Genomic DNA, 72,089 nt, shown 5'->3' with positions numbered 1-72,089 from the left:
TTACATTTCATGTGATAGACTCTAGATATTACATGTGATTGAGCACAAACAATATACTTTGGAAAATATCAAGACTTCTAATTACAAGAAGAAGTTGAAGTGGAATGGATATTCTGCAGTTTCTTATCAAGGGTTTAATTGAAGACTTCATTTCACTATCTCAAGGATGGCATTATATGCCCATCACTGAAAGAGAGAGATAAACAAATTTGATGCTCATTTTTCATCTCTTTCCCAATAACAACATCTTTACCCATCAGGCTAAGTTCTCACACAGAATTTGTTAGATTACTAAGATTTAATAATATCTATTTACAGACACGCAAAGGGTACTTACTATTAATACTGTACTCCCAGATGTCTTTATTATTATTCACTAAGTGTATTGGCAACAGACACTTAAAATGTTCTTCCCAGTTAGGATTTCTCTAATAATTTTTTTTGCAGAGGCTATGTCTACATAGAGAAGATGAACTGTTTTTATTAAAATGTCTGATCTTTTCAGAGAATAAATAAAATGAGCAATTTTGTCAGATAACGTGTTTGCTTTATTTTCATGTCTTTATCTTTTGGATGCAAATGACGGAATTTGCTCTGTTGATTCTAAGCTTTAGAATCCATTCATTTGATGTAAATGAAAAGGAAGATTTTGTTTTCAGGTGTCTGAGTACCTTCCTAAGGTGGACATCAGGCTCAGGAGTGCAAGACTGGAAGGAGAAGGAGAGGCAGACTCCCCACCTTTCCACAAGAGAGCTCTCCTCTTGTTTGTGGTGCGTGGCTTTGTCGTCCTCCCTTCTCTTCACTGAGTGGCATTCTTGGATTCCCCTCATACATGTCACTGAATACAGTCACCTCCAGCAAAGCCACCAGTCCAGATAGTACTTGTGTGTCATTAGAAAAAGGCTTCCTTCCTCCATACGCTGGAATGCCATCTGTCAGAAAATTGCCATAATATATTGATTTTGCAGTCAGAAGACTTTTTACTGCTAAAAAAATGTCAGATGAGCCCACAGAATCCTAACATCTACAACGTGAATGGTGCCCCGTAGAGGTGAGGCCCCAGTGGGATACACATAACCAATTCTATCCTGCAGGACCCCGGCTGCTCTGGACCTGGTTCACATCTCTTCCAGTCCAAACCTGCCGCAGAAAAGAAAGATTTACCAGGAGAGTATGCACCTGACTCAGTCTGAGTCCAACTGTCACCCCTGAGCATGCATTTGAGGGGGTGTGGTCAGACACAAACAGGACTGCCAGGTGGGGTGACCAATGATTACAGTTTTCCTAGGACCCAGGGGGTTTCAGGGCAGGGGGAAGAGCTAATACTGGGGAAGTTCTGGACAAAGGAGGAAAGTTGGTCACCCTGTGGTGGCAGTGACAGCTGATTCTTCACGGTGGACACAGTTCTCACCAAGAAGTGTAGGGGAGAAGACACCCAAAGAGGGCACATTGTACATCATCTGTAATACTGTTTGTAATAGCTAGTTTGTTATCCAGACATTGTGGAGACTCGACCCTGCAGTCACGTTATCTCATTCGGCCTTACAGAGCTATCATAAAATATCCTGGTAATCTTTATTTGGATATACCAGGCTATATATCACAGTGCTGTTTCTTTTCTGTTCAAATTCTATTCAAGTAAAGGAATTATTATTCTATATTAAATTTGGGAGTATTCAGCCTTGACATTTTGCTTAACTTAATGTTGCCATTGTTTTTTCTTTGGGACGTTTTTGAGATGTCCTTTTTTTTTTTTTAATTCTTTCAAAGAAAAATATGTATTTGTGGATTAGATTGCAAAATTTGTTATAGTTTTCAGGGAAGATGGATATTTACACATGACACCTAGATAAACAGTGAACCATTTAGTTTCTCAAATAAATGTTTCCATCCAATCTGGAGTTTGACCCATGGAAGAAAAAGAAGTGAAGCTGAGTTGTATTCCTTTTCTGTTGAAGGGCAAAGAAAGATAAGAGTTTTCCTTGGAGCCTTACCTTCCAACAAAAAGCAACTTAATTTAGGCTTATAATTTCTGCCTTTTGCATAAAATCAAGCCAAAGAGAAGCAACAGTAAAGTTTCTTACTTTCAATTAAAATTAGCTTTAGATCATATTTAAATCTATAACCTACTTTCCAACCTATCAGAAGAGGACTTACCAGAAATCTTAACTACTTACTGAGGATTGTAACTGACCTGATAGTGAATTTTAAATTTTTTTTTTTTTTTTTTTTTAGAGAGAGAGACAGTGAGAGAGAGCATGAGCTAGGAGAAGGTCAGAGAGAGAAGCAGACTCCCCGTGGAGCTGGGAGCCCGATGTGGGACTCGATCCCGGGACTCCAGGATCATGACCTGAGCCGAAGGCAGTCGTCCAACCAACTGAGCCACCCAGGCGTCCCTGTGAATTTTAGAAAGAGAAAATAAATTTAATAACTAAAACAAGATTCTAAAGTGTACTTCAGTCCTTGTTGAGGGACAAGGTAAGTCATTGAAGGGGAGGAAAATAAAGACCGTTAGAAAAGAACTAGGGAGGCGGGAGAGAGTTGGAGAAGATCACACTCACTGATAGGAAGAGATGATGAGGGCAGGTAGGGAGAGGAATAAAGGAGAGACTTTACACTCTCCTCTCTCCTTGCAGGGGTACACTCAGAATGTTCTGAAATAAAGCTTTTTTTTTTTTTTTTTTAAATTGCTAGCAGCTCAGAACAACTCGCTGTGGAACAAGGCAGAGCTAAATTCAAATCTTTATCACGCACCAGCTCAGGACCAACTTTCTTCTCATCTCCAAGCTCCAGCGACACCGTCTCTGAAATGGAGATGCTAACACTTATCCTGTGGGGCTCTTGTAAGGGTGGACATTCCACATTTGAAGGTCTTGGCACATAATAGTTGCTCCATCAGTGGGCTCTTTTACTCTGTTATGCCTTAGTCTTTGCTTTTGGGGGTGTTATCATTATCTTTGAAATGCTAATGATAAGGTTGTTGCTTTTAAAATTTAATATAATTCAAGTAATTATTTATGGAAGCTAGACATCCCGCTAGCTACTAGAAATATAAAGATAAAATGTTCTCTCTACCTCGAGCTCTCAAAATCTTAGTACAACAAGAGTAATGCACGTATAGAGGTATGTTCTAGGCACAAGCGGTCAACAGGCCTGAGTGGCCCAGAAAGGCTACTTGAAGTCCTGAGATGAGCTTTAAGAGAGTTTCTCAAATTTTAATGAGCAAAGAAATCACCTACAGATCTTGTTACAGTGCGGATTTTGTGGCAGTAGGTCGAAGATGAGTCCTGAGATTCTGCATTTCTAACAAGCTCCAAGATGATGTCAAGCGGCTGGTCAGGACCACACATTGAATAACAAATAAAGAAGTGGTTCTCAGTCACACTCATACATTAGAATCACCTGGGGAGCATTTAAGACAATGACGGATGCTCAGTTCCCACTCCTGAAACTGATTGATTTCATTGGTCTAAGGAGTGGCCCAGGCATGCTTAGTTTTAAAAGGCTCTGTAGGAAATTTTAATATGCAGCCAGGGCTGACATCACGGTCTTAATTGGTGAGTTGGACCAGCAGTCTCTGGCAAGGAGATGATTCGCAGACAGGAAGAACAGCATGTGAGAAAAACATGGATATGTGCTCCCAAATGGTGCATTCAGAAAGTTACGCGTCGTTCAGTTTGGAGTTACTGCTGGAGCCAAGGACGGAGGATGGTGATTGGAGATGAGATTGGGTGGATGGCCATGGCCAAATCAGGGAGGGCTTTTTAGGCTATGTGAAGGACTTCACCTTTTTCCAGTGGTCAGTGGGGAGTTGGTAAATGCCTTTTGCTAATGGAGTGACAGGCTCCATTGTTTTCTGTGACAGGCGGTTTCCTTCACCTGCATGTATTAGGTACAAAGGTTTTCAGTCCTAGTTAAAATCATAGATATATTTTTGCCTTTTAAAACTTTTTCATTGTGGTGAAATATACATGACATGACGTTTACAAGTGCAACCATTCGTAAGTGTACAATTTAGTGGCATTAGACATTCACAGTGCTGTGTAGCTGTCACTATTATATATTTCCAAAACTTTCCTGTCACTTCAAACAGAAACTAAGTATCTAGTGGCTTCGAATTCCCCATTTCCCTCTGCCCCCAGGTGCTGGTAATCTCTCTTCTACTTACTGTCTTTATGAATTTGTCTAATCTAGAAACCTCATTAAGTGGAATCATGCAATATTTGTCCTGTTGTGTCTAACCTATTTCACCCAACATAATGTTTTCAAGGTTCATCTGCATTGGGCAAAATAAGTCAGACACAACAGGACAAATATTGCATGAGGATTTCACTCCCTTTTTATGGCTAAAGGTTTGTTACTGTATGTATATGCTGCATTTTGTTTATCCATTCATCCACTGGAAGACACTTGTGTTGTTTTCTACCTTTGACTATTGTGAATAATATTGCTTATGAACATCCAATCTTAGTTGTAGATTAGAATAACATGTGTAATTAAAAAAAAATCACTGTTTCCCAGGTCTCATCTTGGCCATCCAAATTAGACATTCTGGGGCTGAGGTGCAGTCGTGGTTGTATGGCTTTAAACCTCCCCAAGGGATTCTATTGTGCGCCAGTGAACCTCTGATTTATATAAAGCTAATTAAGTCAAAGTCCCAAGTGCAATTCCTTTAAGGGTTATTTCTCAAGATTTAGTGTGTAAGAGCATCACCTGGAGGGCTTATAGAAAAGGTCTAGTCCCAGTTCCCATACTGGGAAAGACTGATTCATTAGGTCTCAGATAGGAATTAGGAATCCTGTTGGTAAGCAAGGTACCATTCAGGGAACTCCAACATCAGTGGTCTGGAGCCCCACTTCGCAGAACACTGCCTTCAAGACTGTTCAGCTTGACCCAGAGAAATGGCACATTCTTGTTACATTCTGATTACAATACCATATCAGTTTTGTTTTGTTTTATTTCTTTTCAGCATTTCAGAATTCATTGTTTATGCACCACATCCAGTGCTCCATGCAAAACATGCCCTTGTTAATACCCACCACTAGGCTCACCCAATCCCCTACCCACTTCCCCTCCAAAACCCTCAGTTTGTCTCTCAGAGTCCACAGTCTCTCATGGTTTGTCTCCCCCACCAATTTCTCCCAACTCACTTCTCTCCATCTCCCAATGTCCTCCATGTTATTCCTTATGCTCCACAAGTAAGTGAAACCATATGATATTTGACTCTCTGCTTGACTTATTTCACTCAGCATAATCTCTTCCAGTCCCATCCATGTTGATACAAAAGTTGAGTATTCATCCTTTCTACTGGAGGTTTAATACTCCATTGTATATATGGACCATATCTTCTTTATCCATTTGTCTATTGAAAGGCATTTTGGTTCTTTCCACAGTTTGGCGACTGTGGCCATTGCTGCTATGAACATTGGGGTACAGATGGCCCTTCTCACTACATCAGTATCTTTGGGGTAAATACCCAGTAGTACAATTTCAGGGTCATAGAGAAGTTCTATTTTTAATTTGTTAAGGAATCTCCACACTGTTTTCCAAAGTGGCTGCACCAACATGCATTCCCACCAACAGTGTAAGAGGGTTCCCTTTCTCCACATCCTCTCCAACACTTGTTGTTTACTGTCTTGTTAATTTCGGCCATTCTAACTGGTGTAACGTGGTATCTCAATGTGGTTTTGATTTTAATCTCCCTGATGGCTAATGATGATGAGCATTTTTTCATGTGTCTCTTAGCCATTTGTATGTCTTCGTTGGAGAAGTGTCTGTTCATGTCTTCTGCCCATTTTTTGACATGATTATCTGTTTTGTGTTTGTTGAGTTTGAGGAGTTCTTTATAGATCCTGGATATCAACCCTTTGTAGTGTCATCTGTGAATATCTTCTCCCATTCTGTGGGTTGCCTCTTTGTTTTGTTGACTGTTTCCTTTGCTGTGCAGAAGCTTTTGATCTTAATGAAGTCCCAAAAGTTCATTTTCGCTTTTGTTTCCTTTGCCTTTGGAGACATATCTTGAAAGAAGTTGCTGTGGCTGCATCTCCATGTTTTTAAGAAGCCATTGTTTTCATAAGAGAAACTGAGGGAAAACACAGAGATGGCTCAGAAAAACTGCTTGCTTTACAGAGAAATGATTCAGGACCAAATGGAACATTGGCTACATGATGCCTGATATGTACCCATCAGTAGAGAAGAGCTGAATTAAGGCTCCTGGCCTCCCCTCCCATTTGGCCCATTTGTGAGCTCTGTCTTTTATTGTATTACTTGGGCCTGATGTTTGAAGTTCTGATACTATGCAGTCCTCAAATTATATTTAGATTGTACCTACCACTGACTTTTGAAAAAAAGGGTGTTAAAAATGATTAAGCATTAGTGTCTTATATTATGACCCCTGTTTTTGCTTGTGTCACAAATGCATATGACTTTCATCATCAATCCATCTGCCTGGATTCGTTTAGCTGATATTTATTTTGTAAGATAATATTTTAGGTCACAGTACTTGAATTCTGAAATATGTATGTAGAAATATAAATACATATGTATGTATTTAAACTTCTTTAGAACTATAACATCTCTTTTTCTCTGCTTTGTTTTCTCCAGTCACACTTTCAGGGTTGTTGATCAATGATCGCACACCTAGATGCCTACATAATGGAATGACAATGCATTTTTCACATCTTTGTGTTCACGACAATAAAAAAGCTTTTAAAACCATCCAACTTTATTCTCTGGTTACTGCATGGCAAGGTTATTGGTATTTGATATGTCAGACATGAGGAAAATTCTTTCTCCTTCCAGGCATGGACAGAAATGCACTTCACTTAAGTGTAAAATGCTGAAGGATGTAATTTTGCACTCAGATTTTGATTACAATAATTCTTTCAATTAACATGCCCTGTTTCTTGTTTGCTTGGGCCCTTAAATCTGACAGTCTTCTCTTTCCATAGGAGAACAAACAGAATTCTGCCTAAATACAGCTTGGAGAGAAAAGAGGAGTTGGCAGTTTTATTACTCCTTTCTTATTTTTATTATCCTCTTAAGTTTAACTCCTGTATTTTGACAGTTTAAAAAAAAAGAAATGCTCTTAAGACATTCCCAAGAATGACAAATTCAAGGCAAATTTTGACTGTTTTGTCAAAGCTGGGTCATACAAGCACACGGGCCCCCTTCTGAGAATCTTCTGAAGCCCACATAGAAAGGTAGTCACCTGACACCTTTGATGGGTGAGCTGAAGGGGTACAGCCCTTTCCTGAGGTCAAGATCCCATGTTTTCTGGGCCTGGGATCTGGTCTTGGTCTGAGAATCCATAGCAGCTCTTAAAGGATCCTGGCTGGGCCCAAGATCGCTTAAAAGTTATTAGTCATATTTGATGATTAAAACCTAGAGAGTATCTGACCTTGCTAAAGGGTCTTCTGGGTGAATCTTACCAGCTCATGATGGCGTCCAAACCATCTGTTAAAAGGAATGATGAGTTAATTACAGACATTTCACCTGAGAGCAAAAAAAGTTCAAGAGGGGACCTCTTATTTATCTTCGAGGGTTGGGAAGAACGCCCAACCTTTGGTTGGGTGGGACGGTGGGATGGTGACAGCACCCTGGCTCTCTGGGACATGACCACAACCTCAGCCGCAGGAACTGATTCCCATTACTCATGCCTGGGCCTGGGCTCTGGGATGGAGGAGCAGGTTGCCATTCAGCCCGTTCCCTGGAGGGCCTCCAGTAGCTTTCACCCAGCTCCAGCGTCATTGTCCTGGCATTTGGCTTCAAACAATAGCATTCTGTAAAAGTCCTATAGGTTAAAACAAGAGGAAAGTTACTTTTTTTTTTTTTTTTAATGGGGAGCTTGTGGTCAAAGCATTAAATGCTGAAAAATTATTAAATTTTAAACGAACAAGACTAGAGGAAACATATGTGCCCAGTGGGGGCTTCCAGCCCAAGTTTCAGTAAAGGCCTGCCTCACTGTTCCAGCAAACCTCCAGCAGACTTGGGGGTGACCGTTGGTGGGACGCCCTGCAAACCACGGAGCGCTTAGCAGATATTTAACTGTCGTGCTTGTCAAAGTATTGCCACTTGGCAGATGTAACAGATGATACAACAAAATAAATTATTTAAATACTCTCAGCAGAACAGAAAGCCCGGTACGTTCCTGTGGCATCCACATCTCTGCTGGACAATGTAGATTCTTAAGTAACAACAAATGCTAATGGAAAAGCTCTTTGGCTACACATCATTCTGTGTTTCTGATTTTCAGGTTCTCAATTATAGTATATCTCAAGACTCTCATGGTCCACAAGCGCTGGCTGGAGGGGCGGGGCGGGGTGGGTTCGTGCTCACATGTCCGATAGTCTTTTCTGTCTCTGCTAGAACTTTCTCGTGCAAGCTCAACAGGTGTCATGTCGTGAGTAGTTTCCCAGAGGATATGACTGTGATGTGCAGCAGTCTTCCTGTCACTCAGGCAGAGGGCTGCAAAGGGACGGTCCCTTAATGGGTTCAGCTCTATGTAAAGGCTGGCTTTCAACATTGCATTTCCAAAAAGCAGATCTTGTCATTTCCTCAGAAAGAGTCAGAGGAATCCAATTTGTGATAAAATTGATGTCCACAGCAGAAGATTAATTTCCATGCCAGCTCTAACTGCACCATGGAACTGGACAGTCATTTTCTTAGATCAGTGCATGCTTCCCACAAGGCAAGTCTGCATGGGAAGACTCTGGGCAGTTAGAGGGTCTCTTTTGTGATTATGTTATTAAAACACCAGGATATTTATTATCAATATCACCAAAATAACAGTTAACATCATTTGAGTGCTTGCTACCTATTGGGTACATTCCAAAGGCTCTGCTCAGTATCAACTTCTATACTCTTCATGCCTTTGTCAGCGTTCTAAGTGCTTCCATATAGGAACTGGTTTCACTACCTGGGAGACAAGTAGTAATATCATCAGCTCTAATTTCCAGATGAGAAAAGCAGTCCAGAGACGTTAAATAAGTTACCTGAAGTCACTGGTAAGTGGTGGCATTGGGATTTGAACGTGGGCTTCCACTTTGGTTTCACTTGATACACTCCTCTGATCCTTGGGGACACGTCTAATACGCTCTGCTCAGTGGGCATCTCCTCCCAGATGACTGACATGATCCCTGACATGTTGCTCCTCACAATCACTTTCCGGATTTCCAAGTCGCTGACGGCACAGTGTTTACACACGCTTTCTTAGAATATCTTAACCCCATTGTTGTCAAGGCCTGATCTTGTCTCTTTTAGCCTGGGCCATAGCTCATAAGGTAAGTTTTGCATGCATTGGATCTCACGTATCATGTGCCAACTTTCTTAGGCTGCCTCTCAGAGTACTAGGGGGTGCTTCTCTAACAGGGCGGACCACACTGTATTTCCTACAGATAAATTCAAAAGTGTTAGGAAAATGCGCACCCAGTGAAATGCATCAGTTAAAATTTGAAAGGGAAGAGAAAGAATGAAGACAACGTGATGAACAAAGTCATGATATTCCTCGGGATGTGGACTCCTGGAGTCTGTGCTAGTATGAGTGGAAAATGCAGCTCTCTTTTTATTGGACTTTTCCAGAACGCCATGCCCAGCAGCACACTGGGCTGCTACTAAGAAGGGGTTGCTGAAATTTGAGGACTAGGAGGAAAAAGAAATGGGGGTACAAAGCATATATAAGCCAGCTTACATATTATTATGTGTAATATATTGTATTATATTATAATATTATATAAATTATAATTATAAGTATAGTATAACAAATATAATTATAATTAATATATATTTTATATTTTTATTTTTATATTTATAGTTTTATATTTTAATATATTTATATAAATTTTAAATGTATTTACTATATTAGTTATAATTAATATGATTATAATTAATATAATTATATTATATAAATTATATTATAATATATTATAAAAGAATGTAATGTATAATATATATTACAAAGCATATATAAGCCAGCTTATATATAAAAGACAGCTTATAATTATTCTTTCACTTCTCTGAGAAAAAAAAATAGCCAATATCAATGGAGTAGTCAGGTGCAAGGACTGACTTCTGCAACAGCAGCTGACAGAACGTACCCCATCCGCTCGTCAGCACCCTTTTGGGAAAATAGGAGCTGTAGCTGTGCCTACACGATGGCAAGGAACAACGTCATTCCCAGCAGCCAAGGGCTCTAAACATCTCAATATGTATTATAATGTGTGGAAAATACTATTCCTTAATGTCTTCTTTGCATTTTATCAGAAAGTTCAGCACTGTGACAACAATCTCTTAATCTATAGTGCGGCTGAGGTGGTTTGTACACATTGAATATTTCAAGGGAAGTCCCCATCACAAGCTGAACTTTGCTTATCCTTGGTGTTATTTTGCAATTAGTCTGGTACTAATGAAAGTAGCTCTAGCTAGTTATTTTAAGTAACTGGAAGTAAAAGGGGAAAAACAGGTATTTTGAACGCAATCTCACCACCTAAATATCCCTCTTAGGAGGAGAAATGATGGCATTGCAAATCAGAAGTAACACCATGCTTTGGAAAGGATTTGCTATCAAATACATGTTAATTGAACAGTTGCCTAACAGTACAGAAGAGCTACGTGGGCTGCACAGATAACATTTACCAAGTAGGTTCTCACAGGTTGATGCCAACTTCTGATTTGTTTGGGCTCTGCTCTGATTGATGGGTGCCTTGTTCTGGTTGATTTTTTTTTTTTTTTTAAGATTTTATTGGCTTATGTGAGAGAGAGAGGGAGAGGGAACACAAGCAGGGGGAGTGGCAGAGGGAGAGGGAGAAGTAGAATCCCCACTGAGCGAGGAGCCTGATGCGGAACTTGATCTCAGAACCCTGGGATCATGACCTGAGAGCTGAAGGCAGACACTTAACCAACAGAGCCACCCAGGTATCCCTCGGCTGATTAATTTCTATCATTGTTAAATATTTTGATTGACTCCTGGAATAATTGTTAATCATTGTTAAATGTTTTCAACTATTAAATATTTTGATTGTTTTCTAAAACAATTATTAAGTATTTTGAATATTACCTTCACTTGAAGCTAGACGCTAATATCATGTAGTCAACAAAATGGATTTTGTTGATGCTTCTCCTAGGAATAAAAGGACATACTTGAATATATTTTTCATATTCAATTATATGTCATAGAATAAGAACCAGAGCGAAAGTAACAGAATGGAAAAATAAGGGAATAATGAGTTAAAAATACTTTAACTCAAAGGCTTATTTATAATAGTAAACAAACATTTACACAGACTTACTATCTGCCTGCCCCTGTTCTAAGCTTTTTAAGACCCATGTAAACTTCAAAGGGACTTTGTGAGGTAGTTGCTATTATTATCACCATTCTACAGAGAAGAAAATTGAGACACAGCATGACTGATGAGCTTGCTGAAGTTTACTTGCTAATGGTGGCAGAGACTGAATTCAAATGCGGGAGTCTGGCCTCAGGGCCCTGCTCTCAACCCCTGTTCTCTACCCTCTCTATTATACAAACACACAAAAATGCATACAAACACATAACTTAGTAAGTGTTCAAAAGAGATGAACAGACATGGTATACGAAGAAATACATTCTATAAATAATTACATTAAAAAATCGCAGCCTTTTTGAAATTAGAGGAATGAATAAAAGGTCATTCAGTGAGTTTCTCAAATTAGCTAAAATGAATAAATGTGAGAAAGTTCAATTTTATAAGGGTGTGGGAAAACAGACACACTTTCCATGGCTGTTAGCACAAACAGATTGATGGAAACTTTCAGGAGGACGATTTGGATGGAGGTTATGGGAGTTTGGGAACTATAGCTCATTTCCTCTTCATGCAGGAATTCCAGTTTTTTGAAAATACCTTAAAAAATAATCTAAAGAAGAAATAAATAAGTGATATCTTACACAGATGGTTGAATCACTGGTGTGTATAATCGTAAAAATTTGTCAGTAACTCAGAGTACCAAAGGGATACAGTTAAACAAGCTATGGCATGTTAAGAACACAGAGTATCAAACAGGTATTATAAGTAAGAAATGTGGGAGCTTTATCAATATGTAGAAATATATGAGTAGGAAAATAAATCTGAAAATAAAATAGCCCCAAAGATCTGATACACTGATTGAACTATGGAAAAACCTATAACTAACATTTGCTTAAAGCCTGGTAAAAAATGATGGATGTAGGAGTTAAATCTTTATTAGTCTGTGTTTGCTTCTTTATTAATCTTAGGTTACTTAAATTCTCCTTGGCTTACTCTCTTGTGTATGTCAAAATAAATAAAGGAAATAAGGGACCACATTTCAGAAATGGGTCCATTTTATATCTAATGGAATTACTCCATATATCTCTGATACGATCCTGGATGGAGCTGCCCAGGAACCCCGTCTGAGAGGAAACACCAGGAAAAGGCACATGAGGGAGGAAAAAAAAAAAACCAGAAGTAAATTCATGTAAGGTCAGGAGAAATAGTCTGAGCATTCTTCATACTTGGCTGCAGCATACAAGGAAGAAATGCCTCACCCGTCACTAGTCACAAACGGTCCGCCAGAGTAAAAAAGTAAAATCCCAGCATATGCTGGAAAGTTTGCTCTATTTAGGATATGCAGCGAGCCATTTTCCTCTATATATTCCCTTCCTTCATACTGCCGAGAATCCGGCCCTCTTTGTGCTGTGATTTCAGACTTTTTCTGGGCAAATTCTCGACTTCTTTCTCACCCTGTATAGTGATCTTCAGCAACCAGGCTGAACGTGTCTGATATTTCAAAAATAAACTTGGTTCAGCAGAGCCTCTGTTTCCATGTAACGTCCCCCCCCCTCCAGCGACCACCACTCACCATTTACTGCATGTTCTACATATAGTCAGATTTGCTTCAGTTGGTGTCATTACGAATATTAAAAATAGTTTCAAACGAAAACACATATACTCCTCTGTGCTGTACATTTCTCCAAGAAGCAAAGCACAACGCTGCATAATTTCTCAAATGCAACCCCATTTTCATCTTGCCAGCACTTTGGCAGTTCTCGAAAGGTTACTGCTCTGAATTTGTTTTCTTTGTAATCTTGCAGTCTATTCGTTCTGCCTTAATGCTGAAAATCTTTGTAAGATCTTGACCTCCATATGTCATACACCAGTAGATTTACCCTTTACTTTAAATTTTTCTTCTCTGCTAAAACGAGAAAAAAGAAAGCATTTCAAATAAGCTGTTAAAATGGCATATGGACTACATGTTCAAAGTTAAAGTCAAGTGGGTCTCCCATTGTAGGTAGGACTTAGTCACCTGCTGTACCTCCAAGGGCTGGCTTTTTTTTTTTTTAAGATTTTTAAAAAATTTATTTATTTGACAGAGAGAGAGAGATCACAAGTAGGCAGAGAGGCAGGCAGAGAGAGAGGGGGAAGCAGGCTCCCCACTGAGCAGAGAGCCCGATGCAGGGCTCGATCCCAGAGCCCCGAGATCATGACCCGAGCCGAAGGCAGAGGCTTAACCCACTGAGCCATGCAGGTGCCCCCAAGGGCCTGCTTTTTTGAGAGTGAGATCATCTTCCCAAATTTCTAGGACACACACACACATACACACAGAGACACACACACACTTATCCCTGAAAGGAAGGGTGCAACTGAGCCTATTAGTTGCCTTGCCTGAAGGTAATTTCACCTCTATTTTAATGACCACATAAAAGGGAATGATTATAGGGTCATAAACCAAGAGCAAAAAAGTGAAAGCTGGCCCAGCGTACAAAAAATGGGGAGATAAGTATCTACATGAAAAGCAAACTTCCTCTGTTGTCTGGGCGTTTCCTGAACACTGTGACTTTTCCCAGTCATTCAGCGTTCAACGTGAGACCAGTTTCTGTGGGGCCAACAGAACCATGGAGGTGAGTTGCCTAACCTCGAGAGATCTCTTTTTAATTGGAAGAGAGAAGATTCACACCCCACTCATATTTAGAAAACAGTACACTTCAAGCCATGTGACTCAATAGGTATTCAGGGGAAAGAGAGGGTTGCTGGGCTGGAGCAGCAGGTATGCGCTACTGAAGAAGCCGAGAGTGAGGTGGGTGTTGATGGGTAAGGAGGGAAGAGATGAACAAACATGGGAGGAGAGAGAGGTGGGCGGGGGACGCAATGACAGTGCACTGGGCAGAGGACCACCTGGGCAGAAACCCAGGGAAGCATGGATAAGGTGATCGTGGGGGACGGGTCTCGCCGGATAGAAGACTCGGGTGGGATAAGGAGGGCTGAGGATGGATGACAGGTCTAGACGCCATGTTGTAGGTACTGGGGAGAACCACTGGGGTTTGCCCTAGCACAAACAGTGCTTCCGGAAGAAGTATGGGCAGGGATGGGGAGGTGAGTGCAGAGAGTGAAGCTGGAAAGCTGCTCCCCTCACTCATGAGGGTATGATTTCCAAGCTTGTTTTCTGGGAGAAAGAGAACAAAGCTGATGTTTGAGGAAAGCTTCAAAGAAGGTTAGAGAAAACCTGAAACCTTCAGTTCATGGTGGTTACATCTAGGAAATAGGGTTGGGAGGTGTAGATGGAGACTTGACAGTCCATATTTTACTCTACACACTGGAGGACAATGTATGTGTGTATGTGTATGTAAGAGAGAGGGAAAGCTAGAGATTTGTGGGAGGGGCCAAGACTATGTGTAATTTTTTATATGAAAATTTAAAATGGAATGCTAAGATTTACATAGGACTTTAAAAATAATGATATGGCTGACAAAGGGCGTGGAAGGACGTTGGCCTTGTTTCCAGTACATGTATCTGTGTGTGTGCACCCCTCTGGGTCCCGTGTGTTCAGCCTGTGCGTCCTTAGTCAACTGGTTTCTGTCTCCCAGATCCTTATTCTTTGTAGGCTGGAGCTGCCTGGCCCTTTGGCCCCCCTCTTGTGATGTCTCAGCCACTCCCTGATGTCACTAGACCAGAAAGATCTGGTCTTTGCTGCTGCTTCTCCATTGTCATGGCCTACGTGCAGCTCTGCTGCGGAGCCTTTCTTGAGTTTCTCCAGTCTCAGGTCACCGCTGTCCTTCACATCCTACCACAGCCTGGCGGGCGGCTCTGCGATCCATCTTCCACACTTGCTCTACTCCGGGAACCTGACTTGCGGTGGAAAGTGCACCAGGGCTGGTGACTTGGCCTGGTGCCAGCACTCTGTTGACTGCAGCCCAGCGTGAGATTAATGCTCACGGAGCCCACACTCACTAACAGGCAATCAGGCCTTCCAACTGATTTCCTAATTTATAGAAGAGATGGCCTTGCCCCTGTAATATACAGCGGTGGCATCATACGTATGAATTAAGAGTCTGCAAAATAAATCAACCCACAGAAGCCTTCGAGGCTATGTGTGCACCAGCTGGTCAGCGGGGGCTTTGTGATCCAAACAGCAAACCGTGAACAGGCAGGCATTTATTTATCCAAAGTCCAATGTGTATGCATGACTTTGCATTAAGAAAGCTCTGGGGAGAAGGCACCGCATTTTATGGGAACAGACAAGGGGTGGAGAGAAAGTGGCTGGAAGGTGTGATTTGGACACTGATCATCCCGGAAGAGCAATAGTTTCCTTAAAGTAAGTTAAAAATCTTCGTGTGCGCCCACCATAGCTGCACCTCTGAGGACGAGATCTAGCCTCCCGCGTGTCACTCCTACCAGTTTTGCTGCTGACCCCGATGGCTATAAGACTCCCCAAGATGATTTTTTTTCCTGTAATTTCTGAGCTTTTTCAGAGAAATAATATGTTTATCACATAATGAAATGGATTTAGTGCTTCATCAGTGCATGCAGAGAGAACTAAACTAGAAAAGAGTCAAGAGCTTTTTTTAAATTATTATTATATTAGTTACCATACAGTACATCATTAGTTTTTGATGTAGTGTTCCATGATTCATTATTTGCATAAACTACCCAGTGCTTCTTGCAATACAAGCTCTCCTTAATACCCACCACCGGGCTCCCCCATCCTTCCACTCCCCTCCCCTCTGAAACCCTCAATTTGTTTCCCCAGAGTCCACAGTCTCTCATTGTTCATCTTCTGCTCTGATTTCCTCCCCCTTCATTTTTCCCTTCCTTCTCCTAATGTCCTCCATGCTATTCCTTATGTTCTACATATAAGTGAAACCAAGAGTTAAGGGCTCTAAAAATTAAAATTGCTCTATGAAATTGAAGGACAGGTAAAATTAAGGATTTTCCAAAAATGAAGGTTTTACATGAAGCAAATCCATCCCTTTTAACAATGTCTGAATGTATTTTATTATCTTAATCTTAAATATTTTGGTACATTAAAAAACAACAGGGGCACCTGGGTGGCTCAGTGGGTTAAAGCCGCTGCCTTCGGCTCAGGTCATGATCTCGGAGTCCTGGGATCAAGTCCCGCATCGGGTTCTCTGCTCTCTCGGGGAACCTGCTTCCTCCTCTCTCTCTGCCTGCCTCTCTGCCTGCTTGTGATCTCTTTGTCAAATAAATAAATAAAATCTTAAAAAAAAAATTTGAAGTAGGATGAAAATCTATACTATTTGTGAGATTTTTGGTAAAATCAGAACACTTGACCAAATTCTTTTAGTAACTTTATAGTTTAGGAAATAATTTTGTCTTCAAAGAATTATTGAGATTCCAGGAAATTCCAGGCAAGTTGCCAGGAGCTAGATGCTTAAGACAACCACTAGGTCCTGCCTCCTTATAGCTTATGTCCTAGTGGGGGAGAGAGAAATAAACAGTAAATAAATACATGAGGTAATGCTTCAGTGTAATACTTCATAGGAAGGCAATAATTAGGGTGTTGCCAGGGCACTCAGGGGTGGAAGAAGAAGCAATCAGGAAGGACCTCTCTGAGGTGGGTGACACTGGGGCTGTGATTCAAAGGATGCAAATGAGCTGGTAACATTCAATAGAAAGGAAGAGCATTCCAGGCAGAGGGAACAGTGAGTTGGTGGAATGAAAAGAGGCCAGTGTGGTTAGGGCTAGGATTAGGAGAATGAAGACAGAGAGCCCCTGGCCTGTTCTTGTGGGATCTTTTTGGCCATCATAAGGACTTTGGATTTTCTTCTAAGTGCAAAAGAAAGGGATTGGAAGATTTTGAGCAGGAAAGTGATTTGATCTGATCTACGTGATCCCATTCCCATTTTTGAGACATTACTTTGGCTCCTTAAGGAAAATGGACCGGAGGGGACAAAAGCCAGAATAGAGAGACCACAGGAGGTTCTTGGGGCAGTCTAGGGAGAGAGGGTAGTAGCTCAATGTGGTGAGTAATAGGAAGAGAAGTAGAAATCCTAGGGTAGGTCTCCAGGTAGAATTAACAGGACTAGAATATGGACTGAACAGCTGGCAGAGCAGAATTAAGGATAGCTTGTAGGTTTTTGACTTGAGTGATGAAGGATAGAGGTGCGGTGCACTAGAGTGGGGAATCTGATTCAGCAACAGACTTAGGGAGGGAGAAGAGGAGAAGGAGGGGGAGAAAGGGGAGGGAGAAGGGATCAAGAACTTTGTTTCTGAGACCAGGCTGAGACCGGTATTTAACATGCAAGTTAAGATGTCAAATAGGCAGCTGCATACAGAGTTCAGAGAATTCTGCGTTTATGGTGTTTGGAAACAAGAGGGGGGCAAGTGATCAACATTGCTCCTGAGAATTCAAGTTGGATGAAGTCAAAGAAATAGTTATTGAATTTGGTAACCAGCACAAGAACAATTTCAGTAGAGAATGAAGTCAGGCAAAGAATGCAGAAGAGATCAAGATTGAGTGTAGCAAGCGTAGCAACATTGTTTGAGGAGTCCAAGTGCAAAAAGAAGGAGGGAAATGGGACGTGGCTGGAGGGGGAATGTGAGATCACAGAAGGCTGCAGTTTTTCTTCATTTTTAACAAGAGATTCAAACAGAGCTGGTTAAGTAAGTTATGATATGCATATACACTGGAATGTTGCAGCTGTAAAACAGAATGGGGAAACTCCATATGAACAAAGGTAGAATGACCTCCAGCATGTGCTGTGAACTGAAAAAGGTAAATGCAGAAAAATCTGTGTGGTGCGCTTTGTTTTTAAAAGGGGAGAAAGAATATACATATTTGTATGTAACTACTCATATACATGAAATATTTCAACTAGGATACACCAGCAGGTACAAATGCAGACCATCTATAACGAGGAGGAGGAGATAATTTGATGCCCAGGGAAAGGGAGACTCTACTCTATATGCCTTTCTATATCTTCTGAAATCTGAATGATGTAATTGCATTACTTCACTGACACCAACTCTTTTAGGGTTCCCAGGTTCTCCATACAGGCCTCCCAGGCCCAACTCCAAAACTGGGGGTGTTCCCCATCCCCCACAACACCAAGCAGTTCTCTGCTGGTGTCCAAGATCTCAACTATATTCTCACACCAACTACCCGGAAATGAGATGGCATCAGATTCCACAGGTTAAGGGTTCTGCCATAACCTCTCACCTCAGATACTAGTCTCGAGCCCCAAGCTGTGACCTTTGCTGCTGAGGCTCCAGCAACCTCCTCATTAGGTTCTTTAAATTCACTAGAGTGGCTCACAGAACTCAAGGAAACACTTGTGTTGACTAGTTTATTACAGGATATGATAAAGTATACAGATTAACAATCAGATGAAAGAGATGCAGAGGGCAAGGTCTGTGGAAAAGGTATGGAGCTTCCATGTCCTCTCCAGGAGCGCCAGTCTCCTCGCTCTGCACATGTCCACCAATGTAGAGGCTCTTGGAACCCAACCCTGTTGGGTTTTGAGGAAGGTTCCATTCTATAGTCATGATTGGCCATTGGCTGATTCAACCTCTAGCCCATCTTCCCTCTTCCAGAGGAGATGGGCGGGGGGTGGGGGGTGGTGGAGAGGTAGGACTGAAACTTCCAACCCCCTAATCCTGTGGTTGGTCCTCCACATAACCAGCCCCTGTCCTTGGGTGGGGTCCAAAAGCCCACTCGTTAACATAACAAAAAAGATTCTTATCTTTTTGGAAATTCCAGCAGTTTTAGGAGCTGTGAATCAGGAATGGTGGAGGGAGACCAAATACCTACGAGAAACATATTTTGGTCATCTCAAGACCAAATACACATTTCTTATAAATCACAATATCGCATCTTTCCAAAAATTAAATAAAGAGCGTCTCTGAAGGCATGTTCGAGTGATCAAGCAGAGAAAGAGAAACTGATGGTGCTAGAGAGAGAGATGATAATTAAGGAGTGGCATGTGGAAGACGTGAGAGGAGATGGGGTAGCAGAGCCCCTGTGGAGGAAGGCCACTCGTCTATATGCAAAGACACAATTTCCTTTACAGCAGAAGGAAGCATTCAGGTTTGTATATTTGATAGTGGGAGGGAGAGGGTGGTTCACTCAGGTAGTGTTTATTTTGGGAATGGGGAAAGGGTATCAGCCAACTGTATGGAGAAATGAGGGAGGTGGAAAAAGTTTAATGGTCTCAAGCAATGACTTGTCTTCCCTAGGCAAAGTAATGTCATTTCTGGGTAAAACTGGGGGCCCACAAATTAAAAGAGAAAGTAGCGAGGTTATATGTTCACTATTTTCCAGTCCCACTGAGCTGGCCAGGTGTAGAAGAGGGGTGGTTGAGGTGTTATCCTTCTAGTATGACTGAGGCCAAACAGGGAAGAAGTTGATATTTATAAGAGAATGATTCAGCAGTGGACCTCGGCATTTACCTGGATAAATTGGAGAGTGAAGACCAGGATAGGGGAATATGGGTAGCTAAAGGAACAGATTGGAGGTTTCTATTACATAGATGTATTGCTGCCATGGGGGTTCAAAACAACAGGGAGGTATGGTAGAAGGACAGGGAATGGTGTCCAAGACTGAGATGTAAAACAAGTGGAAACTTAGGTCAGAGTACAACCAAGGAAAGAGACATCTGAGGCAGAGGGAAGAAAATGGTGAAGATGGGAACCCCTGAACACGGATAGGTCAGGTCTTGGAATGAGGCCTTGGGACAAACAATGGCCTGGGTGAAGGCGCAGAGCTAGGCAGCGAGTTGAGTTCTGTCCTTAATGCAGGTGGGGGCAAAGGGGCTGGAAAGCTGAAGAGGGTGGTGAAAGTCATGCCTTCATCAGCACTGCAATTTATATTTTTTTAATTTAAAAAAAATTTTTAAATATTTATTTGAGAGAGAGTGTGCACATGCACACAAGGTTGGGGGCAGTAGAGGGAGAGGGAGAAGCAGACTCCCCACTGACCAGGGAGACTGATAGATGCAGGACTCGATCCCAGGACCCTGGGATCAGGACCTGAGCAGAAGTCAGCGGCTTAACCGACTGAGCCACCCAGGCGCCCCAGGCGCTGCAGTTTTTAAAGGAGGAAAGAGAAACCGTTAGGAGCCACAGTGATAGGGTAGGGGAGGGAGGAAGGACCTACTCAGTGGCATGCGAGCCTCCCCCTGAGGGGACTGCGGGGGCTAGACTGTCCTCCCAGAAGCACCAAGAGAAGAGTTTGGGAGTACTGAGACGTTTGCCAAGCAGGCAGGTGTTCCCGAGGGCACAGTGATATGTAACTGATATACAGCCCTTACCTTCTTTGACCTCTTTTCTTTCTCACCCAGCCAAACATCCACACCTTTGCACCTGGAGCTAAGGCTCTTATCTTCTGACTCGATTCCTTGGCTCACTACAAATTCGGAAGGGTGCCAAGTGGAGGCCAGCCACGGCTCCCTCTTAATTTCTGTGGGTTGGAGGACATTACCTAGCAACTCCAAGTTTTCTAGGTGTTAACGTTAGTGGAGCCCCAGGGGAAAGAGATTCCCGCTAGCCACAGAAGGCAAGGATTATGCTAATGGATGGTAGCTAAGATTGAATGCACCCTTGTTCCCACATACAGACAGATACAGAAAGCCTCCCCTCTGCACCCAGGCCTCCGCACCAGGCCTAGAAATCTAGGCCTCTGCCCTTGCCCAGAGATCATTAAGGCACCTTATACCTTAGGTCGAGTTGCCACCAGTGGTAGAGATGGCAAGTGGAACAGCAGTGGAATTAGGAATGATGAAGGGGAAGAAGAGATTATCTCAAACAGTTCTTTCCTGATTTTAAAACCAGAAAGAGGAAGAGAGAAGGAAGAACCCATCACTCATTTGCTGTCGTGGTGAATCCATAGGCTGTCAAGCTTCCGGGGGGCATGGGTGGGTGGAGATCCTTGTGGAAGTTTCTGGGTCTTTTGTACACATATCCCAAGAGCCTGAGGCCCTGAAGAAGGTTACTTAAAGAGCCTCCAGCATCAGAGTCCTCCCCCGGGAGCACTGTATTTTAGAGAGTTTGAGAGCTCAGTCACTCACAAACTGGGGAACCGTACAGTTAATACTTACTTAATGGAAACCGAGGAGCTATTTAAAAATTTACCTCTCTCTTCCTGCGCCCCCAAACTCGGCAACTCTAATAAGATCCTAAAGAAACTTTAATACCAAGTCATGATTGGCTTTCCGACTCACTTCATGGACTTGCATATATCCTCAACCTGAGTAAATGAACTTATTTACTTCCCCGGAGTTTCTACTGGTAGTTGAAACTGTAACCTCTAGTATACAAGGTTCGGGGTTCAGTCTCCACCTGGACCTTCTGGATTTCTTCCCTTTCACTGTTACAGACTCATCTTTCACTGGCCGACTCTGGACAGCTTTAAGCCCAAGCAGAACCAGATCAGAGAGTGTGGTTTTGGTTGGTGCTCACCAACGGCTGTTTTCCTTCCTCCACAGTTATAACCTCACTGGTCTCGGGCATTCTTATGAGCCCATAGTCTGGGCATTTCCCTCCGCCCCTATTCTTTCTGACCCTCTTAGTATTAGGAACACAGTTGGCACAAGTGGTGGAAGTTTTCTTTCCTTCCTCTCTTAGCAATTAAACAGAGGTAGCTGGAGGGAGCAGAGAATTGGATTAACAATTTTGAGTAAATATAAAATGGAACAGCACATTGGGGTGAGGTACTGACTCATAGCAACAAGTTAGAACTCAAAATATGCAAGCAATCATTGAGGGGGAGCTTGGCTGGGTTAAGTCGGTAGGGGCGACTTGCCACCAGGTGGGTAGCACGGGCTCTCATAGTTCTATCAGTCAGAACACGCTGGCGGTGCAGGACTGTACTTCTGCCATAAGCTCAAAGAGATGTGGGAACATCCTTGGCCTTGGGATACTCAGACAAGAGGCTACATCGCGTTGTTTTGGTTTCTATGGGCACCTCTCTATTCCCACGATAATAGGGCCTGGTACAACTGCCTACACAAAGGATTGGGTGGCAGCATCCCAGCTCATTGCTAGGGTTTAGTCATTTCCCCACCCCTGGTGCAGAAGAATGCATGTCTCCCAGCAAGGGAGTGACATCATTGGCCTAAGCGATCAGTCTTCTCTCCCGACACATGAGGCCTTTCTCCTTCATTCTAGCTCTTCCTGTAGGCAAAATGTAACTTTTTAAAAATTCCATTTAGAAGTTAAAAAAAAAAAAAAAGGGATGCCTGGGTGGCTCAGTTGGTTGAACGGCTGCCTTCGGCTCAGGTCATGATCCCGGCGTCGTGGGATCGAGTCCCCCACATCGGGCTCCTTGCTCGGCAGGGAGCCTGCTTCTCCCTCTGCCTCTGCCTGACTCTCTGTCTGCCTGTGCTTGCTCTCTTGCTCTCTCTCTCTCTCTCTCTCTGACAAATAAATAAATAAAATCTTAAAAAAAAAAAGAATCAGATATAACAGGGGCACTTTGGTGGGTCTGTCAGTTAAGCGTCTGCCTTCGGCTCAGGTCATGATCCCAGAGTCCTGGGCTTGAGTCCCGCACTGGGCTCCCTGCCCGACAGGGAGTCTGCTTCTCCCTCTCCCTCTGCCTCTGTGCTCTCTCTCCTGGTCTCGCTTTCTCTCAAATAAATAAATAAAAGCTTGAAAAAAAAATCAAATACAGGAAAATGTAATGGGAGGAAATGGTGCCTTTTTATCATCACCACGTTCTTAGGCAGCTACAGCAATGCTTGTCTGGACAAGCAGGTGGAGATGCTGGCCTGGTGGGCAATGTGGATGCCAGGGATGGCCCTCACCAGGGCCACGGCTACCAGACTAGCCGCAGCCCAAGAGGGGTCGCTTGAAAAACACCTCTTCTCCCAGAGGGTCTTCCCTCTGGGAAGACTGATTATTCACTGATTCATGTTTTTTTTTTCTGTAAGTCCATTCTCTGTGATATGGTAAAACTAAAATGGCATTGAAGCGACTGTGATTTTCATCGGGAGGATATGTGGGGAGAAGGTATGTGTGTTGATTTTTGTTTGGAATATGCAGTAAACAGAACTTCTACCACAAGGACTCTAAATTAGGTCTTTGAATCTAAAAATCATGTGATTCCCATTACAATCAGCTGGAGCCCTACTTGTGCATCTACAGCCGGGCAATGGTAGTACGGATTCCAGAATTAACTCCTCAGATCACTAATTCAATCTTCCTTCCAAAAACGTGAAAATTGTACAACTGATAAGATCTTGGGTCTCAGGTAGCAAAGAAAAACATGGCACTGAGTTCACTCAATCTATGAACAGTCTGACTTTCTTCCTAAGAAAAATCAGGCAAGTCCCAGGAAACTCCAGTGTAGCTTCCGGCCGGAAGCCTGCTTTTCGGTCTCAAGATTAGAGGCATCAAGTAAGAAAGGATGAGAAGTAACTGAATATGAAAGATTACCATCAACAAACCAAGAGCTCCCCCAAGATTGAAAAAAAAAGGTACCACTTAATAATACATGATACAACTCCCACCCTTGGCAAAGCAGTATTTTTAAAACTAAAATTATATCATAATTAGCCTTTCAAAAATGTGAACACTTCAATATAGGAGTCCATTAATAATCTAACTGCTGCTACTGCAAAGCATGTGCCTCCCACACGTATGACTTAATTAAACTCAGAGCCTCTTCTCCCAGCCAGCAGACGGTCACGAACAGGTGGCTCCAACTTAGATAAAAGAAGGCTGCACACGTCCAGATGAAATGATCTCAATGCCTTCCTCGTTCCTTCTTCTGGAGATTTCCATGTCAAACACTGATTTGCTTTTCTACCTTATAGGATTTAAAGTTCAAACACTATCTAGGACAATTCTAATGAAAATTAAATGTAGGTTTATAGAATGGTCTGTATCATCCCTCAGACAAAGATCTTAAAAAACCCTTCCTCTCAGAGCTAGACGGTTAGGTGAGTGCTAAGAATAATTATACACTGCAGAGTGTGACTTCAAGGACAGCGACAGAGGTTCACAAATAAAAACAATTTCTAAGAATCACCTCTCATCTCTAAGGTCAGGAGGCATCATAAGTTCATAAGCCTGGAGAAGCAGGAAGGTGGCTGGAATGAGTGAAGACGGCTGGGGGTCTGGGTGATGGGGAAGCAGACAATGGCAGAATGAATGACCCGTCTAAAGGGACAGCCTCTACCCTCCTAGAGCAGATCCTGGTGTTGTCTTCACGTGGGTTGGGGCGGCCAGATCATCTGATGCTTCAAGAGAAGAAGGGAATTCCAGTTCTTAGGTGAAATCCTTCAATACTTTAAAATTGTGACAGCTAATGAAAATTTTAAAAGTCAAACCAAACCATACATAGACCCAGAGCCACCTTTGTTGAACCATCATTGATGAAGGTTTTGCTTTTTTTTGTCTCTTAAGAAGGGAGATGTTTAAAAGGATCAGTCACACATGCCTCGGAGTAAATCTGTAACCTCAGAAGAAACTCTGAAGAGGGAAGGCGGTGTCCCACCAGGAAATGGGGGAGGAACGCGTTAGAAGGTGTTTAGCCTCAAAGGTCAGAGGAGAGTGTCTGTTACGTTAAAAGAGGCAGATCACGGGGATGTAGGGAACGTCGCAGCAGCGTGGAAAAGAAAGCGGAGGTCCATCTGTATGCTCTCTTTTTGCGTGGGTCTGGCACTGTAACGCCACAGGGGACACCGATGAGTTTGAAGACTGAGCATGACCCTAGGTGCCCCCATGCTTTCTTTCACTGGCTCGTGTTGACACCCTACAGCAAGCAAGTGTCTGAAACTCTGGGGATTCCTCTCAGCCTGGACAGAGTTTCTAAGAGCTAACTCTCTTTGCCCTCCCAAGAAGAGGCTTCAGGCACCAATGGATGGCTGGGTGTTGGACCATTCATTCTCCAGCTTTCTCACCTTCTGGAAGGATCACCCCACACCATCAACAGTGCTCCCTGCAGGATTAAGTCCCTCCCGAGTGTCCTCACTGGTACCTCGCCATAAAGCCCCCTTGACTGTCTCCCTTCGTGTCTTCTCACCCCTCTCCCTTCCTGGTACTTCCTAGGAGCATCTCTCATGCCACTTAAACAGGAATCTGTGCCTCAGGATCTGCTTGAACGGGAAGTCAAGCTAAGACTTTACACGACCGTGGGATGCCTGGGTGGCTCGGTTGGTTGAGCCACTGCCTCAGGTCATGATCCCAGCATCCTGGGATCGGATCCCGCATCGGGCTCCTTGCTCGGTGGGGAGCCTGCTTCTCTCTCTGCCTTTGCCTGCCACTCTGCCTGCTTGTGTGCACGCTCTCTCTCTCTCTGACAAATAAATAAATAAATAAATAAATAAATAAATCTTTAAAAAAAAAAAAAAGACTCTGCATGACCGTGAGAACATCTCCCGCAGGTCTTGCTTGTCTTAGCCAACCCCAGGTCTTGAAAGAGATCTTTATAGGACTCGAGCAGATGCAACTGTGTTGTCTTATCTACAAAACTGGGATCGTTCTCTACGAGCTTCCCCTCCAAGCTCAGGATACTGTGCTGAGGAGCAAATAAGTTAATGTTCATAAACAGGCTCTGTGTGTGTGTCGGAAAATGTATACACACGCTGTTTTTATAACACTTCTCGTTGTGAGGATCCAGCAATGGTGTGTCTCCAGGAGCAAAGATGGGAGGGGTGGTGGGGGAGACAGGAGCCGGCTCAGGCGCTTTGCAGAACTTCCTGGTAAGTCTCAGAACAGCAATGTCTGGCTGCCTGGGGCAGCTTTATTAGATGCCTTCAAATTTATGACACCGCAGCAAGGTCCATCAGCCCATCGAGGTGGCGCTGTGGAGGCAGGCACTATTTACAACACATTTAATGTATTTGGAAACTGAATTATTGTTCCCGGGACTGAGCGGAAGAGGAGAGTGGCCGGCAGAAGGCATAAAACCACAGCTTTGCACAGAATTTCATCGGCGTGAACTACAGGGCCTGATTCAAACAATGAAGTAGTTAGCGTCTGTGAGACTATTTATAGTAGAAAATGAATGTCTTTTATATCTGATTTAATGGCCTTTTAAAGAGAAAAAGTATACTCACGGCGCAATCCATGGAGAGAGTGATATTTACAGGTTGAATGATAATTAACTGCCGGGAGGTGGAGACAAATTTTTCTCAGCATTTTTGACAGTTGAAGTAGCCTTGAGCGGCGGTTGGAGAGATAACGTGTGTGTGTGTGTGTGTGTGTGTGTGTGTGTGTGTAAAGCTGGGTGCTTTCCCCACCGCAGCGGCAGGCCTGCCCTTCTTCCCTCTTACAGCATCTGCACTGCTTTCCCAGATTCCCTTTAGTAGGTCAGGGTTTCCGGTGATTCTCTCCTTTTATTTTTCATGAACTTCGAGGCATTTTCTTTTCAGGAGGAGACCCCCCTGCCCCGCCCCACAACTCCATCAACACGGGTTTTTCACTGGCGCCACAACTTGCCTTTTGCTCTGATGGAATTCAGCAAACCGTTCTATGCGAAGGGGAGTCTTATGGAAATATTTAACTATTTAAATATCTCTTCAAGAGACAGCTCTATTCAGGATTTCTCCACTTTGGAACAGTTGAAATTTGGGATTAGATAATTCTACCCTGTGCACTGTAACGTGTTTGGGACCACACTGGCCTCTCTCTACCCATTCGATGCCAGTAGCGATCCCTCCCCCCCCAGTGATTCACAACCAAAAGCATTTCCAAATGTCCCCCGTGTGTGTGTGTGTGTGTGTGTGTGTGTGTGTATGTACGTGCATGTGTGTGCGCAAACCACACTCCTGGTCAAGAACCACTCACGGCACTGGAGTGGCCACAAAGTGTGGATAAGGTGCTCTCACTTCAGGCTCAGTGGCGTGTAGTGAGCACAAGGTGGAGAGACAGGACTTTCTGTGACTTCTAACTCTACCAGGCCCTCATGTGGTTTCTGAGCAGTACTAATGCCTCATCTGTCATGTAGCACCTGTCTATTAGAGACTCCATTACATATTAACCCCCTTAACAACCCGTAGGGTCAGTGTGGCAATTATCCCCATTCTACAGCAGAGGGAACTGAGGTAATTTGCCCAAGGTCATACAGCTGCTAAGTGGCAGAGTTGGGGTATGAACCCAGGCCCTGTAGCTTTTGACTCTCCCTCTCTCGCTGTGCACCACAGTTTCTCTAAAATGGAGTGTGTAGGAGTACTTTGGAAATGTCAGGGCAGGACATCCTTTGTAATAAACTTCCCCCACGTGCCCAGACCTCTCTGCCTCTGGTCTGAGGCGTCTTAGCAGGGAGCCTCTCTGTGGTGACATTTTCCATTTGCATTCTCCACTTTCCATCTCTACAGATTTAAATTCTATGCATCCTTTGAGGCCTAGCTCAAATGCCCCCACCACCAAGGAACCCTCCTTCTTAATTCCCATCAATTTCTGTCACAAGTGCTTTACCCTCCTTGGAAACCTTCGTATTTTACGCTGATTGCATAGACTTCATCCCACTCCACAGCAGTGACATGTGGATGACTTGCTAACACCCCTCCCCCACCCCGTTCCCCATAGTAAACTTCTCATGTTCATCAGGGACCCTCACAGTGACAGTCCCTCACAAGGGCCAACTTGGAACCTGGCTGTTGTAGACCCCGAAAACGAAAGATTTCTAAATGAATGGATGGAGTGAGCGGATCACTGGATTGAATAACACTGATTTCTACCTGCAACATTTGCCTCGATTGTACAAGTAAAGCAACTGAAGGAGGGAGAAGTCACCCAGAGAAGATGCTGCGGACTCCCCCCACATCCAGAGGAGCCTAGGAATGCAGGTAGGCACCCATGTAGGACAGAACGTAGCTGAGCATGGCTGCTTGTGTAAACAGTGCCCTGATTCTGCTGGGTGCGAAGTTGGTGACTCGAGGGTCCCGGAAGTTGTAATCCACCAAGTGCCACTCTCTCCTCAACCAGGATCCATTTTCTCACTTCGGTTGCTGCTGTTGTGTTATTCAGGTCATTGCCATTGAGCATCACCTTGTGGTGACTGATGATTTGTCACAGATGCTGAAAAATACCCCATTGATCAGATTTTACCAACCGTTCAGGCAAGAGATCATGGAAGGAGAGAAAGGCTGACAAGGGCCTGATTACTTTGCTTACAAAAGCTTTTTGTAGCTGTCATTATCTGGGCTTTGCTCCTGTGCTCAGCGGTGTCAATTTTGTAGAGAGATTGAGCAGGGCTGCCAGAGGCATTCTTCTTTGTCAAATGTTGCACTTATTATTGAGTTTGTACCCAGGGAAACATTTATCTCCTGTGGCAGCGTTGCTCCCATGCTTGCCTTTCTGATGCCAGATTTGGTCCTAGTGAAGTTAAAGGAGGTCTTGTTAGAGCAGAAAGCATAGTGTTGAGTGAATGAGAGTAATTAACTCGAAGATGTGTGATCATGGTGTCAGCCTAGTAAATTGCCACGAGGATTGAGAGTCAGAGGTCTTTCGCGGCTGGAGATGCTCAGAAGCTCACTTGAGATCACACCTGGATTCCAGACTGGGTTTTTAAATGAGGCAATCCCAGAAGGATTCTTTGTTAATGAGAAGCAATAGGTGCATTTGATTTATTGGGGATACACAGGTTTGTTTTTTGGAAATCACAGTATCCCTACTTCCTGATCCAAAATATATGATTATCATAACACACACAATATAATTGGAGAGATTGTGGTTCAAATGGCATCATCTCATGGACTGTCCCTTCCCTTTTCCCATAACCATGGGACCAGTGCATCCCTAAAAGAAGCAGCAAAGTCTCTACCAATTGCTTTATCCACTGCTAAGTGTGACCTGAGACCACAGGTCATGATGCAAGGGGGAGAAAGAATGTAATTTCTGCTTCTGATGTAAGAGGCAGAAATAGCCCAACTTTGATGAATGATCCGTGTTTGAGCATGCAATTAGAAAAACCCTTCTCTCACTTTTAAGATGAGCAAGTAAGATAAAGATATGACAGAAAGAAAATGAATATCTAACCCTTAGGGACGTGATCTAAAGAACTCTGTTTGATTTTTCTCCCCTCCCCCACTCACCCCCCATTTAGTCATAGCAGTATTAGGAAAAAAATAACTCAGAAACTTCACAAGTTTTTTTTTTTTTTCTAAAAAGGTTTATTTGTTGCAAGAAACCAACTCGCCTTCTATCTCTTACTTTTCACACCATATGAATTCAGAACACAGCTCCTGTTTAAAAATAATATTTCTTCAGAATAGAAAAAAAATAAACTTGCCCGTACATGGAACATTTCCAAAGAGAGAACATGAACAAACAGGTTTTTAATTTCAGGTGGAAAGCAGACCTTTTGGCCCAAATTTAATTGTAGATAAGAAACTGTCATATCTAGGGCTTAACCTGCTTCCACCAAATGATGGCTTATTTTAAATACACGAATTAAAAACAAGTTGTTTATTCATAGAGGAAATGGATAATTAACCACAGCTACATTTAGAGATCTTGGTTTTCCAGAAACCAAGGCACTAAGGAAGTTTTAGTCCTCCTCTTCAACCTCAGGATCACGCTGTCTTCCAAACAAGTAGAATTAAACTGCTTTCCGTGTTAAAATTGACAACCGGAAGAGCTGCGCCTCACAGGGCTGAGAAGTGCGTGTGTGACAGCTTTCCACCTTCATGAGGGTTTCATCCTTATGAACTGTATCTTTCCCCATATGACTTTCAAATCCAAAGAGCAAGAGTCTGACTTCTTCTGTTTTATACTCTGCTGGGTTTTGAAAATTGGAAGCACATTGTTCAATTAAGAACCAATTAATGTGACATTCCAGCATGAAAGAAGTATTAGGCAAGAGGAGCCCACTGCAAACTAATCAGTTTAAACTTCCTTGACTCACACAATCTGCTGTTTCTGGAAGGCATGGGAGTGCTTTGCCTCTCCACCACCTCTGGCTCTTGAAACTTGACTGACTTCAGCAACTATGTAAGGTCAAGTTGAGTCAGGATCACATGGCGACCTTCCCAGAGTAGCCCGATTTCTGCAAAACGGTGCATACCACGGGTCTGCTCTTTCGCTCACGTTGGTACAAAGTCACCGCTTCGCAGCCGATGCTCCTGTGGGCCGCATGACTCAAAAGGTAACTAGCCCCCAGAAACTCAAAGGGCACGCGTTCCAATCCAATTCTCTCAAGCAGAGTCTGTACCATGAACTTCAGCTTCCTCATCTCTTCAACGGAAACCACAGGATCTATTAAGTGGAATGACACTGAGGCGCCAGTCACTACCAGAGAAGAAAAAGGCACCGGTTTTTTGAGTAAATGCCGGCCTCAGCAATTAGTCCATCAACTTTCATTCTTACAGTTTCAATTAGCTTGAGAACCCTCCCTGGTTTCCACGCAGGCTGTTGTGCAACATTTCTGCGAGGCTAACAGCTGTCTTATTGAACCCCAGAGAGAGCTCTGTTTCAGCTACTCCTGTTTTCCTAGTTCTTAAAGCACTCCAGGAGCCAGTGGGCTAAAAGCACTCTTTTGCATGGCAAGATGATATTTGTTAGTAGTAAATAAGCCACGGTAAAAAGGCAAGCAGCGATCACACTCTTGTTAACAAATCACTCAACACTCTAGTTGTCTTCACCATACCAAGAACTGGTTGACTATCAAAGAACTTGGACTGGCAGACATAGGGGCTTTTTTTTTTTTTTTTTTTTTTTTGGACTGACAAGATCTCACAAAAGAAAAAAAATCCCAAAGACCAAAGTTCACCGTCTCTCAGCATCATCTCTGATTTCAAAATGAATGTGCCAGGAGATATGCTGTACAGTTGTTTGGCAGATTCATGTGTTTTTAAATTCATTTAAGGTGGTTTTCCAAATAATATTTTAAGGGAGATAGCTTCACTCTCTTCTAGGCAGACTCAGAGAGCTATATTCCATTCCCTTTTTCCTTCATTCCCTCTACCCCTATCTCCATTCTCTTTCCAGCCATTCTCTCCTCCTTCCATTGTGCTCCTCCTTTTCCTGTTAAGTGACCAATATTGCCTTTAGCAAAGCTTCCTCAGAATCTCCCTTAACGTCTCAGTTGCTTATTGTCCACTAATGACCGCACCCATTATCCACCCCTCCCTCCAGGAGCCACAGAATAGAGCCCTGATGTGACACCACCCCCCTCACCCCACCCCGCTTCCTTGCTGGCTGGTGTTAGGTTGGGTTTGGCCAATGGGACGCAGGAAGAGAGAGGTAGCAGTATTTCTTCTCTCCTCTCTTCTTACTTAATGTCATTGTTTTGGCAGTGGCTTCATCCCTCTCACAGCACCTTTTGCCAGCCCCTCATCTAAGATCCCAGCTCTTCTGGGGCTCTGGTGAAGGCATTTCTTCTCCTTCCCTTCTGCCAAAAGGCAGTAACGAGTTTCTGCCATTTCTAGTCTCTGGCTGCCTCCCACGTGCTGGTTTCCTCACTTCTGTTCACAACTCTGCCGTCGTTTCTTTCAGTAAAATAATTCCAGCTGGATTTTGAGTTCTTCTAAGACCCTGGTCTTATATACAGGTATATACACAGGGAAAGAGAAAGACCCAAAACTGTTCTGAGTGCATAGGGGGTGACTTGCCTGATTTGGATTGATCTACTGCCTGAGTTCCCTCGGACTCTGAATATATTAGCCCTAATTTCTGTTCTTATTGGCCAGATCATGCAACTTCTGTGATATGGAAGAATTAATCATGAAGGAATACTACTGTATTTGGAGATCGTGTTGATAAAAACGTGGTAATGGAGTAACCATTTAAAGTGGTGAGAAAGTCATGTTCAAAGACTTTAATAATGGTAAAAGTGGAAATTAACCAAAATAAAATTTCTACTCATTTGTTTTATCATAATGAATGTCTTTTATATTTATTTATTACAACCTCATGGTAGTATTAGCTCTCTTGGGGATAAAGCCTAATTTTAGTATAGTCCCAAATGAGTCCTATTAATTTAAAAGGCAGGAAAGTATTTAGTGAGGGGACTCAACTTTAGGAAGCATAAATTTGCTCTCATTATGTTATAAAGGATATAAGATATTTTTAAAACAGTAACCAAATATTTATAGCTTATATTCTGCCTTTCTCATTACAGTATTTGTCATGAAGATGAATTAATGTTGTGCCATTTTCTGTTCTCATTACAATCTTGGTCCTGAGATGAAATATTGGATGTTTAATATTTTTTTATGAATTATAGCAGAAAACCGTACAATGTTGACCTTTTTAATATTCTGGTTTCTGACTGGCTGGCATTTCCACTCCTCCTCTTCTTGTAACAATTCCTACTAATATGGAAGAAAGGTTTAAGAGAGGTAGCCAATGAGAGAGCAGAATATTAAAAAGGTCAACAGACTACAGTCTTTTCTATAAATTCAAAAAAATTTATTAAGACATTAAAATTCAAATACTATAACTCATACTTATGAACACAATATGTAATTCATATTTGTGAAAAACAACCCCATTTTAAAATAGTCTCATTACGGTGATAAAAGTACAAAATAACTATTCCAGAATAAGAATAATCTCCTAAGTATTTTATATTATAACAGACTAAGAATATTTGTTAAAAATCACAAAGTTACTGGAAATGGACATAAGGATCACTTTCTTTACTTTATGGTAACAAAATGAATTATTTCTTCAGCAATAGAACTAATAGCAACAGATCACTGTACACATGGAAATTTAGAGTAGTTGTAATGTTATTCACTGTTTAAAGAATTCTTAATTTAGATTTTGGCAAATAAAAACCAACAAAACATTTTAGATTTATATTCACTATTTAATGTCTCACATTGTACTTGTTCAACAAACATTGGCTGAATGAATGTGTATGTAGAAAAGTAAACTGAACTATACAATGAAAATAGAGTTTGCATTATTTTTGGAGGGTTAAATGATCACTGCAAACAGCAACACACAAAAACAAGAGGAGGGATTGTAAGCTATTACTAAGCTTTAAAGTTCACTGGTGTATTACTCTTGAAGTACCCGACCTAAAGTGAAATTTAAGCATGTTTTCATGAATGAATGAGTGAGAAAAAGAAAAAAAAGGGGGGAAGTGTATTATTACTCACAGCCTATGGACTGTGGTAATGTCCATCTGTCCTTTTTAGTCTGCTCAGTATTTTTGCCCTTTGTAAATTGCCCAGCCCCAACTACATCCCCTCCCCCATTCTTCCTTGTGGTGAGGCCACATGATCTTGGTTGACAAGCGAGGTTGTTTCTTGTTGGACGCAGTGTTCGAATGATGTGGGCATTCAATGCAGTCAAGGCTGATACACAGCCCTCCGAGGGGTGGATAGGAATGTTGAGTGAGGCTGCTCTCTTCTTCCTGGCTCACCAGCTAGAAGGATGGAACATCCTTGGAATTTCCTGTGGACGTCCTTGCTTCCAACTAAACAAAATCAGCTGGAGAATGAAGCCAACAGAAGAGAAAACAAAGTGAATAGATGAAGAGAGGGAGAGAACGGCATGGTGACAAGATCAAAGCCTGGATAGGGCCTTATTTAAACTAGTGCCACCTCAGGAATATCTCAGTTCTTAATTAATTCCCTTTTTGCTTATGCTAATTGAAGCTGAGTATCTGTCGCTTACAATAGGAAGACTCTTAACTACGGAGTTATTACAAAGATTTCTAAGATCCATACAGACCCCAAGCATTAAATGGATACTGAATAATACATAAAACTATTTTTTAATGACTGTGGACACTTTGGTTAATTAAGCATAAATGTATATGAACCCAGAACAACTTTTTGTCATTATTTAATCAGTATACACTAAACCTATTAGTATATGTAGACTCTGAAAAAATATTCTACATTCAGGGGCTCCTGGGTGGCTCAGTAGGTTGAGCCTCTGCCTTCAGCTCAGGTCATGATCTCAGGGTCCTGGGATCGAGCCCCACATCAGGCTCTCTGCTTGGCGGGGACCCTGCTTCCCCCTCTTTCTCTGCCTGCCTCTCTGCCTACTTGTGATTTCTCTCTGTGTCAAATAAATAAATAAAATAAATATACCTTAAAAATTTTTTTTTACATTCAGAGAAGATCTTTATATTTAACAGATTGGGAATCACTGATATAAGATCCCTCTATTTTTAATTCACCTGTGATCTGTTAGTATTATAGTTAATTACAACTCATTCTCATAAGTGTTGTCTAAGTTTCTCTGATCTTAGAACATGGATGCAGGTCATACACTGTATGTAAGTCAATCACTAAATATTTATCAATATTTACAATAGGCAGAGCATTCTATGAGGTGCAAGGGCAAGTCCAGTCTCATCACTACCTTCGAGAAACTTAGGGGGAGGACAAAGCATATACCAGGATAAGCAAACCAATAATCCCATGCCAAAATAACTTTTAAGGGAAGGGTGCCAGCCACATTTCTTGAGAGATTTAAAACTCATTTATTTTGCATACAAAAATGCCAAAGTGGGGGGCGCCTGGGTGACTCAGTGGGTTAAGCCTCTGCCTTTGGCTCAGGTCATGATCTCAGGGTTCTGGGATCAAGTCCCACATCTGGCTCTCTGCTCAGTGGGGAGCCTGCTTCCCCTTCTCTCTCTGCCTGCTTGTGATCTCTCTCTTTCAAAAAAAAAAAAAAAAACCACCCAAATTGGTAAAATACTGATCCTAAGGGACAATGCAGGAGAGAGGGAGATGATTATGACTAAGTCTTTTCTTCCACTGGTAAAAGAATTTAAAGTTTATTCTGAGAAGCCCTCATTCCTGAGCCTGCAAGGCTTGGTTCATGTTGTTTCTTCTGCACAGCATGTCCTTTACTTTCCTCTAGTGGGCACCTTTCTGCCTCCTTTGTCTTTTTTCTACTTCATGGCCTTCTCCAACATTATGCATTTGCTGAACAATATTCTTGGCCCTGACCTTTGCTCCCCTGTCCTCTGTCTCTGGAGGCTGAACTAACTTTAGGGACTGTATCAACCAAGCTTTCTGGCTCCCTGGCTGCCAGCTGGGTTTTAGTCAGCGGGAGCCTCTGTGGGAGGTGAGTGGTGGGAGAAGACAGGATCCGGTTGTTTCCTCTCCTGGTTCCCTCCTTGTTGGGTCACTGCATGTTGGCGGCGTCCTTTGACCAAGAGCTACGCTATCTTCTCTGAGTTCTGGTAGTGCCCCTGGCTCTTGTCCCTTTTAGGCTGAGGGGTGTTAATGGGTCCCCACAGGTGGTAGCTCCACTCCCGTTGGTTTTCTTTCACCCTTCCACACTTTTGTAAAGGATCCTGTCATTAACCTCTCTAATGGACAGGCTCCCTTTTTGAATCCTGTCCTGTTCATGTCTTCTGCCCATTTTTATTTTATTTTATTTTATTTATTTATTTGACAGAGATCACAAGTAGGCAGAGAGACAGGCAGAGCGAGAGAGAGGAAGGGAAGCAGGCTCCCTGCTCAGCAGGGAGCCTGATGCGGGGCTCGATCCCAGGACCCTGAGATCATAACCTGAGCCAAAGGCAGAGGCTTAACCCACTGAGCCACCCAGGCGCCCCTCTTCTGCCCATTTTTTGACATGATTATCTGTTTTGTCTGTGTTGTGTTTGAGAAGTTCTTTATAGATCCTGGATATCAACCTTTTGTCTGTACTGTCATTTGCAAATATCTTCTCCCATTCCGTGGGTTTTGTTTTGTTGACTGTTTCCTTTGCTGTGCAGAAGCTTTTGATCTTGAGGAAGTCCCAAAAGTTTATTTTTGCTTTTGTTTCCTTTGCCTCTGGAGACATATCTTGAAAGAAGTTGCTGTGGCTGATATCGAAGAGGTTACTGCCTATGTTCTCCTCTAGGATTCTGATGGATTCCTGTCTCACGTTGAGGTCTTTTATCCATTTCAAGTTTATCTTTGTGTACGGTGTAAGAGAATGGTCGAGTTTCATTCTTCTACATATAGCTGTCCAGTTTTCCCAGCACCATTTATTGAAGAGACTGTCTTTTCTCCACTGTATATTTTTTCCTGCTTTGTCGAAGATTATTTGACCATAGAGTTGAGGGTCCATATCTGGGCTCTCTACTCTGTTCCACTGGTCTATGTGTAGGTTTTTGTGCCAGTACTATGCTGTCTTGGTGATCACAGCTCTGTAGTAAAGCTTGAAATCAGGTAACGTGATGCCCCCAGTTTTGTTTTTCTTTTTCAACATTTTCTTGGCAATTCAGGGTTTCTTTTAATTCCATACAAACTTTAGGATTATTTCCTCCAGCTCTTTGAAAAATACTGGTGGAATTGTGATCGGAATGGCATTAAAAGTATAGATTGCTCTAGGCAGTACAGACATTTTAACAATGTTTATTCTACCGATCCAAGAGCATGGAATGGTCTTCCATCTTTTTGTGTCTTCTTCAATTTCATTCATGAGTGTTCTGTAGTTCCTTGAGCACAGATCCTTTACCTCTTTGGTTAGATTTGTCCTGCTGGCTCTTCATTGATCCTCAAGGGAAGTGATCACTGGATCACTGCAGCCTTCGTTTCGCTCTCATCCTTGCACCCCACTGAGTCATTGCACTGGCCATCCTTCACTGCTCACATTTATTCCTAAGTTCATCTCCTCTGTGATCTGGAAGCTTCTGGAGAGGACACTGTGCCTCTTCCCCAATCCGAGGGCCTCCAGCAGGTGCTCACGGGCTGGATGAACAGCTGAGAATCCAGCCCTCGACTTAAACCATTGTAACAGAACTTCATGTTAGAGTAGATGGAATGTCACAGGATTTTGCTAATTGTGGTGATCTCTCATCAAGGGTTGATTATTCAAGTTCGCCAGGTTTAGAAAGTCAATTCCTTTTTTTTTTTTTTAAGATTATTTATTTATTTGACAGAGAGAGATCACAAGTAGGCAGAGAGGCACACACAGAGAGAGAGAGAGAGGAGGAAGCAGGCTCCCTGTTGAGCAGAGAGCCCGATGCGGGACTGGATCTCAGGACACTGAGATCATGACCTGAGCTGAAGGCATAGGCTTAACCCACTGAGCCACCCAGGTGCCTCAAGAAAGTCAATTCTTTTTACCTCACTTAGATTCTGGTTAATTTGGTCAAGTTTGTGAACTCAAGAAATATGACTTTTTTTTTTGTTAAAGATTTTATTTATTTGTCAGAGAGAAAGAGAGAGCACAAGCAGGGGAAGCAGCAGGCAGAGGGAGAAGCAGGCTCCCCACTGAGCAAGGAGCCCAATGAGGGACTTGATCCCAGGACCCTGCGATCATGACCTAAGCTGAAGGCAGATGCTTAACAGACTGCGCCACCCAGGCATCCCGAGAGATACGACTTTTCATACTAAAACAATTCTGTGTTTGTGATTGATGATAAAAACTCTAATTGCTGGGGCGCCTGGGTGGCTCAGTGGGTTAAAACCTCTGCCTTCGACTCAGGTCATGATCCCAGGGTTCTGGGATCGAGCCCCACATCGGGTTCTCTGCTCAGCAGGGAGCCTGCTTCCTCTTCTCTCTCTGCCTGCTTCTCTGTCTACTTGTGATCTCTATATGTCAAATAAATAAATAAAATCTTAAAAAAAAACTCTAATTGCCAAATGGATAACAGTTGGTTTCCTCTGAGTTTTTTTTTTTTTTTAAAGATTTATTTATTTGACAGACAGAGATCACAAGTAGGCAGAGAGGCAGGCAGAGAGAGAGGAGGAAGCAGGCTCCCCGCTGAGCAGAGAGCCTGATGTGGGGCTCGATCCCAGGACCCTGGGACCACGACCTGAGCCGAAGGCAGAGGCTTAACCACTGAGCCACCCAAGCGCCCCTCCTCTGAGTTTTATTATGAAAAAATTCAAACATGAAATCTTTGAAAAAAAAAAAAAAACCAGAACATCCTTATACTCACCACCTAGCTTTAATAATTATGAACTTTTTCCGTATTATTATGTTTAATCCTCTATGTCTATATGTGTATACGCATACACACATACACATCTATAATTCTTTTGCTGAATCACTTGAAAGTGACTTGCAAACATCATGATCACTTCACCCTATGTACTTCTGCACCCATCTTCTAAAACTATGCCTCATCTCCTTCTAACCCCACTCTCGGTATCATACATGAGAACAGCAGGGTTATACCCTGATAGCATCTACTGTGCATCTGTGTGGTGTGTTTGCAGGCCATACTCAGGAGCAGGGGAAACTTTGGCTCCCAGAGCTGCTCTGGTTTAATGTCAATTTTATCTGGCTTGCAGCATTTTTCTAAATGTCGATACCTGTCAGCTTCAGCCGCAACCATTGAGATCAACAAATTTAACTGTGCACATATCTGAGAGTTGAGCAGTAAAGAGAGTTCTTTCTGGGCTTTCTGGAAGCTTATGCTCACAGATGAGGTTAGGACTGCCAGAGACAGCAGGAGGTAGGTTCTCAGCAAGAAGAAGTTTTAGATCTCTCTCCTTTTATTTCTTTTTTCCTTTCTTTTTTCTTCTTTTTTTTAACCTAATTCTAAGCCACGATATCTTTCTCTGGGCTAGAATTTACTTCTATCTTTTTCTAAAAGAAAGGGGAAAGAAACATCTAGTTGTAAAAGAGGACCCTCCTGTGGACCTTGTAAAATAATCCAAGCAATTCTAGGACCCCTGCTGGGAGGCTGACCCTCGCTCATTGACACCTACATTCTTCAAGGTCACTCTGAAATATGTGCTTTATTTGTTGTATCAGTCAAAGAGTTTTAGGTCCCTCAGTCTTAATTTACAAAAAAAACAAAAACAAAAACAAATAAATGTTAAAAAAAAAAAAGTGAAACCCCTGAACTAACAACATTCAGTTGTTTTGATTGACTTTTTCCCTTAACCTTGTTGATCAGTTGAGCAGTTATTTAAAAGAAGATGAAGAAGAAGAAGAAGACAAAAGAAAAGAAAAAAAAGTTCTTCACTCTTTGGCTGAAATAACAACATGGCAAACAGAATTAAGTTTGAGGTAGGAGGGCTGCTTGGTGAATGTTGAATATGCACAGAGGGAAGTGGGTGGTCTTGAAGGACTTCCATTGTGTTGGGGACAGATGATGAGCTGAGCACACAAGGGTAGCCGGCAGGACTTCCAGAGGTCATTACCTCTTCCCTGCTCCCTTTACTGGCAAGAGGGTGGTCGCAGGAGGGAAAAGCCAGAGTCTTTTCTGCTTCCTCTTTTTGCTGCCTGTGGGGCCTCCAGCTCCCGGAGGACCATTCCTCCAGGATACCAGCAGCACCATTTCCCTTGAAACACTTCTGTTAACAGCACCTCCTGATTTCTGCCACCAATATTCTCCAATAATAACCTCACCACCCCCAGCTTGTCTTCCCTACTGTGCAGCGATTTCTTATATTATACACCCCCCAGGAAAGATACAGAGCCATTTCCGTTTTCCTTGGAGGGACCCCAACCAACAGAGTTGACTCTTGATGAACAAGGTTTGAACTGCCTAAGTCCCTATATACGTTCATGTTTTTGATAAATACAGTACAGTACTATAAATGTATTTTCCCTTCCTTATGATGTTCTTTTTTTTCCTAATGGTGTTCTTAATAACATTTTCTTTTACTCTAGTTTCCTTTATTATAAGGATAAGTAAATAATACATATACAAAATATGTGTTAATCTACTGTTTATATTATTGATAAGGCTTCCTGTCAAAAGTGAGCTGTGAGTAGTTAAGTTTTTGAGGCAGTGGAAGTTGTGCACAGACTTTTGACTGCATGGGGTTGGCACCTCTAACACCCACATTGTCCAAGGGTCATCTGTCTATCTTCCCAGTATAGCCACTTAATAGCTTAATATAAGAATGGTCAGGACAAACTCAAAGTAAATATGAATTTTCTTCCCAAGTTATTAAGTGCCCCCTATGTGTAAGGCACTGGGCTAGGCACAGGGGAAACAAACAGACAAACCACAACCAAATTCCTATTTTAAGGAGCTCACAATTTAGGGGAGGGAATAGAGAAACATGATTTTAATAAATGATAATAAATGCTATCAGGACACAGAAAGTATTCAAAGTGCCTTCCCAGTCTTGTTCTATTCTGTTTTAGAGAGAGGGCACATGTGTGCACATGTGGGCAAGGGGGGTGGGGCAGAGGGAGAGGGAGAGGGAGAATCTTAAGCAGGCTCCATCCCCAGCGCAGAGCCGAAGTGGGGCTCGATGGTTCTAACAACCTGAGATCATGACCTGAGCGGAAATCCAGGGTTGGACACTTAACCCCAACTGAGTCACCCAGGCGCCCCCTCCCCCCCCCGTTTTGTTTTATCGTTTACTGGCTCACTTTGGTGGGCAGCCCAGGGAAATGGGCAGTGGCTAAGAGCCATGAGAATCAGGCTCTAGGTTGTCTCTGTCCCAATTTGTGGTGTGACACTGGGCAGGTCGTCCAAACTCTGCAAGCCTCCATTTCCTCATTTATAAAAGGTAACATCTGAGGTTTTTTTTCAGATTGCAAATGTTATTACTATGGCCTTTCCAATCTCTCATTCAACAATTGAGAGCCCACTGGCACTTATTTTAAGTTCTTTCCACAGAACATGACTGAGTCATGGCTCACCCCTATTGAACCTGGGATCCCTGATTCTACAGTCTACTGCATGACACAGCACACCTGTGTGTGTGCGCGAGCACACACACACACACAACACACACACACACACAGTCACTGCTCTAAGTCCTAGACACTCCAGGGACCTGTTGAGAGAATGCATGTTTAGCAATGAATACAGCCCAATAGAGCAGACATCATCCTCTGAGGGTCAGCTCAGATGTTGGAGACAAATGAGGGAGTGAGCCCCCCAGTTTTGGGGCTCTGAGCACACCAGTGGGATGCATCTAACTCAGACAAGGACTGGTCCCTCTGGCAGAGATCTTCACCGACCCCTCCGCGATGCCTTTCACAGCCGTTGCGTGATGGCTCCATTTCAACTGGAACAAAGCAGCTTCTTTCTACATAAAGGCAACTGATCATTTAAATACATTTTTAAAACGTGCATTTTAAAACATGTATTCTCATGATATTTTTTTGTTACTGTATCATCTGAAAAAAAATCTCTTAACCAAGTAAACTTATTACACTTGAATATTTAATTCCTGTCTATGCAAAATTTAAATAATCTCTTTCAAATAATTTGCTTATGGACACTAGACTGTTGGAAGGATGTTTTGTGAAAACATCTCTTGCAGAATCATGAGGACTTCTTTTGACGATAGCAAGCAGATCATTGGACAGAATTTCCAGCCCTGTCCCAGCACAATACTATTACAGGTGCTGGAGGTATAGTGGTGAACAGAACAGATAAGGATTCACAGCAAAGTAAAGAAAGGAAAGGAAATCTAGACTGGACAAAAATTCAGTGATTTGATGTATTTTCAGATGGGTTTTAAAAGAAAGCAAATTTGGCATATTATTCTCAAGAGAGTTATGATTTTAAATGTATTACTTAAAATAGGCTTGCAAATATATGGAAAAAAAAATCTTGCTTTGCCTCTATTGAGTGCTCAACAAAATCAGGCTTAAATTCTAGCAGCAAATTGAATTTTAGAAATGATGGGTTTCAGCTCTGTGAATTGTAACAAGTCCAACCCATTTGCTGGGGCTTCTGTTATAAAAGAGAATTATATGTCCTTTCTATGGCACACCAGAGTCTCTCCCTTTTGGTGCAGAAAATGGGTTTCATTTTACAGGAAGCTTTTGCTGTTCCTTTTCCCCAATTCTCCTTAGGCTTATGCTCAGAATGAAGAGCCTCTCCCGTCCTTGCTTAACCTCTTTCCCAGGGCCCTAGGATCTGTGTCCTTTACTTCCTGGTAGTAACCAGCTGCTGGGGTTCCTGGAGGCCTTTTAGGAAGGCAGGAAACACAGAGAAGCCTTGGAGACTGAGGGCAGCTTTTCCAGGGGCACTACCTCTGCTTCACGCCAGCTATCCCTTAGCCAAAGGCACTGGGACAGCCATGGGATGGAACCTGGTCTTTGACATCCAAAAATCCACCCGCCTCTCCCCTGCCTCCACTATCCTGGCTGCTGAAGCTGCTTAAAACTAGGTGAGGGGTTAGGAAGGACTAACTAAATGCAGAGCTTCTGCAGAATCTGCGACTAGACATTTGTGACATTTCAGGTATAAAAAGGCCATGATCACATGCTTCGTGCTATCTTAATTTAACCCAGGGTTCTCAGTCAAGGGAGATTCTCAAAACATCTTTGGTTTTTAATTGCTTTTCTGTATGCTTAGCCATGGTCTCAAATGAAATAACAAAGCATGAATGTATCTGTTAAAAATTAGTTTGGCTGAATATAATAAATTCTTCCAGTGATAATGACTTATGCACAATGGAAGTTTAATTTTTGCTCAAATTAAAAGAGGTGGGCTTGAAGTCAGGCTTTTTGTAGCTCATCTTTCTACCTAGAAGGACTAGTCCTACCTAGCAGGACTAGCCGAGTTTTCAAGGTTTTGGTTTATAGAACCACTTTATGCTCTTAAAAATTATTAAGCCCCCGCAAAGACTTTTCTTTATGGGGGTTAGCATATTAGAAATGAAAACAGAATTAGTTTGCACACTTATTTAATCCATTTTAAAGTGACAATAAGCCCATTGCATGTAAACATTAATAACACAGATTTATGAAAAATAATGATATTTTCTAAAACAAAAAAAAAGTTTTAGTGAGAAGAGTACCACTGTTTTACACATTTAAAAATCCCTGTCTGGCTCATTTGAAGCATGTATCTGCTACTGAATGCAGTCTATTGCAATGTATTGTTTCGGTTGAAGTCTCAGAGAGAAGTCCTAGGCTTTACACCGACATATGATTGGAAAAGGAGACTGATATCTGTGAATCTCTTGAACAAGGGTTTTGGGGAGGCTATGTGTCCTCATTTTACCCTTGGAGAACTATTGTCTTAAACCTCAAAGTCTAAAATAGCTGCTGGAGTTCCAGCCATTATATCCACATTCAAGACACCATGATAGAGAAAAGGTTGAAGGAAGGATTGGTGGTACTCTCCCTTTAAGAAGAGCCCCTGGAAGGCTCGCAGCCTTCCTGCCCACATCTCTTTGGCCAAAACCTTCACATAGCAACATTAAGTTCAAGAGAAATGTTTAGTAGGGCGGCAGTGTGCTTAGCTAAAATTTCTAAAAGAGAAGGGGAGAAAGGCTATAAGAAGCAATTAGTAGTCTCTGCTACAGGAAGCATGAGTTAAAAGCATTCCAATGACCCAAACACTTCATCTGCTGTTTCCATGGCTGCAGATCATCAAAATACCACAGATCCCTCAGGAGTCTCCTGTGAAGAAATTATTGTTTACTTTGTTAACTGATTGGTTTATGGTGTTCAAGTTCATTTTAAAGCATCTGCAGAGGAGCAGGGTGTGAGAGGGGAGTCTCCCACTAAGAAAAAAGAGCAGGCTTTGGGTTCTCTCAGAAGTCCTGAGAAGAATCATGTGACATGGTAATGAAAACCCCAACCGAGGAGAGACCATCGTGGTGAGATTTTATGATAGTGGGTACCTAGTCTCCTGTTTTGGAAGACTTTGCAAAATGCTCAAAGAATTGTTGTCAAGGACCGAGTTTGTTGGGAAAAAATTCAAGTGTTTTGTCTCTAGAGAAGAATGACAACATAGGAGCATCTGACTGAATAAGGAAGAAATAAGAAACTAAAATACTTTGAACACTTAGTTTGTGCCTGTCAGGATTCTAAGCAGTTTTGGACTCATGGAGTCCCCCTAGCAACTCTAGGAGGAAGATGCCATTATTATCCTCATTTTTCTGATGAGGAAACTGGGGCACAGAGAAGTTAAGCCACTTACCTAAGACCACTCCGCCCTATTCCAAGTTCCGCAAACAGGAAGCAGGACTACGTGTATTCTGAGAAAGAGCTTGGAGCTGAGGCTCACACTTAACGAAGTTCATTAGATGAGATATAAATTCATCACAATACAACTTAGTGCCCAGCTACCTGTAACAGGGTGCTGTCATTGACTTACAAATATGTTTCAATTCTCCTGTGTTTAAAAGGAAGTTGTAATCATTACTAACATATGTCCTTTAAATCAGTTAGACGGGTATTGTTATAGAAGGATTATTAGTTCATCAAGATAAGCCTCATGTACTCTCAACCCTTTCTTTCAAAAATTCAAACTGAACACTGCATACTCCCAGCCTGGGAACCCTTCAATCATTAACCTAATGGCAGGCATCGAAAGCTCCAGCTTCCGCTCCTAACAGGAAGTGGCCCCTAACAGGAAATCATCAGTCGGGTGGGGCGTGCCTTAATAACCCAAACCTTTTCAGCAGAGGGTGCAAATTGGTAGCCTGTGGGTGAAATTTTGCTTATCATATGCTTTATTTGATTCATAGTGTGTAATTTAAAAAGTGTAATTTAGATTTCTTTTCTTTTTTTTTTTTTTTTTGCCCAAATTCAAAACCAAGAATTCACATAAGAATCTGGATGAGAACCTTTGCTTCTTTTAGATAGGCTGTGTTCTTTCCTGTTCAGTCTAGCCCCCATCATTCCTGTCTTCCTACATTTAACCTCTCCATGCCTTCATGTTCCCTGTCTGTCCCACACAGGCTTTTGAGTTTGTATCCTTGTTTTTACAGATATTAAACTCCAAATCACGTTAAGTCCCATATTCTATTGTAGCAGAACCTTTTCTGAAATTACTCTATCTGCAATTTTCAGTTGAACTGATTATTTAGTCACAGCTTATCTACACGGCAGGTTCTGCAATCAATGGAGATGTGGAAGTTGCGTTTTAAATTGCCTGCGGGTAGGTAAAGGATGAACTGAAAATGACAGGACAGGAAAGATCACAAAATACTGGGTTAAATGTCAGGAGTTTAATGCAGAGCCTGGCACATAGTAGGTGCTTAGACATTTATTTTTTTTTTTATTTTTTTTTTTAAGATTTTTATTTATTTATTTGACAGAGAGAAATCACAAGTAAGCAGAGAGGCAGGCAGAGAGAGAGGAGGAAGCAGGCTCCCTGCTGAGCAGAAAGCCCGATGTGGGGCTCGAACCCAGGACCTGGGATCATGACCTGAGCCGAAGGCAGCGTCTTAACCCACTGAGCCACCCAGGCGCCCCTGCTTAGACATTTATTGATGAAGGTTTGATGATACATGGGCAGAACTTTACTAAAACGGCTGGAATTTCTGTTCTGTCTGGATGATCCCTGTCACCGCTGTGAAGGTCACTGATGCTGTTCACCATGTATTTCTAGTGCTCTCACTTCAGGCACATGATAGGATCGTACTTCCTGCCCACTTGAGATTGGGTAGAGCCATGTGACTATTTTTGTTGACGGAGTTGTGAGTGGAAGTGGTGTGAGTCACTTCTGGTGGGATCACATAGTTGCCAGAAAAAGACCTTCCAGAGCAATCTTTCCTCTGACATGCGGGCTGGTGTTTGAGGTGGTGGCAGCTCCATTAGCCTGGGAATCCGGGCAACTACAATAGACAAAGTTTCTCCCAAGCTGTGAACAGGAAATAGAACTTTGTCATTATAACCCGGGAAGACATTTGGGGTAGCCTTCTACTGAGGCATAACATACTTGGTCTTGACTGAAACAGTCAATGAATGTTTATTAGCAAGTTCTAAGTTAAAAGTTTTCAAAGTCTGAATTCAGTCACTTGGGCATTATCAGTTCTGAAGTATTGAAAATGCTTCTTTAGGCCCTGTGTTTCCTTGACTCACTGACTCTAGGTCCCTTTTCTGAAGCCTCTTGTCACCCAAGAATGCTTGTCCGGCCTTCTCAGCCTCTTCCTTTGTAACTGAGCTTGTCGGTAACAGAGCTTTTCCTCTTGTGTAGGGGAAGATAACCACCAAGCATCAAGAGACAGGGGAACCTCTGAAAAACAAATGTGCAGAGCCTTCCCAGGGCTACATTTTGCAGAAGCCTCACACTCAGAGCCCACAGAGAAGAACAGCCATTGTATCACAGCTTCAAGAGCCTTGGCACAATCCCTACTATCAGGACATGTGTGTCTGGTGGTGGCAGAGCTAGGAAAGGCCCAGGTCCCACTGCTCTTTAGAAAGATCTGAACCTGACCAATCCAGTCTGAAGTATTAATCCACTTCTTACAGGGTTCTTTCTGTGCATGTGTATATTCTAACTTTGCATCTGTAATTGAATTTACCTTCCAAACTAGGGACGCATTTTCTGTTGCTACTGTCAATATGTAAAAAATAGGTCTCTTTCATGTTTATTTTTCAAAGCGTAGGAAGTATCCCCTAGATCTCCCCACTTGGAAGTATAAGATCTTGTTTGTCAGTGGAAACTACCAGTCTGGGTGGTAAAAGCTTTCCTTAATCCAATTTTAGATTTTTTTTTTGGTCTAAAAAAGGGCAAGTTTGGGATGGTCGCTAGTGGTTTCAATATATTGTTGGAAAAGTTAGTGGCTAATTAGCTCTTCATTCTGAGCTTTATCATATGATGTTTAAAAATATTTCAATAAATCTAGCAAGTACTATTAAGTAGGCAGGACTGTCTAGTTGTAGGCTTCACCATCTTTTATTTAATCAACAAAGAATTTATTGAGCACCTGTAAGACTTTGACCAACCTCCTGCATCTCTACTGCCTAGCCTGGAGTCTGCAATTTAATGGGTACCCAATAATACATTTTTAATAATTGCTCTTCAAAATGCCATGTTAATGCATCCAGAGAAACAAGGAAGTCTTTACACATAAAGAACTAATACTCTAGTGGATAAGATAAAGTCAATGCACAATCAACAGTGGCAGTAAAGAAAATATAATTTGAATATTTGAAGTGTGATGGAGAAAGGAAGGGATGTGGATGGGCCGATAAATAATACAGAAACTTGGAGTCCCTGGTTTTCCTGAGTCTCCACTAACTAACGGTGTGACTGTGGGAAAGTTGTTCAACATTTCTGTGCATCTGTGTCTCCAACTGTTAATTGAAAGAGCTGGCAAAGGTTTCACAGTTAGTAACTAAAAAATTATATTATTGCGCTTGAATGCATTCTAATGAATTTAATGAACAAACCATGTGGATAGAGCAAAATTTCTCCACTGCTGTATCTGTATTCTGTAAATTTTGCTAAGTTTGTTTTCATTTTTATTCATCTCAAAGTATCATGATCTTTGTTGTGTTTTTTTTTTCTTTGCTCCATTTGTTATTGGGAACATTCTGTTTAATTTCCACATATTTGTGAATTTCCCCAAGTTTTTTCTGTTATTGATTTTTAATTTCCTTCCATTGTGATGGAAGATGGTTTTATTGACTGAATTTTGTCCCTCCAAAATTTGTAATGTTGAAGCCTCAATCCCCCATATTTGAAGAAACAGCCTTCAAGGAGATAATTAAGGTTAAACGACATTATAAGGGTGGGCCCCTAATTCAGTGGTATGGGTGTCCTCTTGAGAAGAGGAAGAGACACCAGAGATCTCTCGGTTTTTCACAGAGAAAGGGCCATGTAAGAATATAGCAAGAAGGTGGTTATCTGCAAGCCAGGAAAAGAGGCCTCATCAGAATCCAACTCTGCTGGCAATCTGATCTTGGACTTCCAGTTTCCAGAACTATGAGAAAATGAATGTGTGCTGTTTAAGCCATGGATCCTATAATATTTTCTTATGGCAGTCTGAGCAAATTAGTATAGGTAGGATTTATATCTACCATTTTGCTGTTTGTTTTCTGTATATCTATGTCTTTTTATTCCCCTTACTCCATTACTGCCTTCTTTTGTATTAAATATATATGTTTGTGTGTATCATTTTAATTCTCTTGTCATTTATTTTAGTATATATTTTTAGATTATTTTCTTGGTGATTGTCCTAGGAGTTACAAGTAATATCTTAATTTCTAAAAATCTATTTCAGATTAATACCAACTTAATTTAATAATATACAAAAACATTTTTTAAATAACTTCTTTGGGCTGTTATTATTATAAAAATGACAACTTTATATGCTGTACACCCATCAGCACAGATTTATGATTATTGTTTTATGCAATTGTTTTTTAAATTTGATGGGAGGGAAAAAAGTATTACATACAAAATACACTAACACTGACTCGGTTTTTATTTATCTGGGAATATCTTAATTTCTTCAAAAGATAGCTCTGCAAGATGTAGATTTCTTGATTGATACCTTTTTTCTTTTGGAACTTTGAATATATCATCCCACTAGCTTTCTGGCCTCCATGGTTTCTGATGAAAATTGGCTGTTATTCTTATAGAGGTTTCCTTGTATATGATGAGTTCCTACTCTCTTGCTGCTCTCGTAATTTTTTCTTTACCTTAGGTATTGGCAAGTTTGAGTATGATGTAAATCTCTTTGAGTTTATACAACTTGGAGTTTGTTGTAATTCTCTCTCTTTTTTTTTTAAAGACTTCATTTATTTGTCAGAGAGAGAGAGGGCTCAAGCAGGGGGAGCATTAGTCAGAGAGATAAGCAGGCTTCCTGCTGAGCAAGGAGTCCAATGGGGAACTCATCTCAGGACTCTAGGATCATGACTCAAGCTGAAGGCAGATGCCTACCCAACTGAGCCACCCATGTGTCCCTGTAATTTTTAATTATGTAGTTAATATTTTTCATCAAATTTGGGAAGTTTTCTGGCATTATTATTCAAATATTCTTTCTGCTACTTTCTCTCTTCTCCTTTGGGAACTCCTATCAGGTACATGGTAATATGCTTGATGATTTTCCACATGTGTCTGAGACTCTGTCTTTAAAAAAAAAAAAAAAATTATTCCAACCTTCTACTCTTCTATTCCTCAAACTAGATAATCTCAATTAACCTATAATCAAGGTCACTGATTCTTTCTTCTGCCTGCTCAGGTCTGCTGTTGAACCCATCTAATGTATCTTTTATTTCAGTTATTGTCCCCTCAACTCCAGAATTTCTATTTGGTTCCTTCTTTCAATTTTCTTTTTCTATAGTTATATTCTCTATTTGGTGAGACATCAATCTCATAGTCTCCTTTACATCTTTAAACGTGGCTCATTTAGGCCAACTGGATGGCTCAGTTGCTTAAACATCTGCCTTTAGCTCAGGTCATGATCCCAGAGTCCTAGGATTGAGTCCCACATTGGGCTCCCTGATCCACGAAGAGTCTGCCTCTCCCTCTGCCACCCCCCCACACTTATTCTCACCATCTCTCTCTCTTCAATAAATGAATAAAATCTTAAAAATTTTTTTAACAACGTGGCTTCCTTTAGTTTTTTGAGCATATTTAAATTGATGATTTAAAGGCTTTGACTGCTAAGTCTAATGTCTATGCTTCCTCAAGGACAGATTCTACTGATTGCTTTTCCCCTTCTGCATATGGGCTGTACTTTTTTTTGTTTCTTTACATGTTTCATATTCTTTGTTGAAAACTGGATAGTTTAATATAATGTGCTAACTCGGAAATCACATGTTCTATCCTCTCCTCCCAGGTTTGTTATTATTATTGTTTATTGTAATTGTCGTTCATTTACTTTTATGAACTAATTCTGTACAGTCTTGTTCTTTGTCATGTGTCATCACTGAAGTCTCTGCTTGGTTACCTTTGGAGTCACTAGTAATTCAACAGGGATTTCATAATCCAAAGGTGAGAGTTTAGGGCCTCAGATCTATCATGTGGCTAGTCCTGACATACTCACAGCCCTGTACATAACTTGTATACATAATCATTGAAATTGCACAATTTGTATGCTATGGCTTATATATGCATATATATTTTGTTCTTTACCAGAAAGGCGAGACCACTGTATAGAACTAATTCAGCTGTTCTTAGGTCACTTTTTGATACATCCTCATTCTATCAGAACTCTCTTCCTTTAACTTACTGATGAACAAGAAATGACTGGAAGGAAAAGGAATTATAAGTTGTTCTGTTTATCTTTCCTCTACATTGTTATTTTCAGCTTAGGTGGTTGGCTAATCCAACGAAGTGACGTGAGTAAGAAAGGGTATGATAGAGTCCCTGAGTTATTCATTTTTCTTAAAATGCCATTGCTTTCTTTCTGTATTTGAAGCAAGTTCTGATTTGAATGGAAAGCACAGCTTCTCAGGGCAGTCAGTGCTCCCATTTACTCAGTTAAGGATGTAACATACTTACTTTGTACTTGCTTTGATTTTCACTGAGCTTCCATAAATCATGGATCCACTGTAACTCCTTGTTCTTGGGGTGCCATGAATGTTATGTGCAATAAGACCATGAACATGCAAATTACATGTACCTCCTGGGCTCATGCACATGTGCCATTGTCCCATTGGACTTCACTATAAAACACAGATCCAAAGATAAGGTTACTAAGGATTTCAAGATGGCTATAACAGAGCATTAAACCAAGCATGGGGTCCTGTGTGACTGCATAGAACTCATATCCATCAGGTTGTTCCTGTGGTACAAACACCTCTAAATGCCTACCTAGCCATTCTTCCTTTATTCTTTATGGAAAAGGAAAATAGATTTTTTTGTTTATGGTGTAATTGTGCTCAGATAAGTACCTGTGTATTTTAACCTTCCTTGAAGCTAGCATGTTGGTGACAGAGTTCTGACACTGAGATAGAAGTAGAAGCCTACTGGGACTTCTGGAAAAGTCCTGATCTCAAGACATATCCATTATTCCCTGCTTCTTCTTTTTATTTTTGCTTAAAATAGGGACATGAGGTCAGAGGGTGGGAAGGAGAATGAGAGGACTGTCCATGAGGCAACCAACATGATGGTAAGAAGACGTGATAAGGAGGCTGGAATGGAAAGCTAAAGGGAACATAGATCTCTGAAGGCTCTACTTCTTAATTTGAGAAAATAAATCCCTGTTTGATTAAGCCACTATTTTTCAGGTATCTGCTCCTTGTTGCAACAGCATTCATAGCTTATACCCATTATTTTTACATATCACCTCTATCATGTACTAAATTCCTATAGTTATATGATTCTCTTTCTGTACACTCAAACTAACTCACTGATTTTAAAAATACATACATTTCTATGCTAAAAATCACATTCTTAATAGTTAGATTTATAGTATGTTTTGCAATTATTAAAGTAATGTTTTTTCTAAAAAATCATTAATTTTATCTATATTAGTAAGAATTTTAAAACAAGTTTGTCAAGTTTTGTGAAAACTCAGAGAATATTTATTGAGATTAAATTGAATTTATGGATTTATTTGGAAAGAATCCTTAAAATTTTCAGTATTTCCATCTAGGAACATAACATAACTCTCTATTCAGATCTTTCTTATATCCTTCAGTAGAGTTTTAGTTTTATTTACATAGGTCTTGCACATTCTTATTAGATTTATTGTTGGTGTTATACTTTTGGTTCCTATTGTGAACGGTATTTTTTTTTTCATTGTATTGGTTTTTGCCAGTTTATAGTTAAGTGATTGTTTTTTATTAACCTTAATTTTGTATTCAGCCAGCTGGTTAAATTATTTCACATAGGTGACTTCTTGGATCCCATTTCAGCTCTAAAAGTGCTGGAACTTAGGTATTACAGAATTTCTTAACTGGAAGATATTATATCTGGTCCAGGTCAATGAAAGAGCTGGGTGAGATTTCATTGTTGCCATTATTTAAGGGTGACTAATTCTTCTAGTGGGAATGTCTCTGTGTCTGTTTATTTTTAGTGACAGGCTATTTAGGGTTCCTGCAAGCTCCTCTGCATTTCTTTATTGTTTAATCCCTACCTACACAATTGTTTTCAAAGTCAATATGTTAGGCTGAGTGAGGATTGCAATAGAAAAATCCCAAAACAGCTCCAGTATTGCTCACAGCATACTTAAGGGTAATCAAGATCCCCTCTCACTCCCAACTCCAAAGACCTGAGACCTGACTTCAGATTCTCTTTACTAGGAAATGCATTGAATGGCCACAGCCAAGTTCATTTGTTTGTTCGTTCGTTCCTTCCTTCCTCTCTTCCTTCCTTCCTCCCTGTCATTATTCTTTCTTTTTCAAGATTTATTTTATTTGTTTTAGAGAGAGAGAGAGTGAGCAACTGAGGTTAGGGACAGACGGAGAGAGAATCTCTAGTAGACCGCTTGCTGAGCGTGGAGCCTGGAGCCCGGCATAGAGCTCCACTGCACCACCCTGAGAGCATGACCTGAACCGAAACCAAGAGTCAGATGCTTAACACACTGACTCACCCGGGCACCCCTCACAGCCAAGATTCTTATTCAACATTTTAGAGTTTTGGCTTAACTAGATTGAGATTGAATTTACAATGGTTTCTGAAAGAATGACTGTTGGCCAAGAAGTCATATTATCTTCTCTCACTCCACGGCCCTTACTTCTATCTCCAAATTCTGAAGAAATGTGTCTTCTATTAACAGTACTAAAAAATATTTATCACTCAACCCCCAATGCCTTGCTTTTGATCACGGGAATACGCATGTGTTGAGGGGCCAGTGTTTAAGCTTGGACTAGCCATGACAGCTGTATTGTATGTCATGCATGTATCTTCACATCTGGAACATTTTAGGCCCTTCCAATGTAAATGAACAGTGGTGGGGAGAGAGCAGGGGGAAGCGGGGAGAGATAGGAAGCCTTATTTTCTAAATAGACAAATCTCTGAAATTTCTCCTAAAAATTTCTGATGATATCTCTGAGGGTAGTGATCGGGCAATCAGAGGTTCGTGTTAAAACCTGGCTCTGCTACTATCTCTACCATTTCCATAATTCATTCCCAACCTTCCTAAGGCTAGTTCTCTCATGGGAATGTTGTAAGGATAAAGCGAGATGAGGTTGACAGAAAAACTCTGTAAACTGTAAAGTGCCATGCAGAAATGAGTTGCTAGTAATTGCAGAATACTGAACACTTCTCTTTGCCTGCTATATATAACATGCTTGGGATGTGTTACCCAAAAGGGGAAAGAACCCCCAAACAGCCCCAACATGTAAGAAAATCATACTTCAGATGCTGAAAACCTTCACAAAAATATATAATTCAGGTAAAACACATGACTTTGTGATAAAATATTAATGAAAATGCTCAAAAACAAGTCATAAAATATAAATGCAAAGTAGTTAGCATTGTTTTGATGTTCAAAATCTAAAAAGCAAAAAATGGTGACAGCTTGATTGAATCAGATGCACAGAATTACTTCATTTTTATCAAGCTCCCTACCTGATATCTTTCCCTAGGGCAGGAGAGCATACATTTCTTTGGTTGATTAGGTTCTGCTTCTTGATTGTGCGTAGGAGGTGCTGGATTTCAGATTGTTGTTATCATTATCATTGCCATCATCATTGCATTAACTTTCTATTTGCTGCTGTACCAAATTCCCAAATTCCCAAAAACTTTGAGTGGGTGAAGACAACACAGATTTATTATTTTATACTTATGGAGGTCAGAAGTCCAAAACAAGTCAGCAAGGCTGTGTTTCTCTTGGAGTCTCTAGGGAAGAATCTGTTCCTTGTCTTTTCCAGCTTCTACATGCCACTAGTCCTCCTTGATCCCTGACCCTGCTGCATCTTTCTGACCTTTGCTTCCCTCATCACATCACCTTCTCTGGCTCTGACCTTCCTGCCTCCCTTTCATAGGGATCCTTGTGATTACACTGGCCCCCTAGAATAATCCGGGATACCTTCTCCCGTCTCCCGTTCCTTAAGACTTCTGCAAAGTCATTTTTGTCATGTAAGGCAACATAATTGCCAGTTCCTATGGAGGAGGACATCTTTGGTATTACTCAGCCCATCATAATCACCAATGATTAACACTTCCTGAGCATTTTTATGCGTGCCAAGCACTGTTCTAAGAACCTCAAATACACTAAATTTTCAAAACCTTTAAGGTCATGCCTTTGAGGCACAGAGAGGTTAGGTAACTTGCGCAAGGTGACTGACTTCACCAGTACCCTCTCAAGATGTAAACAGATTGGACCACTAGACTTAGGGGAAGCAGAAGCTCCTAAATATAGTTTTTGATGAGGCAAAAACTGTATAACAACAATGGTAATATTAGCCTTTTTTAAAAAGTTCTATTTGTTTAAATGATCTCTACACCTAATGGGGGACACAAACTCACAACCTTGGGATCAAGAGTTGAATGTTCTTCTGAATTAGTCAGCCAGGTGCCCTTATATCAACTATTTTTTTACTGTGATTTACAATTTCTAACCACATTCCCAGCAGTTTTCCATGAAACTCTTTCATATTCCTGGAGCTTGAAATAATTTTTCCCTCCACTAAATCCTCTTCTTAAATTTATTTAAGTAGCAAGGGTTCATAGTATGCCTTCTACCAGAATTTGTGTACACGTGTATTTGTTCTGTTTCAACTGTATGAGATGCTTAAGTAAAGGCAGAAATAAACACCACCACCCCAAAAAAGGCAACAAACCAACAATATAGTTTCTTGAATACTGAACGTGTTCAATAAATAGGTCTTCAGCTGAATAGTAGACATGAGGTGGAGTATTACTTGGAGGTAGTACAAAACCTACAAAAGAGACGTGGTAGACTGTTCCTGTGATGACTCCCATGAACCGTGCCTTCCAGGATTCATGCTTCTGTGTAGTCCCCTCTCAGCTGACTCTGGGTAGAGCTTATAACTACTTTAACCAACTGAATATAATGGAAGTGATTCTGTGCCAGTTCTGAGACCAGCCCTTACTTGGCCTGGAACTTTCTATTTTCTCCTGCTTGAAACTCTCCCTCTTGGCGTGTTCTTTTCAGAATCCAGCTACCATTCTGTGAAGCAGCCCAAGCAGCCATGTGAAGAGGGCCTAAATGGAAGAAGACTAAGTCCCCTACCAACAGCTTTGGCTGAGTTCCAACAGAGTCTCCAAATGACAGCAACCATCCCAGTTCCCCTGCTGACACCCCAGGGAATTGCTCAAACAACCGGGATGGTTGTGGAAGAATGAATTATTGTTTTTGAGCCTCCAGGTTTTGAGATGGCTTATTATGTAACAATACAGCATTAAAATGCAAGGACAGCCTTATTTCTGCAGCTCAGAGACACCATGTTCTCTCTTCTTCCTGTTGAAGAACTGTCAATGGGATCATAGATTCTGGGGGAAGGAGTTAGAGGCTCTGAGATTCTGCCTACGGGCCACCGAATGAGGCTTCTGCAGTTTGGAGTAAGGTCTCCTTGCTGGTCAGAGACTAAAAAATAAAGCCTGAAAGTAACTTTCAGAGTTTGGGGCTATGAATAGTTGGAGGAGGGATTGCTGGAGCCTCGTGCTGGTTTTAACTCCTCAGGATCTCCTGGTACCTTCATCGACCACCTGTCAGTGAAGCTCCATTCTGGACTGACACTGGGTAATGGGAGGATCGGGGTGGGGTAGTGTAAGCAATTGTCTAAATCAGCTGAGAGGGCTACTGCAAGAAAGGAAAAGAGTCAAGGAATATCGTTGAGATTACTGTACCCCGAGAAAGATCCCAGTCCCTTCTTCTCCAGCCTTGCTCAGAGACTGTGAATATTGTGTTTGAGAACAAGGGATAGTTGTTTATGTAAAGCATGTGTAGACAGCTTGGCAAGAGGTTGGTTGGATCGATTATTTACTTAGCAAGTCTTTATTACTGCCTGTTATCTGCCAAGTCCTGTACCGAGCGCTTTACAAATACTAACTCGCTGAATCCTTGTAACGACTCTGTGAGAGAGATACTCAGAAGACTACCATTTTTGTCTCCATTTTGCAGATGAGGAAATTGAGGTTCAGAGGGCTTAAGGACCTTATCCAAGACAGAGCTGTCAGCCTTAGCAAGTAAAAATACAGGACACCCAGTTAAATTTGAACTTCAGAGTAACGAATGATAATCTTCCAGTGTCAGTATGTCCTACATATCACAGCCTCACAAATTTTTGCTAACCAAATATTGCATGTGACATATAGGACATACTTATACTAAAATGCTAAAAAAAAGATCTTTCAGACATTCAAATTTTATTTGTCATCCTGAATTTATCTGGCAACCTAAGTTCCAAACCAAACTTCCTGTAAGTAGTGGACTAGGACTCGAACCCAGAAAGTGTGGGTTGCTAGTCCAGGCTCTTAAGTACTTTACAAAGCTGGCCCTCCAATGAAGACTGGACCGCTCATGTGGCAGACAAAATACTAATGAAGCATGTTTTCTTGCTATAGATCATCTAAGCAAGAGTAAGGGGGCATTTTCTCTTTCTCTTTCTCAATCCATGGCAACATGGATTGGGATTTGTACCCAGAGGTTTACACTTCCCTCAACCCGGGAAAGAATGGAGAAGATTTCATTCCCCAAAGTCTGGGCCCCGGAGGCTCCAGAGCTGGATTGTTTCAAGGTGTTTCTCAGAATTGAGGGTCCCCCTCCAAAGGTAGGAGGCTGGGCTGGTCCAGGCCCTGAGATGGTGAGGGGTCTCGAACAGGGCTGGCTGCATGCATCCCTGGAGAAGCTGGCTGTTGCTTGCCCCACTTGGGAATCTCAGCCCAGAGCCTGACAGCCCGATGCTGGCACAGGGAAGGCAGAGCACATGCCTTCGGGTGGGTGGTAAGGGCTATCGTGGAGAGCCCAGGAAGCACTGCTGGGACCCCACCCCAATTTTTCTGAACTGTGGAAGCCATAGAATTCGAGAACTCCTCTCGAAGGAGTTCGCTCTCCCTTCTATACTGGAGGACTAAACCCACCCAGTCCTGTTAAAATGAGTACATTTAGTGAGCTGTTAGGGTGTACCCAGTACTTACAAATATTTCTCATTTGATGTTCGCATGCTTGCACTTGAAAACATCGATCTGTCTCAACTGGAAGCTCCGGCTCCTAGCCTCCGCCTTACACTACCTCTTCCAATTCTTGCCCTAGTTTTAAACTTGAATCAAATTTAGCAATTTAATCCCCTGTTGCTGGGTGTGTGTGGGGGTGGGGGTTGATGTTCAAGAACCAGGTTGAGAAAAAAAAAAAAAAAAAAGAACCAGGTTGAGGGAGGTTTTTCTCCTTAGGCTCTACAGAGGAAAATCATCCATGAACATTTAGTGCTGCTTGATTAAAGAAACTACATTTCAAATAGAACTGTGATTCTTTTTTTCAGAATTAAATGCTCTCTTTTTAAAAATCCCGGGTTTAAAATTTTAAACCCAGGCATCCACTGTGGTGGAGTTTTAGCCAAGTGTGGGCTTCTCTTCTCAACACAGACTCTGGTGTGATGGGATCCTAGTCTCGGCCACGCGTCCCTCCATCTAGATCATTCTGTACAGTCATGCTTGAGTCACCATCTCTTGACAAAGCTCTGTAGACCCCATGTAAAAAGCCCCGTGGGAACCCGAAATTCAGTACACTCAGAGGAGTTGAAGCTGTTTACAACGTGAATCAGCAATTAATAGCAACTTTTTTCTCTTCACTAAAAAGTCACATCTTTCATATAAGCACCACTAATTACGCTGTTTAGTTTTGTTTTTCTAAGGCAAATGACAAGAAAAATGTATAACCAAGGGACTGGTTGACAGAAGTGAAGAAATATGAGACAACTAAAACAGAGAACAAAAAATAATGAGAAAAATGATTAAAAGAACTGAATTGGGAGGCTTGTTCTACTGGTAATGAGCCTGAACTAAATGCAGAAGTTGCATGTATTTCTGGAAACTGCAGGAGAGAAAGAGGAAGTCGTTTTCTCCCAATCTCTAACTGGATTTTGTTTTCAAACTGGGTGGATAATATAAAAACAGCATGAGAAATCTGTCCTGGGGGTGCCCCAGCTGTGGCCCTAGATGAGGTGTTGGCTACACAGACTCTGTCGGATTCCCACCCCACCTCACCTTTTAGATCCGACTCTGCCTGGACTTACCGAGAAGTTCACGGCCATCCAGACCCAGTTCCATTTTTGCACGCTCACCTATGCAGTGCCTCCCTCCACCCACCCTTGGGCCCGCTGAACAAGGATCCCCCTTCTACCCTAGGTCAGTTCTCTGTGGCTGTGTAATCAATAGCCCTAACAGAAATGCATTCTTTCGCTCTTATGGGGGACCAGAAGTCTGAAATCCTTATGTTGGCGGGACCAAACTGCCCCTAAAGGGTCCAAAGGAGGATCCTTTCTTGCTTCTCGTGGCCTCTGGTGTCTCCAGGTGTCCCTTGGCTTGTAGCTGCAGAGCTCCAATCTCTGCCTCTGGGCTCACTCAGGCTTCTCCTCTCCCTCTGCCTTTCTCTTACAGGAATGCTTGTCATAGGATTTGGGACCCTCCTGGATAATCTGGGATGATCTTATCTTGAGATCCCTGACTTCAGAACATCTGCCAAGACCCCTTTTCAAAATAAAGCCCCACCTGGAGGGTTTGGGCAGACACATCCTTTGGTGGGTATGGGAGGCAACAATGAACCCTTTTTTCTAAATCCAAGGATTCTTTTTAAAAATTTAAAATCAATTAATTAACATACAGTATATTATTAGCTTCAGAGGTAAGTTTGGTGATTCCTCAGTTGCACGTAACATCCAGTGCTCATTACATCACGGGCTAGTGACCTTCACCCAGTTACCCCATCCCTCCAACCCACCTCCCCTCCAGCAACTCTCAGTGTGTTTCCTGTAGTTCAGGTAAGAGACCAATCAATCAAAAAAGAGTCCATTTATACTCCATCAAGGCATTTTTAACATACCCTTTCCTTGTCTCTTCAATTTTCTTATGAGTCAAAACTATTTAAGGTCATCATTATCTTATGGACTCCTCCTCAAAATCTCTCTTGAAACCTACAGTCTACTTGGCTTTAGGGTTCTATGGATTCATTCTCATTCTAGCCGGTATTCTGTCCAAGGTTCTTCCTTCACTGCTTTACTATGTAGGTTGGGTTGGCTTTCCAAACTAGTGGTTTGCCTGAGACAGTCCAGAATTAAGCCTGTTCATCCATCCCCATATCCCTTCTGGTTGGTCCTTTCTCTAATACCCCAAATCCTGGTTTTGATTATACCCTCAGCTAAAACAATTTTTTTTTGGATTTGAGGAACAATTGATAGCAAGAATTCTGTTTAGAGAGTCATGAGCCATGAGGAGGGAGAGGCCTTTGTTTGAACCTACAACTTTGTAGGCTAACACAGGAGCAGCGAAGACCCAAAGGGGAGAGCCAGCACGCTGAGTAGGCCAGAGCATAGAATGAAACCACACTTCTGTTCCACTGACTTACGGGAGATCAAGCCTCTCCTAGCAGTTTAGGGCTTCAGGTTCTCTATCTGAAATATTGCAGGAGAAATCAGCTTCTGAAGTTTGAGTCTCTGATCCAATCTGATTATTTGGTTTGGTGAAATATGGTCTCAACAAGCTTGCAAGCAAAACATTCCCCAGAATGATTTGGTGACAATTTAAACAACTTTCTCCCTCACCCCTTTCTACCCAAGGAACCAAGGCATTCTATTGCTCAGGAGATGTACAACTAGAACTACAGGCTTAGCATCACCTCTTTGTCTTAACACTTAGAACACAGGGAAATGTTCGAAGGACTCAGCACATCATTCTTCAGTTTGATGGAACGTGCCCGACAGAGTCCAATAAATCACCAAAGGGGGTATGAAATGGCACATTCTCTTTTGAAAACAGTGTGGCAGTTTCTTAAACAGTTAAATATACACCTCCCCTGTGACCCAGCAGTTTCACTCTTAGAGAAGTAAAATTACATGTTCGTAATAAGGGTTATACAGGAATATTGATAGCAGTGTTACTCCGAGTAGCCATCAATAGAGAATTGATCATTGTATTATTATATAATCATGTACTGAAATAGTGATCAGCAATTCAAAAAAAAAAAAAAAAGAATTACTGATTAAATCAACCAATAGCCAAGTCCTATTGATTCTACTTCCAAAATGTATCTGCATCCTTCTCCCCACTACCGCCATGCTGGTCTATGATCCCATAATGACCCTCCCTCTGACAATGCAACAGTCTTCACCTGGTCTGTCCCTTTCCGCTCTTTCCTCCTTACATCCTTTCCCTACACAGAGCCGGAGTGATCTCCCAAAAACCTGAATCTGATCTTTACATCCATTTGGGGCAAAATCTAAACTCGCAGTAGCCCACAAAGCCCTACCAAGCTCCCTTCCTGCTGTGCCCCTAACGGTTGTCCCCTCCCTCACTTAGCTGCAGGCAGTCCCCTGCCCTAGACACCTTGCTGCCAGTATATCACACTGCCTCGGGCGCTGGGGTGTGGTTGAGGTTGTCCTGGCCACAGCACATCACTCCCTGTCTTCTCCTGGTCAACATATTCCTGTCTCCTCCAGAAAAATCGAGGGAGGTCAGCTCTGGTCCTGTTTTAGATTAGGACTCCATTGACATTCTGTGCTTTCCCTTCAAGGCACTCTCAACGATGATCATGAAATGGCATTTTGAAGGGTTATTTGCTCATTTGAGGGGTATTATCATTTTTATTATTTTCCTATTGCTACTGTGACAAATCACCACAAATGTAGTGGCTTAAAACGACACAAATTTCTTACGTTATAGTTCTGGAGATTGCAAATCTGAGTTGGTTATCACCGGCCCAAAATCAAGCAGAGCCAGGCTCCCTCTGGGGGCTTTATGGAAGAAACTACTTTCTTGCCTTTTCCAGCTGCTGAAGGTCACCTGCATTTCTTGGCTTGTGACACCTTCTTCGTTCCACATAGCTAGTTGTGTGGCATTTTCTCTCCACTTGTGCCTCTGGTCGGTTATCACAACTCTCTGACTCTGGTCCTCCTGCCTCCCAGTTATAAAGACCCTTGAGATTACATGGGCTCATCTAGATCATCCAGACTAATCTTTCAATCTCAAGAACCTTCATTTAGTCACATTTGCAAAGTCCCTTTTGCTCTGTAAGATAAAATATTTACAAATTGCAGGGGTTAGGATGTGGCCATCTTTGGAGGTGGGGGTATTCCTCAGCCTATCACATTTGTCTTTTCCCTACATTTTAAGCTCCACTGAAAGTAAGAACCGTGTGTGTCTTGCCCACTACTGAACTCTGATTGCCTCGCTGGAATCTTGCACATTTCAGGTGCAAAACAATTCATTTATTGTGTAAAGTAAACACATTGACGTCACTTGCATGCAAACAGCTCAGATTTTATAATACTTATTTGTCCGTTCCATTTCCAAATTTAAGACTGGAGCATCTTTTATTGCTCTGTAGCCACCAAAGAAAGAGGGCCCATTGTACCTGGACCTCCTAATCCCAAATAAAAATTGTTCTAAAAAGCCACCTGAACCTAAAGTCCATTACTCACTTTTTTTTTGTTCATACCGTTTTCTTGCATTAAATTCTCTTTGCCTAATCATCTAACACTTAGGCCCAAACTCCCTTGAACACCTCCCACTTTAAAAGTGTTCTCACCTGCTCATGAAGGCCACAGTTCACAGAATCGGCATGTATCCTCTAGATCAACAGGCTTCTCAGAGATTTATGCTCCTGCAGTATTTCTCCAACCCAGATTTCTTCAAACTCTATTTCCAGCCTCTATATACCATTTCACTGGTTAATTTCACAAATGGAAAATCTGATATCAGTATTCTGAGAGCCAAATGATAGCATTAAAAAACTTAGAATAAATGCAGCTCAATTATATTAGTATTGTTTTAGTCTTGGTCATTTAAAAGTGTATATATATATATATATATATATATAGAGAGAGAGAGAGAGAGAGAGAGAGAGAGAGAGAAGGCAAAGTGACAGAGGGAATCTCAAGCAGAGCCTGATGTGGGTCTCTAATCCCGTGGGGTGGTGTGGAGGGGGTGATCAATCCTGATGGGTGCTTGATCGCACAACCCTGAGATCATGAACTGAGCTGAAATCAAGGGTCAGATACTTAACTGATTGAGCCACCCAGGTGCCCCAGCCTTTGTCATTTTGACAAAACCTCCCAGGTCAGGAGATTGAAAAAAGAGATGGAAGAAGGGTGTGCGTGTGTGCTTTAAGTGGGGACACACTATAAATGCACATTAAACCCGTTTCAAAATAGAAACCTTCTTAGATAAAGTAAAATAAGTGAATTCCTCTAATCAACTAAAATAAATATAAAAAAAGTCAGCCAAACCAGTTCCTTGATATGTGGTCAATAAAGGAAAAGATGGTTACCTGAATTTTTAATTTTTACCGTCTTTTTAAACCTATATAGACACAGTCTGAATGTGAAAACATTAGACATCTGAAAAGTGAAATAATTCACCAAAGAGATTTAGGACACTGCAAACTTAATTCTGCTCATGAACATCTTCTTGTCTTACCTAGTGTGTTTTGAAATCTTGTCTTGGCTTGCTTTGCAAGGACCTTAGGAAGGTCCCTTCCCCCACCCCCAATACAACAAGCAATTTAATCTAGTTAAGCCCATTGTCTCCACCTAGCCTTGCCTGGATTTACAGCACGATGCCTGGACATAGGAGGCTGTGGAGCATTATTCATTTCTCACAGAGAGGCCAAGTGAGTGGGGATTAGACTCAACAATGAGCTCTGCTATTTGCTATTTAGCCAGGAGCAAGGTTCTCATCCAACACAATGCTTGTGCACGGTCAGCTCATTGCTTGTCTGTGCGGATCCCCACATGCAGAGAGGACTTTTACAACCCAAAGTGACAACCATGTGTCCTGAGGCTCTGTTCCCACCAGGGATAGGAAGGCCATGGCTCAGCTCTCTGCATTTTATCTCCACCACTACTGAGAGCAATGCAATGATCTGGGCAAAGGACTTGCATTTGCTTGGTTTTTATAAAGACAACTTATGCTGGTTATTAAAGAATGTTTATTAATAAAGAAGCAGTTGACTTAACCTCACGTGGACACAAAGGTATCTACGCATTATGACAAGAACTTCACTGGGTTAATACTAGAAAATTCCTTCAAGCAAAGGGAAATCAAGCTGAAGAGAGAGATGGCCAAGAGTCATATACAACCAGTCTTCTATTTAGGGATATTTAGGCTCATGTTTCTGAATATAAGTACGAAGTTTGAAGAATAGACTTAAATTTTACAAGGGGAAGGAGGATTTTCCATTTGGGGGTGCCACAAATATTACAGCATTTCTGATTTCTGGTCTTGAAAAGCCATCGCCTCTCTTCAGTCCTTGTATAGTTTGGGTCTCCTCTAGGGGTGAAGAACTCCTTTTGATTCACAGGAAGCCAGTATGTGCTACAAATACAGAAAACTTTGCCTAAAAACTCATTTTGAGTCAAAATATTAACTGTAGCAACAGATGCTGACAGAAAGTAACAGGCACTTGGAATTTAGTCCTTCATTCACCAATAGGTAAATGATGATTGGCCACTGTATGAGGAAGCCTTGATGTGGGAAGTTCACTTGCCTAGCAACCTCACTCAGGACTAGAGCAAAAAGCAAGCCTCCTATTCAATACCTGTAATACTTTCCTAACACGTTCTGTGACAAATACCACAAGCTTAGTGGGTTGAAACAACACAAATGAATCACGTTATAGTTCTGAAGTTTGGAAGTTCAAAATGGGTTCACTGGACTAAAATTAAGGTTTCAGTAGAATTCCTGGAGACTCTAGGGGAAAATTTGTTTTCTTACCTTTTCCAATTTATAGAAGTTGCCTTCAAGCCTTGACTCATGGCCACTTCCTGCAATCCCATTACTCTGATTCCTGCTTCCGTGGTCAGATTTCCTTCTCGGACTCTCCTGCCTTCTGCTTTCTTTTATAAGGGCCCTGGTGATTACATTGGGCCCACCCAAATAACCCAGGATCATTCTCTATCTCAAGATCCTTAACCTAATCACATTTGCAAAGTCCCATTTTGCTACATAAGGTAATATCTTCACAGTTGCAATGATTAAGACTTGGAATCTCTGGAGGCCATTATTATGCCTAACACAATAACAAGTTTTTGGCCATTTTTATATTCTTGACTCATCGCAACCAACCACCTGACCTTTCTTTTACCCCCAAAGTCTTATTTGTAACTTCTTTACACTTCTTTACAAGATTGCAGGCTTCTTGGAAAAACAGGTACTATATTTTACTTTATTGCACAGTGCCTTAGCACAGTGCCTTGTATAAAATATGTGCTCAGAAAATTTTGTGATTTTAAAAAAAGGAAAATGTAATTGCTATAGAGAACTAAATATTGAAGTTCAATGTGGAGGAGGCACTGGTGAGAGTGAAAATATAATTTCACTTCAAAGATGGCAGAAGGCCTTGGATTTTAGGGTAATTCAATGTGGGAAAGGACAGTCTTTTTAACAAGTGTGTTGAAACAACTGGATAGCCACAGGAAAAAAAAAAGTAATCCTTGAACTTTACCTTATTTCATACATAAAAATTAACTTTAAGACTATAACATTTTTAAAGAAAACATAGGAGAAAATCTTCATAACCTTTGGATAGGAAAAATTTTGTCTTAGATGATAAAAAAACTGAACTAATGACGAAAGAAAAAAGTTGATAACATGGACTTATTAAAAATTGAAAGCTGCTCATCAAAAGATCTCAAAATTAGACTTAGATGGATTTCTTCCTCCAGCCATGTCTAAATAACAGGGGCCAGATTTACCTTCCTTCCTGAAACAACTGAAAAACTAGACAAAATATATGGTGCAATGGTTATTAAAACTTTGGACATCAAGCAACAAAAGGCCCTGAGAAATGGGAAACAAACACAGTGCACCCTACACTTGCCCTAGTTTGCTGCATGGAGAGAGTTTCTGGCTGAGGTGCAGTGAGTGGGATCCGAAAGAGAGGATAGTAGCCTCCTGGAGCTGAGGGGGAGAAGGGCATCTGTGTGGTTAGAGTTTGCAGGGCAGAGAATCGGAGATCTATAGAGAGTTCTGCTGGAGACTTCAGCTGTGCTGATCAGCACATGTTTATTAGGATATGGCCCAGGTCCAGAGAAACAACTCTGAAAATATTAGAGACCAGGAACTCACACAAAGCCAAGGATAGTTCCAGTTTCCACCAGACAGAGTAGAAAATCTCATAATTCAGGGAGCACTGAGTAGAGTCCTCAAGTCCTACAAAGGTTTAGCTTTGATATTGAGACAAAGGTAACGCTTGAATAAAGGCTGCTCTAGTTCCACATAACAAAGCCTACAAGCAGATTCAAAAAAGGTTGACATGTTTGTAAGCAACTCAACTGCATCCCAGAAGCTCAAAATATTTACAGGAAAGCAAAAATACACAGCATCCAAAAAGTTAAAATGTATAATGTCTGACATCTCATTCAGAAATGGGGGTGCCTCGGTGGCTCAATGGGTTAAGCCTCTGCCTTTCGCTCGGGTCATGGTCTCAGGATCCTGGGATTGAGCCCCGCATTGGGCTCTCTGCCCAGCGGGAAGCCTACTTCCCCCTCTCTCTCTGCCTGCCTCTCTGCCTACTTGTGATCTCTCTCTGTCAAATAAATAAATAAAATCTTTTAAAAAAAGAACTGAATAGAATTAACATTCTCAATTAACATTTTGAAGCAGGAAAGTATGACCCATAATGAGGACAAAATCAATCAATGAAAACCGATCTAAGAATTATACAGATGTTAGAATTAGTAGAGAAGACATTAAAAGAGTTACTATGAGGGTATCCTATAAGTTCAAAAGACTAGAGGAAAGATTACACATGAAGACTAGAGACATAGAAGATATTAAAAAGAGGGGCGCCTGGGTGGCTCAGTGGGTTAAAACGCTGCCTTCAGCTCAGGTCATGATCCCAGGTCCTGGGTTCAAGCCCCACATCGGGCTTTCTGCTCAGCAGGGAGCCTGCTTCCTCCTCTCTCTCTGCCTGCCTCTCTGCCTACTTGTGATTTCTCTCTGTCAAATAAATAAATAAAATCTTAAAAAAAAAAGAAGATATTAAAAAGGTCCAGACTGAGCTTCTAAAGATGAATACTACAATATTTGAAATAAAAAATACAGCAGATTAAACATTGGAGAAAAAAAATGATTAGTGAGCTTGAAGACAATAACAATGGAAGCTATCTAAAATGAAAATTGCAAAGAATTAAAAAATATATTGAAAACTAAAATGAGCAGAGCATCAGGGAGACAACTTTAAACATCAAATACACATGTAATTGGAGTCCCCAATGCAAGGGAGGGATTTCTTCCAGTTCTGATTCATTTTGAATAAAGCTGCTATGAATACACATATATTATGTGGACATAAGTTTTCTGGTCTCTAGGATACACACTCAGAAGAGAAATTACTGGGTCCTCGGGATCATATCTTCAACTTCTGAAAGAAAGTGTCAAATTTTCAAAGTGTTCTTTCTGTTTTACATTCCAGCGGTTGCACCAGCAATGTATTTAAATTCCAGCTTCTTCACGCTCTCACCGATGTTTCATGTTATCACTCTTCTTAATTCCAGCCATCTTAGTGGTTGTGTAGTGGTATCTCACTGTGGTTTTAATAAGTATTTCCCGGATGACTAATACCATTGAGCATCTTTTCGTAGGCTTCTTGGCCATACATAGATATTTCTCTATGAAATAGCTGTTGAAATGTTTGCTTATTGTTTTCTTAAGGTTATTTCTCTACTTATTATCGTGTCAGTAACAATTACTTTGTATTTTCTATATTTTTGTATACATGACATCATATTTTGTATACATGATATCATCTTTTTTTTCTGGCTTCTTTCTCTAGTATAATTATTTTCAGATGTAGTTCCGCAGTTTGTGTAACTCTTCTTCTCTTTTTATTGCTGAGTAATAGTCCATTGTATAAATACAGCACAATTTATGTACTTATTCATATGATGATGAATATTTGAGTAGTTTGTAGGTTTTTGCCATTAAAAAGAAATCTTCTATGAATATTTGTATACCAGTCTTGCATACACATATAGTTTCATTTTTTTTTTGGTCTAAAATCAAGAAATTTAGCATCCACCTTAAGATGTAGAAAAGAAGAGCAAATGAAATGGGTAATAAGCAAACAAAAAGAAATAATAAAGATCAGGGTAAAGTTCAAGGAAATAGAAAAACAATGGATGAAAATTAATGAAAACAAATTCCATTTTTTTAAAAGATAATAAAATAGATACATTTCCAGCAGACTGATCAAGGAAAGGAAAGACCAAAAGACACTATTCTATAAGTAAATAGATATAGATAGATATCTAAATAGATAAATAGATATAGATAGATATATAGATATATATACACATATAATAGTATATACACTAATTTATACACACACACATATCTGACATATAATTTTATCAAAATGAAGAATGTCTGCTCTTCAAAAAGCAGGCTAAGAGAATGAAAAGAGAAGACTCAGACTAGGAAGAAATATTTACAAATTATATATCAGATAAAAGACTGTATCCAGAATGTACAAAGAACTCTTAAAACTTGATGACGATAATTTAAAACAAAGAAGTAAAATACAGGCAAAAAATTTTGAATAGTTTCTTCACCAAAGAAAGTGTATGGTTGGCAAATAAGAACATAAAAAGATGCTGAACATTGTTACTCATGAGAAAGATGCAAATCAATAACATAAAAAGATCTAATGACATGCCTATTAGACTACCCAAAGTTAAAAAGATTTTGAGCATTGGCGAGGACGTGGAGGAACAGTCACTCTCATATACTGTTGGGAGGAATGTAAAATGGTACAACCACTTTGGAAAACACTTTAGCACTTTATTAAAAAGCTAAGCATACATCTGCTAAATGACCCAAGAACCATCTTACTTCTGCATTTTTTTTTTTACCAAACACAACTTAAAAGCTACAGATTTGAATAACCTAACCAACGAAGGGAGCTTTAGTTTGAGGTTTTAAGTTTGAGGTAAGTTTGGTTTCCTTTACAAGAAAGTGTTATTCCGCTGTCTAATGCAGAAAAAAAATGTTGTCATCACTGTGTACATCTGTGTGAGTTTTCTTGGTGCTGACTAGACAGCCATTCCTCTAAGTCTGGAATATCATTTCATGTATATCTTAGGTCAAAACTTTAAAAAAATATATTTATTTATTCATCTATCTATCTATCTATCTATTTTATTTATAGTTCAAGCAAGGGGAGGGGCAGAGGAACAAGTAGAGAGAGAATCCCAAGCAGGCTCCACACCCAATGCAGAGCCCAACACAGGGCTCCATCTCACAAGTCATGACCTGAGCTAAAATCAAGAGGAAGACACTCAACTGAGTGAGCCCCCAAGCACTCCAAGTCACAATGTTTTTTGAAGAGCACCCTTCATTCATTCAACATTTATTAAACATCTATTCTTATTAGTACATTTTTTACCTCCTTGCTTATATAAAGACCTACAATAAAACTATAAACAAAATAGTGCTTATTAACTTGATCACTTTTAAACTCTCTTTTAGAGTGTCATCATTTTGCATATTTATAAAGTATGAATTCCTGATCATCTAAAATCCCTTCATGGCTCAACTACATTGGAAGAATTTTTTTCCCTCTGGCCTGGCTCAGCTCTTCCATTATGACCACTAGTTTGAATTTCCAATTAAAAAATTTTTTTTTCCCAATTTCATGCATTTTCACTTCGGAGACTTCAAGACAAAATTTCAGCCATCAGACATCAGATACTTCAAACCTGGAAGCAAATTTCGTGCTTGTCTCCTTTGTGTAGTCTCCTGTCCGGACCTGTGCAGCAGCTGCGTGTCCAGATCAACAGATGTGATATGAGAAACACATTGGGTCAGTCCTCCATTATGAGATCAGGCAAATTGAGTTTTCTCTCCAGTAAAAGCAGAGCAACTTGTTTTCAAATCTTGCAGCTTCCAGCAAGCCCTGGTGTTTACTTTTGGTCTGTGAAGCCATTCAGCCTCACACTCTCCTGCTGGTGTGATAGTCTATCTCCAGCTCAACAGCACAAAGACCAAAGGAAAAGGAGACTCGGTAGCTGCTTTCCTTGCATTGAGGAGATATACACGATTTCCCAATAAGAGAAGATATCTGATCTCCGTTCCCCCCTTTGTTGCCTCTCTCCAAGTTTTATAGCCTTTTATTATCTGTAAATAAATTTTAAAAAAAAGTTGTACATGCATTTTCAAAATGTGCTGCATAATACAACTTCATCCATTTAGGAAGCTGACGGCTGCCCTCTGAGGTACAGCCTGACAGCCTAAAAACCAGGAATCAATCATCTGGATATAGTGGTGCCATGCGACTGCTCCCAGTATGTATCGCGGCACCCAGGAACCACTTATTTGAGATATGCCACCGTAACTCTGATAGATTAAAGCACCACATCCAAGAAACAATTGTGTGTTGGGGGGGGGGGGGAATGCTCTCATAGATCTGCCGGGTTACAGCCTAGAATCCAGCAGGCACCCGGGCAGGTCTCTGCTGAATCAGAGCTTCCAGAAACCCGGGAAGCAGCAGGATGACAGTTCTGTTCTTCAACAGCCCATTATGAACTAATTAGCATACATGAATTGCAGATTCGAAGCATTAAAGTGATGTACAAATCATTAATTTTTTGTCAAATCCATGTCATCCTTGTGTATGCTTCCCTATTTTAATGTTGCATGACAGTGAAAAGAGGTACAATCCTCTGTATATAAAGAGGAGAGATTTGGTGTAGCTGATATAATGAGATCTATTTAAACACTATGTATTTTTCAGCTTTGAATATATCTTGGTTGGGGGGAAAAAAAAAAACGCTACACTTGTCCTATTAGGGTTAATTGTGAAAGGATGTTAATGTATTCAGAACCCCAGGGGTAGTTCTACATGTTGTCTGAATGAAACAGGGGATGTAAGACCAACTTCACATTTGAGCTTTCTTTTTTAAAAGTCCTCTTTTTGATGAATAAAAAGAGCCATAAAATCTTTCTCACTGACTGTGGAAGGTGTAATAACTATTTAGAATGAAAGCTGAGCCTTTCGGTGTGTGAGAGCTCCAAAGCAGCAGATCTGTTCTTGTTAACCTGGTGCCGAACTTAATTTATAAAGATGTATAATGTAACACAGTGGTAAAGGGAAAACAACAGCAAAGCCGGTTTTCATACAAGAAAAGGCTTCTAAACATTAATTTGTGGTCTTCTGTATTGTTTCTGTGCATTTAGTTACTAAGGATATTTGCGCTTAAACAAATGCTTGGTGTTTCATTTGAATTTCTTCTTTCTTATTACAGTGGAGTCACAATGCTTAATTTGTTAGTACCGCAATTGTTGCCATGGTAACAGACTCTAATGTTATATATAAATATGTATGTGGCATATATATGCGTGTATTATAAATATGTATTATAGAGGATTATGACTTTATTCCAAGAGCCCATCTCAGAAGACTTAGCTCTCAAGAAAAACTCTAATCGTGAATGTAGATATGCTTTGTGAACCTATTGATAATGGTCACAAACTCGGGTCCCCATCTTCACATGGGGAAAAAAGGAAGTTCTGAGGAAGAGGGAGAGGTTCACGTGCTGTCTTGTTTTTTGCCCAACAGCAGAGTCATCCATGCCAGGGTCATATACTCTATGGACTTATTCTTTCTTCCCATTCCCTTTTCCACCCTTTAACCACACAAAATCTGGATAAAGTGAAAACCAAGGCCAAATTCTAGGGGCAGATGTTTTTCCAAAGAACATTATAACAGGAAGATTAGGGATGCATTGCGAATGGAGAAAGAAAGGATAAGGTGATTTGTTCCATTTGTATTCGTGAGAGAGGGGAATTCATATTAAAGACAGCTGTACGTGTATATATACCATCTGAATTAGGCATTTCACACACCTCTCAGTAAATATTTAAAGTAGATAGTAGAGTCTTCATTGTAGAGATAAGAAAGCTGAAACTCACAGAGAGTGAGTAAAATTGTCATGAAGGTTAGATTTGCCAAAGACTCTGTTCTTTGTACAGTGTCACTTTTTTACTCTGAGACCTTCTTTAGTGCCAAGAAAGAAGCCGTAAACCCACTTCTTTCAGACTAATTAGCGCCACACCTGGTTCCCTATGCCCTCAGACCTCAGGCATTGACAATGATATACCCTACCTTGAGATAACTTTGGTAGTAAACCAAAAATAAACCCAATTGAAGGGGAGAATAACATGGCCATCTCTATCAGTAGGTGTTATTTTCAGCTTCATGTAATCACAACAACACTATGCCACAACAGCAGCTTAACTAGTTTATTTTTCATAAATTGTCACAAATCCAGAAATAGGTGAGCTTAGGTTGGTATGGAGGCTCTAGGAAGTTATCAGGGACTCAGTTAAGCAGTTGTTTCCCTCTCCACTGTGTTATCCTTAGTGTGAGTCTATAATCTTCATGCTCCTAAGATGGCTGCTGCCCACTCAACATCACAACTGTATCCCAGACCAGAAAACAAGGAATGAATAAAGGGTAAATAACGAGTGAGCTGAGCTTGTCACTTTCTCCCTCCCTCCCTTCCACTCTCCCTCTATCCCTTTCTCTGTCCCTCTCTCTCTCTCTCTCTCTTTTTATAGGGAAAAATCACAATCTCAACATTGGATTCCACATGTTGTGTTCTGACTCCTTGAGTTTTCTTGGTATTAACCAACGAAGTGTCAAATAACTTCTGGGAACTGTGCAAACCATGGAATGCTTCAGAGATACGAGTGTCATCCTTATGCAAGAACCATGCTAATCTCTATATAATTTCAATTTTAGTATATGTGCTGCCAAAGCAAGCACAAGCTTCACTTCTTATAATCTGCCTGACTCTAAAGTCCATTAAGTTTTTAAGGCTTGGCTTCCTCATCTGATAAGTGAGGATGATAAAACTTCTTCAGAGGGATTCTGCAAGGGGGAAATGAGTCCATACACATAAAAAACACCTAGTGGAATATCTGACCCATGGCAAGTATTTGACCAATCTTAGCTATTATCACTATTGCTATGAATCAAGTTCTGGATTCAAATTATGAATCTGCCATTTTCTCAGGCAAGTTGCTAAAATCTGTGATGCTCAGTTTGATACTGTGGAAAATGGTTAATGGGTCACATTAGAGATGGGGAGTATGTAAATTACCTATTAAATTAAAATGACTGCTAAATAGTAGGAATGGTAAGCATTACGGATTCTCTGTCAATATCCATTCCCCTTTTTCCTTCCTGTCAGAATATCTTTTTGTTCAGGATGGTGAACAAAACTATTCCCTTTCCCAACTCCCTTGCAGCAAGAGGATGACAAAGT

The 72,089-nt window shown here is 41.3% G+C and overlaps 1 long non-coding RNA gene and 1 other non-coding gene across 2 annotated transcripts; both read right to left on the bottom strand.

The window, feature by feature from the left end:
* Nucleotides 1-38,562: 38,562 nt before the first annotated feature.
* On the bottom strand, nt 38,563-44,295 carry LOC125096182 (uncharacterized). Its single transcript, XR_007126095.1, has 3 exons — nt 43,936-44,295; nt 41,013-41,080; nt 38,563-38,669 (listed from the first exon to the last, which is right to left on the bottom strand). It is a non-coding gene; the product is annotated as an uncharacterized LOC125096182 (long non-coding RNA).
* Nucleotides 44,296-71,483: 27,188 nt separating this feature from the next.
* Nucleotides 71,484-71,587, bottom strand: LOC125096599 (U6 spliceosomal RNA). The gene has a single exon (XR_007126278.1). It is a non-coding gene; the product is annotated as a U6 spliceosomal RNA (small nuclear RNA).
* Nucleotides 71,588-72,089: the final 502 nt, after the last annotated feature.

Source organism: Lutra lutra, chromosome 3, assembly GCF_902655055.1.
Source record: "Lutra lutra chromosome 3, mLutLut1.2, whole genome shotgun sequence".
NCBI lineage: Eukaryota > Metazoa > Chordata > Mammalia > Carnivora > Mustelidae > Lutra > Lutra lutra.
Note: the sequence above shows the minus strand (reverse complement) of the source record. Positions and strands in the feature narration are given on the sequence as shown.